Source organism: Anser anser (genome assembly GCF_964211835.1).
Source record: "Anser anser genome assembly, chromosome: 1".
Taxonomy (NCBI): Eukaryota; Metazoa; Chordata; class Aves; order Anseriformes; family Anatidae; genus Anser; species Anser anser.
In genome coordinates this window covers 163511232-163583320 of record NC_139720.1, presented here as the reverse complement: position 1 = coordinate 163583320, position 72089 = coordinate 163511232, and the positions used below count along the sequence as shown (strand labels likewise).

Here is a 72089-nt window from a genome sequence, read left to right as displayed (position 1 = left end):
GAAAGACCATTTTGTACTGGGCAGATGTGGTGTCCTGTGTTCCATCTCATGAACCTCCCTCCTTTGTATTTGTAGTTGAATTTAATTCAAAATAAAGGAATCAATAAATTACTTGTGCATTCCATTTATGATCAATGCTCAAATACAAATCTTGTCCTTACTCTGCAGAGACACTTTGAAACAATTAAATGAACTTTGTTCTCGGTTTCATCCACACAAACTGGTTGAGTGAATATTGTCTCAACAAATTGGAATATGAGCTCGAGTATACTAAGCCATGGGAAAAAAAATATAGAGTTTTGCTCTCCAAGGAGAATGACTTGTTAAAATAAAATATCCCCACCACACCCTGAGGAGTACTGTCATTGTGGCTGTTCCCTTTACAGTTTATGGAAAGGAACAGCTACCTCTAGAGAGTCATTAATCTCATCATAAGACAGAACAGATGAATATCCCTGGTGGAGGTATTCTTCTTCATTAACCATAAAGGGATCTTAAAATTCCTAGATCAGATTTTAGATGTCTAACTTTCAGAAGTTAAATTACAAACGATTAAGTCAATACCATGCTGTCCAATAGAAAAATGTATTACATCCCTACACAACCAGTTAACTCAGTCAGAAACCACAAAGAAATTGCTGGAAAGAGAAAAACATTCTTGAATCTTCTCTGAACCTCCAAAAATGTTTGCTGTAATTTATCATCCAAAACATGCAAGTAGGGAATAGAATAGTTCAGTAGTTCTTATTATTACTTATTCTCAGGAACTTCTGCTTTCAACTTTTATTATTTTGTTTTAAAAAATCTTTCCTTTATTTCCAGTTTTGGGAAGCTGGAGGAGGGAAAAAGTCAGAAAGGCTATTATATGTTACTGGATCTAGTAGCTATCATCTTGACAGTATTATGTGCTTGAAAAATATTTTTCACCTGTTTTGAACGTCACTGAAAACACCAGGTATAATTTTTTGTTGTATACCAACATCAGTGCTATCACTGGAAACGCTATACTTCTGGAAGCTGGTAATCTGAGTTATGGTGGTGATAGGCACAGGTAGAAGTTTGTTACTGTGTTGCTGCTGTGCAGTTATGTTCATAAAATTTATTTTTCTGTTCCACAAACAACTATAAGTTCTGTTCTTCCTTATTTTGAGGACTACCTTTTACATGACTAACCATGCTGGTAGAGTCTTGCTGAGATGTCAGCTCTGAATCTCAAACTCTGTAGAATTTAGATAGAAAATAATTACATGACAGAGTATGGAAATGCACATTTTCAATAACGGTATTTTCATTGTAATTGCTGAAAATTAAAATACAAATATACAGCTTGTCTCCTGAAATCTAATCTTATGGATTAGAATCTTGTGAAGTCCTAAATTTTCTGGAAGTCTCATTCTCCAATGTTATCATTAAATTACTCTCTTTCTTTCCTGTTCTTATGTTTGTATGTACACACACACAGAAGCACACATATATGGCCCTACCTACCTACTTGACTTCCTACCTACCTACATGTCTATATATGTAATGTGTACACATGTAATTGTCTCTTTGGTTCAAAAAGTGCAATTACAGGTCATTTCATGTGGAAATGACAGAGAGAAACTTCTGTGACTTTTTGTCACAATTATTTGGTAAGATACAAAGTCCATTCAAGGTTAAAAAAATAAAAGACAATGCACACAAGCATTTCACAGTAATTTCTGAGATCCAAGAAAATTGCACAATATTGTAGCACCTGCCTACAGGTGCTAAGGTAAAACTGCTTCCAGTTAATATTACTAAAGTGTCTGGAACATATACAGAAAGATGCAAAGCTCCATGGACCTTAGCAGCACTATAGAAGTAACTTCTGAAAAATGTCATTAATGTATAATGTATAAAATAGAACTGTACTTCACTTCAGTGTCAGCCATGCATGACTTTTTGTTCCTCTGTTATCTTCACTCAGCATAGGAAAGGAAATTTAATTTCCATTTGTCAGGGGTTTCTCTAGGAAATGACAACCTCTTAAACAATATCCTATGGAACTTCTGGGGGAAAAAAATGAAATTGGACTAAAGAGTTTTCAAGTTTATGAATAAAAATTTCCTGGGACAACACAATTTGGAAAAATTGTGTGCCCCTTAAGAAAAGGGTACATTGAGAAAGTGTTTAGCTATCTTGCATGATTTTTTGACTGGCAATCTTCATAATAAATACAATGGGTAACATCTGATAGGGAGAAAAATAATATAGGATTCTCAATTTAGCTGGAATAGCTTGAGAAGGTGTCGTTACACCCCCCTGGAATTCACTCTCTTGACCGCAGTGACCCCAAAATAAGTCATTTGATTACTCCAAATGCACTTTGGTGCAAAGTCACAAGGTTAGCTTAAATCACTGCTTAATATAATTTCAGATGACTAGCTTTTTTTTTTCTTTTTTTTTTAAATATTAAGAATCCCAGAAGATAAAATGCAGAATTACCTTCATAACAGGTAGATAATAATGAATTCCACAGTCCTTTATTGATTTTATTTAGTGGAGGTGTTTCAGTAAAGACTTCATCTATTTTGCAGATGTCTTCTGTAAATTTGATGTTTCCATTAGAGGTTCTAAACCCACCCTGAAATTATCATGATTCATGCTGTCTTGATTTCAGCTGGGATGGAGTTAATTTTCTTTCTAGTTGCTGGCATGATGTTGTGTTTTGGATTTAGGATGAGAATAATGCAAATAACACATTGACGTTGTAGTTGTTATTGAGCAGTGCTTACAATAAGTCAAAGAGTGTTCAGCCTTTCACACTGTCTGCCAGCGAGGAGGCTGGTGGTGCAGAACCAGGACAGCTGACCTGAGCCGACCATATGACACCATGGTGAACAATAAAAATGGGGGGATTTGGTAGGGGAGGGAAGGCCACTGTTCGGGTTCTGGCTGGTCATCCATCAGTGGTTTGTGAGCAATTGCATTGTGCATCGCTTTGTATATTCTTTATTACTATTATTGTTGTTGTTGTTGTTGTTGTTTTGTTGTGCTGCTGCTATTGTTGTTGTTGTTGTTATCCTTTCCTTTTCTGTTATCTTTTTTTTTTTTTCTCCAATTCTTTCTCCCATCCCACTTAGGGTTGGGGTGGGGAGTGAACAAATATCTGTGTGATGCTTAGTTGCCTAACAGGTTAAACCATAACACGTGGCTGTAGAAGTGTTTATCATTTCATTATCATTATCATATTAAAAAGTAAAATTTTTAATGTTTCTGAATTTTGATGATACTTTATTTGTTTAATTAATGAAAAAATAATAAAATATTGTTTTAAATACTATAGAGCTTTTCTTCAATCATCTACAATGTCTGTGTTGTAAAACATATCACCATGCGTGAAACTGCACTGTTCTTGCCATGAATTCCTGATGTTGTACTAAAATTTCTGTTCTAATAAAAACTTCTCATTAGGGATACGATGTATAAATGAAAGTGTGAAGTTCTTTGGTGATGTAAAATAAGTCATGTTAGATATTCAAAACGTTGTTTTGGCTTTAAAGATCTATAAATCACACCTCTCACAATGCCTGGCCATTTTGTAAATCAATAAGACTGATTAACAGACCAATGTTCTGTCATGTATGTTACTGTTGTTATATTTTTATATAATTAATCAAAATTACACATGTATTAGCTATAGGTTCATTCAGATTGACATTACCTATAGTGTAGAGCTCTGCAGAAGCAGAAGATGCTGACCTGTGGGCCTGTCTGCCACATGTGATGAGTATTAAACCAATATTTTTTTTTTTAAATTCTGCCACGGATACAGAAAAAAAAATTGTGTTATGTAATTCTTTTCTCAGTCTTGGAGCAGATAATATTATCAAACCTATCTAAGGTACGTATTCCTGTGGATGTATGTGTAGGAGTACGCAGTCTGTCTGTCTGACAAGGTAACTGTGTTTTTTTTTTTAGAATGTTTTCAAGAACTAAGTCAATATTACTAGGGAAAATATATACATAAAACAACAACAACATGATAGAACTCTTCTATATCCTTTAAGCACTGTCTAGACAAATGTGCTGTGAGCATGTAAAGTGGCATAGGTCCCTGCATTTAAACAATGCTTCAGTGGGGGCATTTGAAACAACTGTGACACTACTTTCATTTCATGAAAAGAGAAACAGTGGTATACATTTTTGGGGACATCAAGAGGTGCCTAAATATCCATCAACGTTTCTGTTGACTTCTCTACTCATTTCTTAAAATTAGTTTTGAGTAACTTTGTTCTGTTGTGAAACAGAACTGGTACATATAGAAGCTGTTTAGCTGTCCTGCTTTTGAGTCTGCTGAATTGACACCAAAAAAGGCAGGTGGTCAGGCAAGAGATGTACAAATTACAGAATTAAAAACTTAATAATTTACAAATGGTGAAAGAAGGAAAGAGGAGGTTGAAAGAGAAGAAAGAAGATGGATAACCTTAACTTTCAAACAGACATTTTGCCTTTCTCTCCTTCCAAACTAAACAGGAAAAACAATTATTTTTGAAATGCTGTGTTTGATCTAAAAAATAAAAAAAAGAAAAGAAAATAAATTTAAAGTACAAATAATTCTGTCACAAGAATGAAAAAAAAAGAAGCATAGAAAAAAACCTTACATTACTGTGAGAGATGTGTTTCCATCCATTTCCATTAATATCACCATCGCAGGAAATCAGGCCATTTCCTTTAGTACCTAAATATGGTTTGAAATTCCCTACTCTTAGGCAACCAGGTTTCAAAAAATATTCTGTGAGAGATGGGATGCACTCTGGCAGGCTATAGAGTAATAAATAAATAAATAAATCATTCTGATGAGAAACAATGTTAAAAATTGCAGTAGTAATTTACAAAGAGAAAATTGAATACATCTGAATTAATATGTGATACATATTTAACTTGTACAGACATTGCAATCACATTTTCCTGTGTGGGAAGTCCAGATAGTACTGCAGGTGAATGCATAGCATGCTTTACTCATTTGTGTGGGATGCTTGGGTGTCAGGAAATCTGGATGATGTCTGAGAGTCTCACAGTTGCTGCTCCGAGGTACAAACAACTGAAGAAAACTAAAGGTCTCTCATAAGTCTTTCGCTGTCAGTGGCAACATACTCTAAGTTACGTAAACACTCAGGAAAAATTGAGTAGAACTGAGAAACTTTGATACAAATTTTTACTATAACCTAGTAAATTAATTTCAAGCAATTATTGAGGAATAGAGTCACTGTCTCAGAAGCCTTCAATAAACGTGTGGATTTAGAACTTAGTAGCATGGTATAGTGGTGGATTTTTGTACGATGTTAGGAGTTGGACTAGATGATTTTAGAGGTCTTTTCCAACCTGAGTGATTATATGATTTTATAATCAGGGCTCTTTCAGGAACTATCAGGTATGATTGTCTGATTCTATTATTCTGTGTTGTTCTGGGATTTTATATATACAAATGCATAAATGTATAGGAACATTTATATACATATATATACTTTTATTTGATTAAATGTGCACAGTAGACAAAAAAAAGTGTAATTTAGAAATAGCGAAGTTCTAAAGTTGTAAATATTATTTTGGTGAAGTCATTTTTGTGGATGAACACAGTTCTGGGCTTTTTAAATTGTTCTGAAATCTAGGAGGAGGCATTAGAAGTTTTACTTTTGGTTTTATCTTTCAGAGAAAATCACAGAATGGCTATGAATCTTAATCTATACATAATATATATATATATATACATAATGTCTCACAGCTACAATCAGAGATACAAGGCACAAAGATAAACTGAACTTGCCTGAATAAAGAACTAATGTTTTAAATCCTTATATTGGAAATGAAGATGGTGCTTAGATCCAAATAAGAGGTCCTTAAAGTTCTCATTTCAGTAGCTTTCTAGTCTGAAAAACACTTACTTTTCATAATGTATCCTATTTATTTAGACCAGAAAATCAATATGTTTCAATATTCCGCATAAGACATTGAATTCCAGATTGGCCCATGAGAGGTGTCTTATTAAATGTAGAATAAAAATTGGAAAAAAAAAAATGTCATTTTCATCAAAATACAGAGATGACGATGTCTAGCAAGTAGCAGACTTCATTGCTAGTTCCTCTTTTCTGTGTTGTTTTTAATCCTGTGACTAATATAGCATGGGTAGACAGGACTGCAAACTCAGGGAGTAGTGACTAGAAACTTTTTTTTTTTTTCTTCTTTTTCTACCTACAGTCTTGCATGCTCCAGTGTCATGATCCCTCCTGATTAATCTCCATGTATGTGACTCTATTAGTTTTTCATTTTCTTATGCAGTGATCCGTGTACAGAGAAATGAAAAACTTTACTGTCCAAGCTATAAGATATGAGCTTGAATTACTGTAAACTGAAATCAACAAGGCCAAGTTTCCAATTTCTGAAGTGAAATCTCTAAACAAACAAACAAAAACAAATGTGGGCATGGTATGTACCTTCATATGCATTTCATACCATATTTTGAAGAATTAATCCTACTCAGTTAAATGTCTAACCATCGGAAAGTCTCCCCTGAATGGACAAGTATTAAATACGTTAGTCTGAGTCAAAAATCAGATTTCAAAGCTAGGACTTCAGGTTTTTGACAGTGTTCAGATGCTTAATTCAATCCCTTCCACCTAAAGCCTAGATAACTTCTACCTAGACAGATGCTTTGGTAGGTATGCTGCATTACTGCAGTATCAGAAAAACTCCAAAGCATAATGAAGTTCAGATGTGTTCTCAGTATTACAGAGAATATTGACAACTAATGTCTTCTGTTTCTGTACACAGCTATTCTTTGCATGAATCAGCTATTCAAATAAGTATTTTATATATTTGCATTTAACAAACAAACAAAAGAAAACAAAATTTAAAGAAATAATAAAATGGATTTATACCCTCAAATCAATAAACATTACATTTTAACTATGTGGAAACTCAGCAGCCCATACTAGCAGGTAAACTTACGAGCTGGTTACTTACTAGCTAGTACATTTTAAAATATCTTTCTCTGCTGAATGCTGAAGTAAGGTCTCAGTTAGGCAACCACTCCAAGTTAGATAACCATATAGTTTTGTAACAACAGTGTTCACAAATATCTTTGATTAGAAACCTAGTGACAAAGATTAAAAGTCAGAGATTCCACTAAAGTGAATTCAAATATGATAGAAAATCCTGTTAAAAATGACGAGCTATGTTTTTTGAAAGTTTTATAGTATTTTACATTTTGAAAATATTGATAACATAAACCACATTAAATTCCATCTAAAATTTGTTTCATCTTTAAAAAAAAAAAGATTTCGTGTGATAAAAACAAAACAAAACAAAAAGATTATTTAAAAATATTTTTGCTTCTAAACAGCTGCAAATTAATAGCTGTAGTCTTTGTAGAAGATCCATATACATATCAACCAGCCACCATATAATCTATCTTATTCAAATAACATATGCTATGTCACTGGTATTACTCTTCCTGACAGATAATATCTTCAACTGCTTTAATTTAGGATCCATAGAAAATTTTAACATTTTTATTTTACACCTCATCTGTCAATATTTGCAAAGTTCTAGATCATGGTGAAGTAAAATCATATTCTAAATTGTCGGCCATATTTTATTTTTACACATGATTATTATGCATTTCTATATGAATTACTCCATCCTTATAAACTTCAGATTTGACAATGTTTTCATATTCATTTTTCCCTCATTTAAGAGTGTTATGTAATATTCATTTAATGGCAACTTCTAAATAACTCATCTTATTATCCAATGAAAGTTTATTATAATTATTATATAGACACATTAAGGAAACAAACGTTATAGTACAAAACTAATAGAATACAGATACTGTAGATTCTAATATATTTGTCCTTCTAAAATTTCAAAAGTGGTTGAAAAAGTTCTCTAAGTATGTAATCACTTCTGTGCAAGTGTTTCTGCTTCATTGTTTCCTAAATTTTATTTATTTCCTGGTAAATATCACCAAAAATGTTTATTTGTACACTGATTTATCCATATTTATTAATGGGTTAAGGTTTTATTAATAAGTATGTAGCTGTATATGGCAATCATTTTAGCTTTCTAATGCGTGTGCTGATGAAATTCAAATGATTAAAAAGAGTGCTTGCTTAGGACAGTTATGACAATATTAAAAACAAAACAAACATACGAACAAAAAGCTATCAACAGCATGACTTGGTCACTAGTAAACACTACAGAATTAAATGTGCCTATTTTCACGAATTAGGTATAAATAACAAACATCTTTAAAATTCACAGTTATATTAAGCAAAATATGCATCCATTTAACATCACTGGCTGGCATAAATATAGATAAAATACATAGCAAACAGACAAAAAAACAAACAAACAAACAATATACTTTATTCTGCCCAACTGATTCAAATTGTAATTTATTGGCCAACAAGATTAATTAAACTGAACATCTATTTCTATAGTATGTAGGATAATTTCCACATACAAAATACATTTACAGTCTTGCTGGTCGCTATTTTTTCTCTGATGTTATAACCTTCTATCTTTCTCATTTAAAGATCTTACTCACTTTTCGTTGAAGTGAAGTCCTCAGAATCAGTGCAATGTATTCTGTAACGGTTCAAAAACTACAAAGACAAATCTTGTTTGGAAATCAAGTTCTGTACACAATATACATATCATCTGTACATATGTATAATAGACCTGATCATATACCTACTGTAAACATTGGAGAGACTTCTGTTAACTTCAATGGCTTTTGATCAAGCATTGCTAAGTATATAGTATCAGAAAGCATACTAAATTCAGATGTTCCAAATTTTGATGTCGCGTACTTAAAAATACCTTTGCATATAATCCCACACACTGCATAGTGGAACGGACTGATATCACACTTTTGCCTCTACTGCATACATGCAATAACTATGATGCGTGGGTTTGAGCAGGTTAAGAGTGAAATGGTGTTTTTGTTTTTTTTTTTTACTTTGGCAGTACAGAGAAGTACACCCTTCATTGTCAACATCAAAAGCCCACTCTCATCACAAGACGCATCTGTCTAATCATGTAGGTTAAATGATGTGAATGTAATCTGTCAGTAAAAATCAGGAGACATTTGTATGTGAAGTCATAAAAACAGACTTTTTCCTGCTTATATAATGTTTCCTATGCAGTATGCTGAAGAGAAAGGATTATACACAGCAAAAACAGATGAAGAACAAAATCTGAGCTCATCTATCAGCCTTCTTTTAAGTGTCAAGTGGAAGTTTTGACCCTCACATTTCAAAGTGGTGCACAAATTCTTGTTTCCTGATGTTAAAGTAAACATTTTAGCAAAGCCTTCACTGATTTCTTTGAAAAATCAGCAATCAGCATGTTCATGATAATGATATGTAGGGTGTTTCTTAATCAAACATCCATTCTGATTTTAATGAAAATTAATCTGTGTTGTCATGTTTTGAATAAGAAAAAAAAAAAAAAAAAACAAAAAACTTTGAAGTCACTATGGAAACACTTCATTCTCTGCAAAATTAGGAAGAAATAATTAAAAATATGATATTTCTGTTGAAAAGCATTAGACTTTCACTAGATTTTGGCTGCAGTCATTCAGGGCTTACAAAGATAGTCTCCAGTCCTGGCTTTGCAGTAGCTTGACCAATGTATCAGGGAAGGCTATTTTCTGTGGAAGCCATTTAAAAGTAATATAATTTCTGCAGTGGCAAATTGCAATGAGATGACTTGAACATGTGCTTTTTTTCTCCTAAAGGCTGTTGAGACAAATTCATTTGAGATTTTTTAAGATCTAATCTCTCTTCCACTCATTTTAAATACAAGAATTATGGTTCTGCACAGACACAAAAAGACAGGTGTCCTCAGCAGACTGTTTTGTTCTTAAAAAAAAAATAAAATAAAAAATAAAAAAAAGCATATAATAATGTAAGAGCATCAGGCATTTTATGACCTTTATTCTTTGTTCTCATTTTAACTACAGAAAAAAAAATAATGTGTGTAGAGCTATATAAATATGTCTCACTGAGCTTATGATATACTTACGATATAAATTAATACTAATACATTTATACATAACTTTTGAAAATGACTTTTTCTTTTCCCAAATACTGTATAAGCAATTTTAGATGAATCCTACTTTTTCCTTCTTTTCTCCTAAACTATGAAATAACTATGAAATTTCAGTACATAGTTCTAAAATCTTCAGAATGACTGGGTTGCTTAATGAGCAATATTTTTCCTGTGAATAATAGTTAATGTTGTGTTTTGTTTTTTTTTTCAAGTTGTGTTTTTTCGAGTTGTTTTTTTTTTTATTCCATCTACATTTTTCATATATATTCACTGCTATTTTTCTCATCAAACACCATTTTTGTGACATTATGTCTGAGTAGAGTTTTTAAGATGTTATTTTTGCTAGTTAATTCCCTATCTCTGATACTAACCAAGAAGTACAATACTTGTCTTCTTTAATTATGACTCCAACTCTGATAACTTTACTATATAATTCCGTTTTTCTTGGGAAGAAGAGATTTATGAGAAATATATGTTCTGGAGGACCCCCTCATCTTTCTGCATACTGCTGAAAACACATTGATATATATGAAAACATATTGATATAAGATTCTAAGTAAAGAAGATAAAAGTCTATTTGCAATGTCTATTAAATGATGCCTATCAGGCTAGAATTCAGCTTTCAAATTACTCAAATTTAGGTGTTTTCATATAGATGTCTACAGATGAAATAGGTACCTAATTTATAATTAGGTACCTGATTAATAGGTACCTAATAAGTAACACATATCTAGGTGTGCTTCAGCTACCCACAAGCAGGTATCCTACACCACTGTAAGTGCTCTAGCATACTGGAGGAACCTGAGAAGCTGACAGTTATGTCACAGGGCCAACCGGGGGGGAGGGGTGGAGGCAACAGATTGTTCTAGAGTGTTTCAAACCTACCTACCTATGGAAAACTGAAACTGAATTCTTCTTTCCTTCTCAGCTGCTTCTCACACTGAGATGACGTTTGCATTTTTTTTCCTCTGTTAGAAATTCAGGTTATAGAAAAGTGTTGTAAATACATTACAATTTGGAAATAGCAGGGTATCATCACTGTCCAGGAAGGATGAAATGAAGGTGCATCAGCTACTAAAAACTATAAGTTCCATTTTGATGGCTTATCTAAAATATGAATTAAAATATTCATGAAAGAATATGAAACCAAACATCCTCCCCTCCCCCCCCAAAAAAATTAACTAGGTGTAAAAAGGACTCATCAAATAATAAAATTACTCTGAAAGTGAATATGGTCAGGTGAGAAGGGAAAATTACTGTTTCCAATGGAGAATTTATTTATTTATTTATTTGAGAGGAGGCAAGAGGAGGGGGGAGTCTTTAGTCAATTCCTATTCTATTCCTGCAACTTGGTATAATGCTGAATGGAAAAAAGATATACAAGCTACAGTTAGCCGAGAGGTTGTGTTATCAGCAGCTACCAATATTTATTCAATATATTTCAACTTTTTCCTGTGAACAAAGTAAGTTAATTACATTTGTAAATATTACGGACAAAACAAAAGCAAATGATGGTATCTGAAAGGATTTTAAGCATCAAATCCCAGATGTGCCCAGGTTTTCCAGGTTGGACTAGGTCCTGGGCAACCTGATCAAGGGGGTGGCATCTCTGTCCCTGGCAAGAGGGTTGGAACTATACGATCTTTAAGGTCCTTTCCAACCCAAGCTGTTCTATGATTCTATGATTTACTGCAAGTATATAAACTTTTCAAGTGAGTTATGTCAAATTAAATATGTTATGCTGAAGTAATAGCAGATAGTAGCTACAGAGTATTATAAGAATTTCAGCTTAGAAAATGCATGAAAAATAAGCTTTGAGTAATCTGGTAACTTGATAGCTTATATTCATTTTTCATGATGTAAGTGTCTAGGCAGCAGCAGAGTTAGGGCAATGTTCTAAGCTAAGTATTCTTGAGTACACTGAATAAAAAGTAGAATTAAATTACACATAAACATCTTGTGTTATCTACTAAGAAACAGTTAGTATGGAGGTACTTACACCTAAAATCACAGTATTCTGAAAACAGCAAACATATCTGTAAACATTTTCACTCCAGTGTGCTTTGATGATTTGAAGCTCTATGGCCAATAATGAGAGCAGAGCATGATAACTTTTTGTTACTTACAGAGAAAACCGCAAAAACATACATAGTTTTAAAAATATCTAGTTTTCTCACAAGTTAGCTCATTAAATGATCTGGAAATACAGCTGCTTATTTAAGTATGCGCACCTAAAATATTTTCTTATTACGTAAACCAGAAGGAAAGGAAAGGAAAGGAAAGGAAAGGAAAGGAAAGGAAAGGAAAGGAAAGGAAAGGAAAGGAAAGGAAAGGAAAGGAAAGGAAAGGAAAGGAAAGGAAAGGAAAGGAAAGGAAAGGAAAGGAAAGGAAAGGAAAGGAAAGGAAAGGAAAGGAAAGGAAAGGAAAGGAAAGGAAAGGAAAGGAAAGGAAAGGAAAGGAAAGGAAAGGAAAGGAAAGGAAAGGAAAGGAAAGGAAAGGAAAGGAAAGGAAAGGAAAGGAAAGGAAAGGAAAGGAAAGGAAAGGAAAGGAAAGGAAAGGAAAGGAAAGGAAAGGAAAGGAAAGGAAAGGAAAGGAAAGGAAAGGAAAGAAAAGAAAAGAAAAGAAAAGAAAAGAAAAGAAAAGAAAAGAAAAGAAAAGAAAAGAAAAGAAAAGAAAAGAAAAGAAAAGAAAAGAAAAGAAAGAAGAAAAGAAAAGAAAAGAAAAGAAAAGAAAAGAAAAGAAAAGAAAAGAAAAGAAAAGAAAAGAAAAGAAAAGAAAAGAAAAGAAAAGAAAAGAAAAGAAAAGAAAAGAAAAGAAAAGAAAAGAAAAGAAAAGAAAAGAAAAGAAAAGAAAAGAAAAGAAAAGAAAAGAAAAGAAAAGAAAAGAAAAGAAAAGAAAAGAAAAGAAAAGAAAAGAAAAGAAAAGAAAAGAAAAGAAGATTTTATTTATTCATTTATTTTTTCATCTAGAAATTATTATAGTCCTTCATATAAGAATAACTTGTAGGACATCCTTCCTGTATTGTAGGAAAATAGTATGTGAATATCTATTTGTGTGTCCTACTAGAAGAGGTTGTTTTTAATCAAAAACCAAAGGTATTCAATTACTTAATAAAGAATCCAAATGTAAATATAAACCAAAATATTAAAAACATTTCAATGTGTTCCAATTTTCAGAAAGAGATTTAATTAAACTGAGAAAAGCTTCCAGGGTTTTCCCGGAAGTCAACATATTACTGAAATATTATACTCATCTGTAAGGTTTCCACAGCTTTACCATAATGCTTACTCAAGAGCTGCTTCTAGTAGCTAACAAAGCCATACATTTATTTTTTTTAAGCAATTATTTTATCAACATTTTAGCTTCTGTTATTATTTAGTTGATTTCAATTCAGATATCTGTGATAAAATATATTTTTAAAGCATAAAATAACATAAGTAACTTATATTTATATATATATATATAAACCAACTCAAATATTAGCCAAATAATTATTTGTTTTGCTGATTTTTCAGTTGTGCTGTTGCCAGGAATACGAAGGAAGTACTAGAAGGACAGGAGCATTTTTTGCCTACTTTAATAGCTTAAATCATTAAGATACTCAGAAAGTATCTTGTTTTTCTTGACAGGCTTTTCCATGTAACCAAAAAAAAAAAAAAAAAGGAAAAACGAAAGGATGACTTTTAAAAGTTCATTACAGTGATATATATATATATTTTTCTTGCTTATTTTCTCTTTGGTAAAGCAGTCAAATAAAGTACTTGTCTTTAAAATAAGCCCCCACTGATATAAATTTTCAGTTTTATAGAGGGATTAAAAGCTGTATTCAGCCTGCATGACATTTATTGCAAGATCAAGGTATTAACTTGTAGATAAGTGCAGGAGAATGCACATGAGCATGCTGAGTCCCTGTGCTAAAAACTCCTGAAAAGCTTTTTCACTGAGGATGTGAAACACATTTTACTTTTTATTAAGATAATAAAAAGGATTAGGCCACATTACAGATTAATTGGCAGCACGATTTATAATCCGTATTATAAAATGATATTTTCTAGTTAGCTGAATTCAGAAATCCGTCTGAAACTGTAATTTTCTCTTGTTTGTACATTTTTTAAAACTAAAAACAAGCAAGCAAACCAACCAACCAACCATCACCACCATGCCCCCCCCCCCCCCCCAAAAAAAAAGAAAGAAAAAAAAAAGGAAAAAAAAAAACCTACTGTTGCTTAGCATTGAGACATATGCTGAGTTTTAGCCTGGAGAAAAGTTTTCTGAGACAAATAGTTTGAATTTAAATCTGGTCATTTACTTGCAACAAAAGTAATGACTACAATTTTGTTGAAACTTTGAAAAGTATGTTAAATGTTTGATATCTATTTGAATTAACTTATCCAAGCTCTAATTTTACTGACTTTTTTTTTTTTTAAATATGCTCACTATGAGATTAAGTAAATGTGTCCAATAAAAATGGAATGCTACATTTGCTATAATTATTTTTTTTCATTTATTCATTGCTAGTGTTACCTTGAGAGAACTACTTTAAATATTTAGAAGATTAATGTGGATGTTTTTCTTGATATACTACCATTCCATGCTTTTTGTATCCATGCAGAAGTGCCAACATCTCTTTGAAGAGCTAACATGGAATGCTAGGATATTGCATTGAGTGACTGACATTACATTGAGTAATGTCTTATGAAGCATAGTAAGGGAATATACTTGCCCATTGCACCTAGTAATATAAGCTAAAACATCCTTTTTAATTATCCTTTTGTTTGTTTGGTTGGTTGTTTTTTAATCTGCAGAAATGCACAGATGATTTGAACAGGCAACTGTAGTTGCTTGCCTTCTGATCCTCAATACCTGTGATTTAATAAGATGTGCTACGGGCTATGAAGATGGTGAAGCAGGGCTACGAAGCATGGCTATGAAGATGGTAAAGGGTCTGGAACACAAGTCTTATGAGGAGCAGCTGAGGCAACTGGGATTGGTTAGCCTGGAGAAGAGGAGGTTCAGGGGAGACCTTATTGCTGAAAGGAAGGTGTGGGGAGATGGGGCTCAGCCTCTTCTCACAGACAACGAGCAACAGAACTAGAGGAAATGGCCTCAGGTTGTGCCAGGGCAGGTTTACTTTGGAAATGAGGAGACATTTCTTCTCAGAAAGAGTAGTCAGGCATTGGAATGGGTAGCCCAGGGAAGTGGTGGCGTCATTGTCCTTGGGGGTGTTTAAGTCCCCTGGGGGTTGGACTTGGTGCTTAGGGACATGGTTTAGTGCATCCACATTTAGTGCACATTTGGTAGTAGGGTAATGGTTGGACCAAATGATCTTGAAGGTCTTTTCCAACAGTAATGATTCTATGACTCTATGATTTTACGATTCTGTGACTCTGTGATTGTATGAACAAGAGCGTGCATGGTAGTCTGCTATTCATTCCTCAGCTAAAATTCAGCCTAGATCTTCCTCCTAGTCGAAGTTAAAAGAGACGGTCTCTTTCCCTTTGCAAAGAACTGTACAATTTCTATAAAATATCCTGCATTCGTAAGTATGAAACAATACAGTCCATTATATTTCTTTGTATTTTTAAACTTGTTTAAAAAAATGTTCTTATACTAAATAAAAAGGATTTGGGGGATCAGAGGGATGTCTTAAAAAAATAAAAATAAAATCAAGGTACTGTTTCTCCTGTTGCAGACAGGATACCTACATTATTTCTAATTGGAATATTCATGATAAAACATAATAATTATGACCCATCAAGTAAGATAACTATTTCTTTACTTGAACAACTTTAGGAGCTGATCCTCAATACATGTAATTAAGACATCTTTTCCTACTTTCAAAATTAGAAACAGAAGCAGGTGTCAGCCTCAGCAACAATATTCACAGGTGAGAGTTTACTTTGTCCAAATATCTTGACAGAATCACAGAATCATCTAGGTTGGAAGAGACCTCCAAGATCACCTAGTCCAACCTCTGACCTAACACTAACAAGAATTCCACTAAACCATATCACTAAGCTCAACATCTAAACATCTTTTAAAGACCTCTAGGGATGGTGACTCAACCACTTCCCTGGGCAGCCTATTCCAATGCCTAACAACCCTTTCAGTAAAGAAGTTCTTCCTAACATCCAGCCTAAATCTCCCCTGGCGCAATTTTAGCCCATTCCCCCTCGTCCTGTCACCAGGCACGTGGGAGAATAGACCAACCCCCACCTTGCTACAGCCTCCTTTAAGGTACCTATAGAGTGCAACAATGTCGTCCCCGAGCCTCCTCTTCTCCAGGCTGAACAATCCCAGCTCCCTCAGCCGCTCCTCATAAGACCTGTTCTCCAGACCCCCTCACCAGCTTCGTTGCCCTTCTCTGGACTCTCTCGAGCACCTCGATGTCCTTCTTGTAGTGAGGGGCCCAAAACTGAACACAGTACTCGAGGTAAGGCCTCAACAGAGCCAAGTACAGGGGGGACAATCACTTCTCTAACCCTGCTGGCCACACTGTTTCTTATACAAGCCAGGATGCTGTTGGCCTTCTTGGCCACCTGGGCACACTGCTGGCTCATATTCAGCCGAATATGAACCAATACTCCAAGGTCCTTCTCCGCCAGGCAACTTTCTAACCACTCATCTCCCAGCCTGTAGCTCTGCTTGGGGTTGTTGTGCCCCAGGTGCAGGACCTTGGAAGAAGATGCCTGATTAGTTAAAGCCTATCTTTTCCCTCCTCTCTCCTAACTCTCACATGAAATAGCTAATGTCTTTTGAAATATTTAATGAGCTCTCAGACAATACTGAGGGCTCATTACTCATATTTCCTTTCACTCTGGTGGATCTGTTATATTTCATGAAGATCATGAATGAGTGAATGAATGAGATTTACAACAGCTCATATTTCAATAGTTTCTTATAAGGAGAATTTTCATTTTTTGCTTTAAGAAGACTTAAATTTACACTGTACCATCTCAAATGCCACACAGTATACAACTGAAATGCTTCTGAAAGGATTCAGAATAAAGATAGAGCATGGCATTCAAGACTTAGTCATTAATTGTTTCAGGAACTTTATCGACATTGAGAGATACTTTTTTTTTTTTTCCTGTCTGAAATAATTTTTGCATATCTTGAAAAGAAACATTATAAGATTTTTATTCTCTGTTGATAATACATTTCTTATACATACCTCTTAATCTATACCAAAACATATAAATTAGACTATGCCAATGTTAAGAACTCATATATATTACAAGTACACAGAAGATACGTAAGACATAAGAAGTATTGCACAGAAATATGGCAAATCCAGCTAATGAATGAATAAATAGGGTCTGGAAATGAAAAAGTAGAATTACTTCAACTGAATACACAATATACATCATCATGAAAAAATGTTTAGTGTAACCAATAATTTACTAAGAATATTATGTAATAGTTTAATAAGGCAAAACTTCCTGGAGTCAAAAAAAAAAAAAAATATTATAAATCCTGCACAGGTATCAGTGAAAGTGGAAAGCCATCTCTTTCAAACAGAGTGTTTCATGTTATACTTTTAGATATGTTTTTGTGAGTGGACCCTAATATTTAAAAGAATTGAACCCTCACATATATATGTAGTTTCAGTGACAGTAAAAGAAGCTGATATTTCCAAAAAAAGGGCATTTTAAATCATATAATTAAGCAAAAAAGTCTGAACTTTCTTTTAAATTCCAGGTCATTGATTCATCCAACTTAATGTTAGGCACTTCATCTTACTTAAGATACACCTGTATTAAGAACAGTCTTTAGCAGTACCTCTCTCACTCTTGACTGACTGTAGAAATATCTATAAATGGTTTGATTTTTAGTTTAGGTACCTTTGATAGCTGCCATAATTTATTTGATATGAACCCAGCCCAAGGGTATAAAAAGATTAAGTAAAGTCTTTCACTTATACTAAGGCCTGATGATGAATTTTAAAATGACAGACACTGCTACTTCTAAGACATTTATTTTTCTTTACTTGGTTTGTATATTTCATCAATGAAAAAAGAAAATTCATTCCTTTTTTTTTTTTTTATAGAACTATAAACATTTTTCTTTCATATTTGCTTTAACTAATGCTATTCAGTTTTACTTTTTTTTTTTTTTGGTAAAAAGACTTGCCTTTCTGAGTTAATAGAGAACCACTGATACTGTTACCTGTTTAGAAGCTTTCAACATAAAGCCTGTGTTCTACCAGCAGTTATAACACTTGAAACAAGAAGATGCTTGAAATTCATATATAATTTACATTACATGAGGTGGAAAGAAAATTCCTGTGTGCAGTTTAACTGTAAATAAAAGCATAATTCATGACAAAGAAAAGAAAAATATGAAGCAGTATGACTTTTTAACAGATTAAGAAGAGTCCTGGGTAGGAATCTTGAGCCAACTGATATTAGTGTTATTTATTACTTTTCTCCTCCTTATTCAATTGCCTTAACAGAGGTGTCAGCAACATTTCAGGTTTCCTAGACTACAGTATATGGTCTCCAGCTGTCTCTCCAGAAGGTTCTTATACATACTGTGTCACATCTACCATCACCATACAGATTTCTCAGATACTTTAAGGTGGCTTAAATGATATATACATTAAGATTCTAATTTACTTGCTTTATTCACTCTTTTAACATCAATATGAAAAAGTTTTCTTCAGTAGCTGTTTATTCAGTGCCCAAATTATAAAGAAAGAATTGGTTTCTGATTAACACTCCATTTATGAATATGCTCACCAGCATATTCATACCTGTATTTGCTCCAATTCAAACATATGTTTTAGATATTATATTAAAAAATAGATATTCTAGATATTATGTTGTTACAAGTCAATACAGGGACCTAAGAACAGAATATAGTGGTCAAAGATTTGCCAACCATTACTACATTATTTTCACTGAATACATTGATTTTTTGATTTGTAAGATATAGTGAAATACAGCATTCACAAAACCAAGCAAATATAATATCAACTTTGATTAGGCCTTGTTTATGTTGATTTTTTACTTCAGTGTAAAAGACTATGAATAGGAATATAATGATTCTACTATTAGATAGTCTCACACTCCTTGATTTGAATGTCAGCTCATGGAAGTATATTTCAAATTAAAATAAGGTTATCATATTTTATATACGGGTGGGTGGGTAAGCGATATGTTAAAGATGTTAACAGGGTTCTTATGTAGAGATCACTAGGAAGAAAGAGGTTGTGAAAGGAAAGAGAAAAATCTTCCATGTATCTTACAATTTATGAAGTTTTTTTGTCTGCTTATTTATTTGTTTATAAAATTGACTACAATACTATTTATTCACCTCTTTCCTTTCTTTTGGTACATTATTACTGTTTTTAAACTTAATTTCTATATTTATTTGAGATGCTTTTCTATTATATATTATCAAAATAAAGGGATGAAGAAGTGAGACAGCTTTTATTTTAGTCTTGTCTATGCATGTGGTCTGAAAGTTTTGAAATACCTCAAACTTGGAATGCAAAACAATTGTTCCAATTTTGTAAGGCAGCTCTAGATTTTCCACCATGACTAATGCATTATTATCATAACTGCTGTTGAATTGAAAAGGCAAAAGTCTTCCTTCATAATTCTGAAGACTTATCTATATATCGCAATTGATTTTCCATGTGACTATTTAAAAATACTGTGAAACTGCTAAAAAATATATAACTCGATTTTAAAAAATGTCTCCAAGATCTACCCGGTCATTTACAAATGGTTTGTTACACAAATTATATAATAGAATTCAAGCTTGAAACTTTACTTTGATAGATGGTAAAATGAGAGAAAAGTTAATGAACTGAAACTATTCTACCATTCTGTAGGGCAATTCAGTGAAAATTTTAATAACATGCTGAACCTGATGAGCAAGACAGTGTGGTGATGAACATAATAGTCATGTACAATATGTAGTTTGAAGTACTATATTAACATGAAAAATAATTAAAACTTGCTCACAGAATTGTGTTCATGTGCATAATTTGTGAGGTTCATAGTTAATTAGGAAGGAAAACTTGATCTGTTTTTGTTTGTCACACACAGGCTGCCTAATGTAGTGAAAAATACAGCATGAAATTCCTCATTCTGCTTCACCCTCCTTGGATTTCTCTTCAAGTGATAATTCTATTTCAATACAGGCTTTTGGGAAGTATTTTTTTTCCCAAAACTATCTTTTATGAATTATGTATGGTTGTTATGTAGTACAGTCTTTTTCATGAGAGACAGAAGCCAGATGACAACATTTATTTGATTTAAAACCATTGCTGATGGTTCTGAAACTAAGTAATTCAGGCCAATTCATTTTTGCTTTAATGCTGTTTTCTGTAATCTTTTAAATCTGACTGAAGATAACAGGCCATATAGTTAATTACTATAAATTCAAAAATAATTCTAGTAACTTTAACTTGGAAATGAATTTTACACCTTGTTTCTGAAGCATGTAAGAGAACTTTTAAAATAGTTAAATTCTTAACATTTTGTGTTTTATCCTGTCAAGGTCTCCACTAATCCTACTCATAACTTCAAAATTATTTTCAGGAGGAAAGTATAAACTTATCTTTAACATGGATTTTTATGTAATAGCATGTAATTTTCTACAATAAATACAACATGAATGTATGAATGGAGGAAAATACTGCTTTCATTAACAGCCATCAGCATGACTTATTTTGAATTGACATAACATTTCTGCATATATGTGATATTTCTGAGATAGGAAACAATTTCCACGTATTTTCATATTTTCAAATTTCACTTGTGCTTTTAATGCCCCTGAGAGATTAAGAGCTAAAACTTCCATATTTCACCACTACTACCACTCAAAACAAGACATAATCCAAGAATCAAATATGTCTATGCTGAGTAGGACCCTTTCCTCATGGAATCAGAGTCTCAGATGTGGTGGAAAGTGACTGTGGAAACTGGGATATCAGATGAAGTGTAGAGCCAGTATTTTCCAGTTATCCTGTCATGCTAGTGCAAGGGGGAAGAGGGGGAGGCTAGATACCTGAATCCTCATGTCTCTATGCAGGATGATTAATGAAAATATGCCATTTTACAGCAAAGGAGTATGAAAGACACAAAGTGTGGAATTAATTTGAGGAAATGCAGCTATCTATAGTTATAGATATATATTGAGACTAGGTGCCTCATATTCCTGTTAAAGTCAATGGAAAGAAATAAAACTTTTTAAACATACTTTATTTCTTTCTGTATATGGATAGGGTTTATCTAGAGATTAAGACTTCCAAACATAGCTGTCCCAAGGTGAACAAAGTATCTAAGTTCCAGATACAATGAGAAACATAGTCTTTGCTGAAATGTAAATGACTGGTACCACTTGAGATGCCTTAGGATACCTTGGACATGCAGCACACCCATGGGGCTCATAGATACGACACACGGCCAATAAAAGAATTGCAGTCTAGTGACAGCTAGAGGCCAGATGGGATACCCCCAGAAACCCAAATGATATTAAATGTTTAAAAAATGAGTTCCTTGTTAAGTGTCTATATAAACTGAGTTGTAACTATTTCTATTTTCCATTGACTGTACTGACTAAACCTTCACTGTCTGTAACAAGAGTTTAAGCACTCAATTCATATCCATATGAGAGTATTTAGGAACCTTTATTTGGTGTCTTAGTCTGCAGTTGAACAGCTCTTGACATCCCCAAATATCATGTTGAGCCTTAAAGCTCCCACTTCTGTCCATTGACTGTTCAGAAAGCCAAAGGTGACTTGCTCAGTAGGAGGCAAATATGAGAAATTCATCAGAGTATACAAAAACTCAGCTTCAGAGCTTATGACAAACAAAAAGTCTTAATAGTCACATCTATCAATCTGATGTATATAATCTACAGTCCAAGAAAACATAATCAAAACTGATTTAAGGAAGCTTAGACCTTTTGTCAGAATCATGGTTTCATAAACAGAAGAAGAAAAAAAAATCTAGTATCTTGACCTCTGACCTGATACCTTCAATCTGGCTTGTCAGTTAGTGCCAATTGTGGTTATATAGTTGTGGTTATACACATAATAAATATGTGCATTATGGATTTTACCTAGAATTATACTCATTCTACAGATTCAGAGATGATGGAGAAGTCCGTGATTGGTAACTGTCAGTCACTAATGACATAAGTACTTAGCTTAGTTTTCTAAGAAGCAAGGAGTTGGACTTAAGCTATTTTCATCTTTCCCTTTTATTGACTTATATATATATACATACCTATATATAGGTGGCGGTTTTGTTTGTTGTTGTTGTTGTTGTTGTTGTTGTAGCTTTTATTGTTTAATTGGACCAAATTTAGTAAAATAAACTAGTTTTTTCTATGTTTATTTGGGGCAATATTACATAAAATATTTTGTAGTTATCAAAAAATTAAGCATAAATTTTGCTATAAAGGCTAGTTGGGTGATATTCTTTGTCCATTATAAAGCCTTATTCTGATCTCATTAGTATTGAATTAATATAGGGATGTTCTCCTGAAGCCAACAGGGGGACTCCTTTGAAAAAATGAAAGTAAAATAAAAGACTTCACAAAAAGCCTCATTTTTATTGTTGCTGTTGTTATTTTTATTTTACAAGCAAATATATACCTGTCTGTGTCATAACATTGAAAAAAAAAAAAAAAAAAGTTCACCAAAGATCATCAATTGTAAGTATCTGCAATGTTTTGTTTTGTTTATAGTAAGCTGTGATTTGACAGGAAAAAAAGATATGAATATATGAAGAATAGTCTTTGGCTCCCTTTTTATATGTATACATTCTTATTGTTAATCAAAAGTTTCATCCTGAAGATGTTATTCATAAGCGTGACATTTATCACACTTAACTTTAGCAATATACAAGTTAAGTAGTGATGATAAAAGTGATGATTTAGCTCACCCAACCTTAGGAGCTGCTTGGTTACTGACCGAGATCTTTAAATTCATATGCTCACAGTATGGCTCTTGCATTCCAGCCAGGGAACACTTGAGATGCCTTAACGTAATCATCCACTTAATGTATGCTAAAGCATCTTGCTACGAATACAGTTACCAGTCAGGAAAAATAAAATGTTTTAAACCTGTACAAGTATCTCAGGTACCCTAGGATTCCGTAAAACTGTCAAGTATCTAACCACGGACAACTCAAAGGCTTTAAGATCCTTCTAAAATCCAGTCCTATATGTCTAACCTGAGTTCAAAAAGAATTATGTATTATGCTGTTGGACATAACTACCGCAATTTAAGTTAATCCTGCCAATTTATTCTAGTAGTTTTAATATAAAATATTATCCCACATGACAAACTAAACTCGCTCCTATTTCTTTATGCTTTAATTAAACAAAAATTCTTGCTGATGTATTCTCATATGCTTGTCCAGTCAAGCAATGTCAGGCAAAGCCAAAAGCAGAGACATCAGAGGCAGTTACAGATATACTATGGGATTTATGAGAAGGAAATTTGTAATTAAACCCTGGGAAACTGGAAGTGAAAACAAAAACAACAAAACCACAATCAACCAACCAACCAAAGCCCAACAAAAATTAAAATGAACTTTTAAGACCATTAATGAATTTCTGAGTCAAACGTTGAACCCACACCATGCATATTCACACTTCCAAATGAACAAGTAGAATTAAATCTTACATTCAAATTGTAAGTACAAATTTGATTGTGTCCACTTGTGAAAGGCTAGCCTGCTCTGTAGCAATTTTGTCTTGGGCAGAGCTAGTACAGAATTCAAAAAAAAAAAAAATAATAAAATAAAGTAAAATAAAGTAAAATAAAATAAAATAAAATAAAATAATAAAGTAAAGTAAAGTAAAGTAAAGTAAAGTAAAGTAAAGTAAAGTAAAATAAGATAAAATAAAATAAAATAAAATAAAATAAAATAAAATAAAATAAAATAAAATAAATAAAATAAAATAAAATAAAATAAAATAAAATAATAAAATAAAATAAAATAAAATAAAATAAAATAAAATAAAATAAAATAAAATAAAATAAAATAAAATAAAATAAAATAAAATAAAATAAAATAAAATAAAATAAAATAAAATAAAAAGAACATTTATTCAGGATGGATTAACCATTATGGATTATCTATTATGGATATGGCTCCAGTGCTTAGGTTCACTTAAGGTCTAGTTTTATTAGTTTAGTAAGATATAGGATCCTGTTCCAGCCAAAGAGGTATGGAGCACTCAGTCCAAAAGGACTAAAGGATATATGTCACACAGTTGTTTTCTAAGTTTTCTGTTTGAAATGACTGCTTGACAATTTGGTTTTATATGAGAATTTAAGACTGATATTCCTGATCAAGATAGAGCAGGTATTTGCAACTGACTTTTTGATCTCTACACCAAAAATTGTTTTTAAATGAACTTGTAAACTCCAACATTTAGGGAAAAAAAAAAATGAATGAAAACTTCACATGTTTATCTGTGGATGGGATTTAGTTTAAAAAAAAAAAAGTTTGGATTAAGTATATAGGTTGAAAAAGTCTGTAATTTTTTTATTATCATATTGGTTATGATTGAGTACTCTCAATTCTTCCACAGCAATTATCTTAAATTTAAGTCTTTGTTAAATGTCTTTATCATTATTTGTTGCCTCATAATCAGAAATTTATAGCTTTCAAATAACCAACTATATCCATATATATAAATTATATTACAGAATTACCTGACCAATACTCTGCTAATGATGTAACACTGGTAGCTATAATGTATCCTCTAAAATGTGAAACCTATTTTTAAATCTTATTAGCATTTTTTTTGCTTCACATTTATTGAATTCTCAATATCCATAACATAACAGACATGCTCAGATGCAATGCAAAAATCAACTAAGAATCCTTACATTTATTATTCAGATTGCAACCTATGAATACTATGAATTTGTTTAAAATACAGTTGAGTCTTATTTAGTACATACACATGTAACTAAGCTAATAAATTTGGACAAATTAGTAATTTAAGAATCTCTAGTAAGAACCACTTTTTTTTTTTTCACTGTTTAATTTCAATAATGTCTTATTCTAAGGTCAAAATAAACTATCAAATAATTATCTTAAATATAATTTATTCTGTTCTTGAAGACTATTGTCTTAAACTAAAATTTTAGTTAGTTAATATTATTGTTTATTAATAACAACATGGTCATTGAAAAATCTTTCAAAAACTTGTTGCCTCCTGCTCCTCAAAGAACCTTTAAGTCAATACCAGTAGCTTTTTTCAGTGTGCTGTTCAGGCCTACAGTTCTTCTTCCTGAATAATTTCATCCTGTGCATTCCTCTTCTTTCTTGCTCTTGCCATCTTTTTTTTGTGCATCATCTTCTTACTTATACGTACATAAGTTAAAGCATTAAAATGACAAAAGCCACTACCAAAAAAAAAAAAAAAAAGAGAGAGACAGAGAAAATATATTTGGGTTGTTTTCTGCCTATTGGACATATGCATCTTAATTTACTGTATAAAGAAAGAAAAGAGAGAACCCTTTAACCTAAAAGATATTATTTTTACCATTATTAATATAATTCTCCACCATGTTTAGTGTCATAGGGTAGAATAAAATTTGTGATAGTTATTTAAGATTAATACCACAGTTAAAATGCACCCGCATAAACATTTAGGAAAAAAAAAAAAAAAAAAAAGACTATTTCAGTAGGTTATCCTTTTACTTCCACTTCAAGTCAAGGTCAAGGTCAACTGCCATGACACATAAGAGAGAATCGACATCATGTGTGTATTTTGAGTAGATCGTGTTTATCAAAATTCCTAACAAGTTAACTAAAACAGATAAAATTCTGTAATAAAGGCACACAATAAAACAGTCTTTATAACCCCAGTAACTGCTTTTGAATTAGTCACTTCCCAAGCTGTAACTGTGGAAAAAAATAATCTTATACTGTTTTTGTTTTCATTCTCCCCATTTGTACCCAATCTAAGTGTTAACACTTCCCTTTAAAAGTTCACATTGTTTTCAGAGTGCCCACAATACCACCAACTTCGTCATGCCATATACGACTTGGGCAAATTGATACATCCACTTACAATATGACTAATAGACTCTGGGGTCTAGCCACATCTTCTACATCCTGCACTTAAATCTTTCCTACCATCTGTCTTCTCTTTAAGATATCTCATGTGAATAGGTTGTTACAGTGTGTCCATAATTAAATTATATTTTTCCCTTTTCAATCCTCCTGTGAAAAACCATTTACGGTTTGGCACTTTCTTTTCATAAAAGATATTTTTTTCTAAAACACTTATTCCTATATTTTCTCATCCTTTGCTAGCATTTATCTCTCATTGTGATCCTCTTAATGACTTCAACTGGAGAATTGTATTCCTCATTTATATTTCAAGCTTGACCCAAGAATCATTTATTTGCTACTAAGGGAGAAGCAATAATTGTCTGGGTTTGTTGTTGTTGTTACTTTTTTTTTTTTTTCTTCCTGAGTGTTCTAATATGTTATGATGTTTCTATTATAGTTATTATGTACTATGTCAATTTCTAAAAGCAGTGGCTGAAATAGGAGTCCATCCCATCCAAAAGCAATCATTAGGGTACAATCTCCAAGTCAAAGAACTAGCAATTTTTAAAGACAAAAATAAAATCCAAGTTAAGAAAACAGATGGAAAAAAAAATGTGTGGGGTACATTTGACCCAACTGATACTCTCTAAATTTAAGTCATCTTTTAAAAATGAAATGCCATGTCTCAGTTAACCATCTTTGACATGGTTCATTTTGTATAATTTCAAGGATTTGATTTAGTTCTAAACTGCATTTAATCATTTACGGTTCAGGTGTATATAACTTAATTACATTTAGAGTTTAAATCCTTTGCCCACTCATAGACACACAGTGCTATTTCTGGTATCTTAAAGTATCTTGCGTGATCACTAGCTGACCATATCTTTTTCTAGCCTTGAGTCTTTTCTTTTAACACCATGCAGACAGCTCAAATACAAAAGTAATTCAAATCAATTATGTGGGCCACGTGAACCAAGTCACCAGCCTCTTGGTGTATATCCATGATTCAATTCAATTCTTCCCACATGAGTGGGAATTTGAAATGTTCTAATGTATCCCACCTAGGCTCTAGTCACACTCCAAAAACATATGAGTGTACCCTAGTCCTTATACCGTATCTACCAGCCTTATGCTTATGTGTCAGATAATCCTTTTCTGAGGACACTGCTGGTTTGTGCACAAGCATCTCAATCAAACCCATCAACCTAGGTGAGACAGATACCACCTACGCTCTAGGTTATATAGTGATCCAGAAAGTGAAACACATAACATATTTTTTTCCACCACTTCTTAATTTTTTCATAGCTCATCTGCACTACCTTTTTCACCCTTCTCCAGAACTCTCATTTAAAAGGAAAATAAAAATAAATTAAAAAAAGCTATCTTCCTATTCTTTCTTTTTTTTTTTTTTACTTTTTTTTTTCCCAAAAGCCACATTTTGATGAACTTTGCTAAACTGTCCATTTGCAAGACAGTTGCAATTGATTCAGGAATGATAAAGTAACACAAACCAAACACGACAAGCCATGCTTATACAAAGCTGCTTTGAGATCAAAGCTTGAGGGCTCTGTCTGAACAGCCATGATATCAACAAAAGTCATTAAAAGCTAAGATTATTTTTTCTATTGGCTTAGTTGGAAACTTTCTGGAAATTATCAATATTTCAACCTAATAGAAAGGGAGAAAGATGGAGAAGGAGTTCTGATACAACCAACAGTATTGTAAAGCACTTTGTCCCATCAATAACGTTAAAACAATGGTACTCAAAGCAGTCATTCCCTTAGAGTCAACTGTGTCTTCTACAATGGGTTATTTCTGTCCTTCCTTCACTATACATTTTCAGTCTTAGCTTTCAAGTGACTGATGTAGGAGACTGCTATTTTCTTCAGGGATATTTCTTCTGAGTTTGTTCCTCTCTCACATAACTGAAGAATGCATTTAAGAAGTATAAACAGAAATTGATTCAAAAACTTTATCGGGTAAATGAAACCATTCAGCATGATGATATGTTGATTGACCTGACCTGGCAATTAATCGTGAAGAAGTAATACTGAAGAGTCTCATTTATATTTCTCCAACTACAAGATAATAAGACAACAGTTTCTGAAACTATAGACAATTATGTTGAATATAATCTGTTACAAGTTTACCCATTAAGCTACCACTGATATACATAATCAGAATGAATATATAACACAATATTTGAAACACTTTTCAGTCCGCATTTTCTCCAATGATAATATTTCCATGTCTGGGAAAAACTGAGGATAATAATAAAAAGATTCCTGTAATTTTCATTGGCCATTTCCATACAGTTAATACAGTTCAGAGCATTTTAAACATTAAACAAATATCTGGGTGATTTAGCGCAATGGTATTTTACCAATATATACTGTGAATTCTTCACTTTCTGACTTGTTCCCAAATAGTGAAAAAATAAGTACTTGTGCAGTAGCCAGTTCAGAAGTCCTGCCCATTGCACTGAAATTCCTGTACCATAAATCACAAAAGTCACACAAATCTGAGCTGAACATACACATGGAATAAGTTTCAGCCAAAGAAATTGTCCTACTTTGTGTATATACCTACAGAAACTTTTCTAAATACAAAAACATATATTTGAGGAAGTCCATAATCATCTAGAAATGCTCACTCTGGACCGCACATGCATAAAAATATAGCAAAACTTGCTCTGGCTGATCAAAATGGTATAAACAACTATACTAAGCTCTTGAACAAAATCTTGCTTTGCTTTGCAACTGAACAAGCCACTGACCAAAACAAAACAAAATAAAACAAACAAACAAAACAACGACAACAACAAAACAGTAACAACAACAACAAAAAGAGAAAGGGTTTGCCTCTTTACTAAGAGCTACCTCTCTTTGAGAAGAAACTTTTATATGTGGGAGACCTAGAAAACAGCTCATGGTTAATGGAGGCTAGAGACCGTGGTTTCTTGCTGCCCTAATGTTACCCTAATGAGTCTTGCCACCAGCTTAAGAAACAGTGAAATGTTATCTTTCTACCTTTATGTCTTTTTCTACCTTTTTTCTAGACTTTATGTCTTTTCTACCTGAATAAAGTACACAAATCCTTTTCTTTTCCATTAGACAAAATCTGATCCCACTCTTGCTACAGTTTGTATCATCTCAGTTTCCTAGTAGATCTGAAAGATTGTATATTCAATGGAATTGTTCTAAAGTTATAAAATAACCTGGCACAACCAAAAAAGTTAGTAAAGCAATGTAATAACACACACCTCTGCAGTTTCATCTGTACACTTATGCTCAAAAAGATATGTAACACCTAATTTAAAACTTTATCAATTTGCTACTAAAGTTCCATTCAGTCTTCTTCAATGGCATGCAAGAGGCTACCATGCATACAGAAATATTTCTATGGCAACAGTTTAAAATCTAGGCTATTCTTAGATGAAGTGTTTTCAGAGGTAAAAAACAAAACAACAACAACAACAAAAACATATTTTGCTGTGTTCTGTTTTGTTTCAGCTAACTAACTATCTGTTTCAACTAACTAACTAATTATCTGTTTCTTTCATCTATGCCCTTTCTGAAACAAAAGAAATCTGTTGTGATGAACGAAACAAGTGAGAAGTAACTTGATGTGATATATGTTATGCCGGAACTTATGAGATTCTTCTTAAATTAGCCTAAAAGAAAAATCATGTATTGAGAAGCATATTATTCAGGCTTCTAATGTTAAAAGTATTAATAAAACAGGCTTGATATAAATTAAAACATATACAGTTGTTGTTGTTGTTTTTAAAGACAGACAGCTAACTATACATATTTCACATATTTGCACTTCCTTATCCTTTAATGCTTCCTCTTTCATTTCTTTCTTTTTCTTTCTTTTTCTTTTTCTTTCTTTCTTTCTTTCTTTCTTTCTTTCTTTCTTTCTTTCTTTCTTTCTTTCTTTCTTTCTTTCTTTCTTTCTTTCTTTCTTTCTTTCTTTCTTTCTTTTTTCTCTCTTTCTCTCTTTCTCTCTTTCTCTCTTTCTCTCTTTCTCTCTCTTTCTTTCTCTCTTTCTCTCTTTCTCTCTTTCCTTCGGGGGAGAGTTTTTTTTGTTGTTGTTTGCTTTTGTTTTTGTTTTATAAAATGACCTTGGAAGTGCCAATTTTACAAATAAGATAAACATTGTAATTCAAAACCTGATAATGATATGGTCTCAGAGAGTAAGATGATCTATGTGTCTTAAGGGAGAATATCTGAGAGATTGAATAAACACATGGGAGTGTTAAAATCAGAAAGTGTCACAGAAATAAAAAGGGTTGTTTTGTTATTTTCCCCCACCCGCAACACAGAAGCGTTCATAAATGCATGGCTTCAACATCCCAGTTGAACCAACATTTCTGTGAAAGTGTGCCAATGAACTAGCACTTTAAGGAAAGTGGAGGACCAAAGTTACAAGCTTATGCTATATCTCAATGATGAATCATAATCATATATATTTAGTATTATACGATCTGGATTGCATGTATGTCTGGCCTCAGCCAGTGACTTGGCATATTTAATGTACTATATCTTTTATTTTAACTTCCATAACAGTGGCTGTAACATAATAATGATTTTTAGCATGGGGTATATTCATACTGCTCTCACTTCTTCAATTTTATTACTGCAATATCATGGAAAAGGCAGCATGACTTAAGTGGTAGTCCAGTGTATTTTCTTATTCTTAAATATCTTGGGGGGGCTATGCTTAAATTAAAGCTGATGGCCTCTTCAGGGCAGAAATACTGCCTTATAGGTAAATGCATTTTCTTTTTCTTCTCAAGCACAATAGCAAACTAGTGGTTCTACTGCCGTCACTTTGTCTTACACAGTATGCCCTTGTGGAACAATCAGTCTAACAAAGAAGCAGGAGGAAATAAAGAATGGTCCTTGAAATAGGAATGATTTATATAATTAAACAGGGCATTCTGTTTCCAGAGCTGCACAAACTTCAAGGTATTTTCTAGGAGACTGCAGACTTTTCCATAATGATAAAGGATTCTGTAAGAATGATCTTTTCCTCACGTTTAATACTTCAGTAACACCTGGGATCAGGCTTCTGCCTCGTTTTCAAGAGTGTATCAATTGCAGTGTCTGTGTATGTATGTCTGTTTTCTCATTGTATATCCCAAAGGTGGGCATTTTCTATAAAGCAAACTGAATCAGTATTTGAAGTTTAGCAAGTCCCTTATGGTGTTTTACTCTTTAGAAGGATTCTCTGCCTGGAGAAAGCCAGAAGCAACGTGACTGAAATTCTCTGTATCTCCACTGGGACTCAAGCTCTGAGTTACAAGTGATTTGCAGGGGCTTTTGCCTTTACAGGTATTACAGGGTTTAGGGGCACTTTCCCATACAGGAACAGGATCAAATGCAAGTTGCCTGAAGTCTAACCACAACCCTGCACTGTGTTTGTTTCAGCATCTAGTATTAAAGGTGCAGGAATCCAGAGCAGGGATGGGAAAGTCCTTTCACTAATTAGTTTTCCCACTTTCAGTAGCTGCTGGAGCTCAGCCGCATGCAGCAACCTCACCTCGCCAGCATTCCGGCAAGCTGCATACAGGCCTGAAGTGCTGACCAGTGAAAGCCATCTCTGGCTTAATGAGACCGAGGTAGGCAGAGTTAATTAAATCAAATTCCCGCTAACATCCCTAATATATCTGCAGTGTGTGCAGAAGGGGTGGCAGCAGCAGCAGCAGCAAGAGATTCACATTATTAATAAAGGGATTCACTGCCGCATTACAAAAGAGAGAGAGAGAGGGAGAGGCCAGGAAGAGAAGGCAGGAAACTTCTGTGTGTTATTTACATTGGGGAAGAGTGTTTATGCCTCTGCGTGTGAATGAATGAGAGGAAGGGAGAGAGAGAGAGGGAAGCAGGGAGGGGGAGGGAGGGAGAGGCACACACAGAGAGCACTGAAAGGAGGCTCTGTCTAAACCCAAATAACCCACTTGCAAGAGCTGGTACTGGAAAAATAGTAAGGACCCGGAGTTGAAAACATTTTCACTTTAATACTGAAAAAATATGCCATTATAAAATCCTCGAATAGAATTAGTAAGTTTCACTTGCTTCCTCAGTTCTGATTTCCTCAAGTTATAGTAAGATTTACAACAGCACAGAATTTTCTACCATTAAACTTTGCAGCCTAAGCACTAGAGTGACATTAATTGGTCATGCTTAACTGCCTTGTTTTTTTTTGTTTTGCTTTGTTTTGAATGTTTACACTGTTACCGTAATATAAATCAAGGGTACTAATTTTTACATTCAGATGGAAAGGCAATACTGCATATGTATATTGAAAAAGAAGAGAGAGAAAACAAAATCAAAGCCTCCCCCCATCCCCCCCCCAAAAAAGAAATGAAACCCACCATCAAGAAAACAGATATTTCCCAATAAAGTCATCCCCTCCTCAACGAAAAAAAAAAAAATCAGATGAGAATATTCATGCAACTATGTCTTAAATAAAACCTTTACATTTTTCCACAGTAAAAGTACGATTTCTACTGCCTATTGATCACACAAAAATGGGGAAATGGCACTTTTATTATTATACTGTATTTCTTATATAGAAGGTTTGATACGAAGGGACTTATCAGGTAAGAGGGATGATGGTGTGAACTAGACGCTGCTTCCAGTCGGGGGCTGGAGCGTTCCTGGGGTGCGTTGTATCCATGCGAGCCATGCAGCACTTGGTTTTTTTTGTTTGTTTGATTGTTTGACTGTTTTTGTTTTTAGTTATTATTATTATTTTACTTTTTGTTCATTTGTCTGTTTCGGAGTCGGAGTCATTTATTTACATTACATTCATGCCTTCGTGCAACTTTCCACTTCTGCTTTGCTGTCAGGAGGAGGCTGACACCAGCCTTTCCTCCTCCCCTCTCCTCTTCCTCGCCTTTCGGAGAAGGGTGCGTCCAAAAGGGAAGAGGGCAGAAAAGCAAAACGACCCCCAGCACAACAGAACAAAAGCCCGATAAAACCAACAGCCGTGGTTTTCCCTGCCGGGTCCACAGGAAGGGTGTCCTCGCTCGTCCATTGCCGCTCCGGGGGAGCACGGGCGGGGGATGCTCCAGTCGCGGGGGGGCTGCGCCGAGCTGGGGGGGTTGCGCCCCGGCGCCGGGCTCCCCCCAGCGAGCACCGGGCACAGCGCTTGCAGTGGGGGACGAGGGCGAGTGCGCGCGAGTGTGTTTTATTTCTCACAGAAGGAAGCCGAGGTGCAGAGCCGTTCCTGGCTGGCGTGTGCCTCCCCAGCAGCGCAGGGCCGGTCCCCGGGTGGCGGCTGCCCCCGACCCCGCCTCAGTCCGACAGGGAGTGGGAGCCGCAGTCGTAAACCCTGTGGGCCCCGTCGGTGCTGTAGGGCCCGTTGTGCCAGTAGGATGAGTCGCAGACTGTCTGCAAGGAGTTGATTTCAGATGCAGACGAGTTGGCGTCCCTCCTCTTGGACCGCTTTCTGTTCCTCAGGATGAACACCAGCATGCCAACCACCGTGAAAGCAGAGGTCACAAAAACCAGCAGGAGCCCTGGCACCAGCACCGAAATGGAGACCCGGCTGGTCTCCAAGTAGGAGTTGGAGTGAGTACCTGTCTCTGCAAATCCGGTGCTGTTTTTGTTGGTAGAACTTAGTGTGGGTGATATTTTCAGCTGAGGGCAAATCACGTCATTGGAGAGAGACTCAAAATCCTCCTTGAAGAAATCTTCTGGGGACTCACACCTCAGATCGCTCATAATCACCTTGGGGCGCAACATCTCCGCCCACTGTTTGAAAGGCACGATAGGGCAAGTACAGTCCCACGGGTTGCCATGCAGATCGATCTGGGTGATGGAGGTGAGCTGGTCCAGCACCCCCGCCACGGGAAGGTACATGAAATAATTGTTGTGTATGCTCAGTTTGGAAAGTGAGACCCCGGCGAAGACGTCAACTGGGAGAGACCTCAGTAGATTGTTGTTGAGGATGAGGACTCTCAGTTTGGGCATTGCATTGAAGGTGCCAGGCATGATCAGCTGGATCCCATTAAACTCCACATTCAGGTACTCCAGGTTTTGCAGCCCAGTAAATTTCTCCCGGGACAGGGTGTCTAGGTAGTTGCTATCCATATACAGCCATCGGAGATCGAAGAGGTTCTTGAAGGTGTTGTTCTCAATGGTGGCTATGTTGTTGTTGCCCAGATCAAGTAAATTAAGTTTCCGGTAATCCAGAAAGTGGGATTTCCTGATGGTGTGTATTTTGTTGTCTCTCAGAAACAGCTCCTGCACATTGGATGGCTTAGGCTTCAAATCCACCAAGCTGCTCACATTCCTGTCATTGCAATTAACCTTTAAACCTGAGCCAGGGATCTGATCACAGCTGCAGATCTGAGGGCAGGACAAGGTAGTCAGCAACTTGCTCTTTGCGCTAACTGTCGACACAGCAGCAGTGGGTCTAGTCTTGATTTGCCAGTTGACAGGAATTTTTGTACCTCCGTTTGGAACAGATCCTGGTGTGGCAGGGTCTTCCTTGCCATGTATTTTAAAGGGGGTTGGAATGGGACCAGGATCACAGGTTTCTTCTTCGGCAGGGGGAGCAGCTAGACTAGAATCCACTCTGTTCTTTTTGCACAGCTCTTGCTCTGTAGTCTCATTTAAATCTTTGCCCTGCAACCTAGTGGGAGCTTCACAAATCACTCTGCCGATCAAAGCGTTTTTGGGTATATTTTCCAGCCATTCCTTCAACGACAACAGATCGCAAGTACAGTCCCAGGGGTTATCCTCTAGCAGGATTTCAGCAATGCCTGGGATCTGCTCCAGGACTTCCTCATAAGGCAAGGTTTTGAGACGGTTTCCCCGGAGGTCGAGGTGGGTGATCGGCACATACTGAAACACGTTGGGGGGCAAGGTGCTGATGAGATTGTCATTTAAAATCAGCACCTCTAGTTTGTTTAAGTCCCTAAATGCTCCCGGGTCAATATCCCGCAATAGATTAAAATCTGCCTGGAGGTATTCCAGATCGTCCAGCCCCAGGAAAGTCTGCTTCCTGAACGATTTGATCTTGTTGTTGTTTATGTGCAAGCGTTTCACCAGCTGCAGCCCAAGAAAAGCCCCAGGAACAATCTCATGCAAACCATTGTTTTCCATGTGCAAACTGACTGCATTGTAAAAGTTAGCAAACTCATTAGGGAAAAGTCGAGTCAGGGAATTTCCATGCAGAAATAAATGGTAAAACTGGGAAGTTGGGGCGGTGAAATGTTGCAGGCTGGTAAATCCCTTTTTCTCACAGTCTACGTGCAAATCCCCTTCTATCTCGTTGCAGGCACAGATCTTCTCTTTGCAAACGTCCCCTGTAACGTTTCCAGCAGCAAAACAAAGAGACGTCTCCAGCAACAGAATCCAAAGCAGCATTTTTAAACCGAGCAATTCATTCCCGATTTCATCACAAAGTAACAGCAACCATCCTCCTCACACGGAAAGCAATTCCAGTCCATTCAATACATGAAATGTCCAAAACACCACCAACGGCGGGAGGGTGGGGGGGGGGGGTGGTGGGAAATGCGGGGAGAGGGAGCAAGAAGGGTCGGCGGAGGAGCGGGGGGGGCTCTTTCTTTTCTCCTCTCTCTCCGCCCCCCCCCCCCTCAACACACACATAGAATTGCAACAGCCTGGATTCCAATCAATAATTATATCCACAAACTATCCAGGCACGTACTGCAAGGCACGCAAAAAAAAAAAAAATGTAGAAGGAGGAAAAAAAAAATAATCCCCCTCCTCGATTCCCCACCGCACCCCCCCTCACTCCCTGACGCTTCCCGGGCAAGAAGCTAAGCGGAGATCTGCCGGCCGGGTTGTCTCACCGTCAGGGGAACGGTGCCGGCCGCCGGCAGCCGCCGCATGCCGGAGAGGAGCGGGCGGAGCGCGCCGCGGTGCGCGCGGAGGCTGCGCGTGTGCGCGGCTCCGGCTCCGGCTCGGGCTCGGGCTCGGGCTCGGCGCCGGGCTGACCTTGTGGCGCGGAGCCGCGGGGCCGCCCGCCGGGCGCTGTCCGGGCTGCCGGTGCTGAAGGCGCTGCCTAGGCGCTGGCCGCCGAGCCCCCGGCGCTGCGCGGCGCCCCCTGCCCCCGCTGCGCTGCGCCGCTGCCCATGATGCCGGCGGCGGGAGCCTGCGTCGGGGTCGGGGCTCCCCGACAGAACGACGGACCGACAGACCGACCGAGCGACCGAGCGACCGCGCCGCGCCTCGCCTCGCCCTGCCGGCCGTGCTGCCTCCCCTCGTCGCCCGCGCCCTCGCTCGCTCTTCTTTCCGTTTTCTTCCGCTGCTGCCGAGCCGCACGCTAAGCTCGCACACACTCACAGGCATGCAGGGGGAGAGTTGCTAAGAGGCTCTGCTCGTTTCAACCTGGTGCACTCTGAAAGATCTGACACCCTCTGCTGAGCTGCAGTGGCAAAAATCCGACTGCTGAGGGAATGCTGGAGAAAAAAATAATCGATTCACATACAGGGAAAGTGTTAAAAACGCTGGCATTATAAACTGTCGATCTATTTAGATGCTTTCTCTTAAATAGATTAATTAATTTATTCCTTTTTTTTTTTAAGATGGAAAGTTTAGTGTTCCCCTCCTCCCGACCAGATCCCTATTGCCCCTCTTCACACACACTCATACCTGCACAAGCAGGCAAGGAAGGTGTATTTGCCTTACTGTGTGCCCCAATGGCTTGAACAGAATTAGTGTCAGGGTGTCAAGCGAATAGCAATTTGAGGTAATTATCCTGCACGCCATTTTTATCGTTGCTTTAACTGCATTTCTTCCTCCCTGCAGTCTGTAGTGTTTCATGCTGGATTTAGTCTCTTTCTGGCGTTCTCTATACAATGTAGAACCGTGGATTATTGCATTATATATATATATTTATAATTTAGATGAGCACGGAGAAGAAAGGGGAGAGGGAGGAGGAGGGGATTACTGCACTGTTAGCAATTCACGGTACCTACAGAGTACAGTGTCTCCCTTAAGGAGGGGAGGAGAAGGCTGATACTGACAGCTGTGCATTTTGACATTCTTATCTACATACATATAATCCCAGATAGGCATGTATGTGCACGCATATATATTTCTCTAGGGATACACTAATACCCGCTGTGTGGAAATACAAAAGCTGCTCCCCACCCCCAACTCCCACCTCCACCCCCCGCCGCCCTTTCCAGCTCCCACCCTTCTGACAAAAGAGATTACACAGCGGAAAAAATCGGTGCCTGGCCTTAAAGAAAGGAGCCAGGCACTCAAAAGTTTCTGCATCATTTGGACGTGTTTCAGATGCCTACGAGCAAAGAACCAGTTGCACCTCCCTCCGGTGGTGCAAGTAGAAAGCTGCCTTTCCCCTGCCTTGTCAGAGGAGGCAGGGGTGGCGGCGGGGGTGGCGGCGGGGGCGGCAGCCGCCGGGTGCCTCCTGCAGCCCGGGGCTGCGCCTCTCCTGTCCGGCGCCGCCGGTGAACTTTGCGGCATACTGGTAGGGGAGGATGCAACCGCGGGGGTGGGCCGGAGGAGGGTTATTTATAGGGAAAGCCAGAGAGCCATATGGAGACTGCACCCCTGGTCCCGGCGGCATGCTAATTTGGTCAAAGCTTTTTTTTTTTTTTTTTTTTTTTTTTTTTCCCTGGCTGCTGCTTCCAAGTAAATTAGACATCCTGCCGACGATGATCTTATCAAATTAATGCAATTAGACCGCGGACAAGTTACAACAGTTGCCGTGGCCGTTTCGGGTCCCCGGAATGAAGATTTGGCCTTTGTGGTGGGCAGGGACTGCGGAGGGAGGGGTAAGCTGGGGGAGGAAACGGGACAGGAGAGAGAAACGAAACAGACAAAAAGAGAGAAAGAGACAAATTCTGGCTCTGAAAACGCCTGCCCAATAAATTACTAACAGGACAGAAGAGATAAAATGCCACTGAGAGAGAAAGCACCACAAGAAATATATTAGTGGTTTCATTAGGAGAAAAAAAGAGGGAAAGGAGACTTGGCGCCACGTTGAGGCGCATTAATTCATTTCTCCTGTCGGTTTCTTTGACTTTGTCTCTCGGTGCATGCCGGGGGGTGGGAGGGATCTAGGCTGGCTGGAAACGTTCCGTGGATCAAGAATTGCAGCGTCAAAGTGCAGGGGAAGCCGGAGGCAGGAAAGCTACCATGAAATTCCGTGGACGGAGGTGGGAGAGTCAGGGGAAAGGAGCAGGAGTAGGCTTAAGGGCATGGACAAGGGGCGGGAGGGGGTCGGGGCAGGTGTTAGCAGCAGCAACCCGATCTCCGTGAGTAAAGGCACGGGGGAGGAAATGCTGAAATTCTGGAGTGTTGAATGCTCAGAGGGATGTGGGGCAGGAGGACCAAAGAGCTTGTTCTCCTCCTGCCCGAGAATAAAGCTTCTTAGCATCTTTACCTTCGTGTTATTAAAATTGCCCAGAAACCATAAAAACAATCAAAATGCAACCAGAGAAGCTGAACATTAACAAGATCTGAAATAAATAAATACGAATCAAATAAAAGGAAGGAGACAATGACCTGTTTTTGAAGCATGAAGGACAAATAGCCTTCTTCTTCCAAGGGATGTGCTGAGAGGTGGGAAGTAGTGGAAGCCATCTGGGGCCCTGGAATTTCAAAGTGGAAAAAGAAGGTAAAAATTTGCCAGAAGATGTAACAGTATTTATGGGTAATATGTAACTTCCAAGAGAGAATATTTAGATAAGGAGCCTGTTGTACTTGCAGCTGTATACTTTGGAACTATAGAGACTTATATATGTCATATGTGTTCTGAGAGATCATCTGCCATGTAAAGGTTAGCATCTAGAAGACAAGTCAGGGAAGAAGAAAAAAATATCCATTTTAGATTTGATATCTGAAGTTTTGGTTCTTTAAGTCAAGTTACACAGGAAAGGTGTGTCAGTACCAGGAAATAATTCTGTTTCTAAACCTATCCAGTGCCATAATCCTAAATTTCCAGATTTTCTGATCTTCTTGAATAACGTATGGAAATACGTATCTTTGGAGAAGGGGCTTGTCTCTAATTGTTTTAATGAAATACCTGCTCCTGGATGAGGTTGATCAGAATCCCTCTGGATAAGATTTTTTACTCTTTTATGTAGTGTGGTAAAGTTAGAGATCACGCAGCACTGAAGTGCCAGTGAATCTGGTTCTTTAAAATTCAGTATAAGCATCCTATTTTAAAACCCATACACAGGCTGAACAACCAGAGCTTACATTATCCACTCCAAATTATCCAGTGGATCAGACAGGGGAAAGAGCACCAATGAAGAGTTCTGTTCTATCTTCCTTGACTCCTTTCTTTATCTGATTCCTTTTGCCTCCTGCTTCTGTCTGCAGATTCTAGAAATCTAAAGAAACAAGCTTCCCACTTATACCTTTATTTTGTGATTAAAGTCCTGTACTTAGCCAAACACAAGCAATTTGGCTAGACTTCACACTTGCCTTCTAAATGGGTATGTTTTTATTCCTAACATGGAAAATACCTCCAAATAGGCAAAAGTACTGGGCTACTTTTAAATTTTCCCAACTGGTAATCTCCCACCTCCCTGTTATGACTACGCAAGTAGCACTGGTTAAGGGTGTATTTATATCATATCAAGCCATGTTTAAAAAACAAGCAAACAAACAAAAAAACAGTTACCACATCTAACATTTCAGATTTTGCAAAACAGAACTCAGAGTATCTGTGAAGTCTCTACACAACAAAAATTATTACAGTAGATACTCTGCTCGCTATGTACTTGTGCTATGTACAGTAAAATCAACTTCTCTGTTTCTATGGGAGATAATAACCACTTTTTCTGTGGGAGATATATATGTGTGTGTGTAAGCATACATAAACATATACATACATATGTATATACGTGTATATGTGCACATACTACAAGCAATGATGTATGCAGCTAATAGAAAAGTCATAGGATCATTATTTCATTTGATATTACGTCTTTATTCAGGCTTTGGCTATTCTGGGAAGGAAAGTTAACACAGGTTATATGTTGATGCAGCCCCTCTAGAAACTATGTTCCCTTGAAGTATACAATGACTTTAAACGAGTTCAAATCATCCAGTTTTAACTTAGGGTAGCGATATGTTCACCAGATGGAGCTCTGCAAAATGATACAGTAGTGGATGATGATAAAAAAAACAAAACTAAACTAAAAAAAAAAGTATAAAGAAAGGAAAGTTGGAGAAGTAATTTGCCTGCTTCCATCTAGTGGGTAGGAGACTGGCTCTGGATTAGAAAATCAAAATTTTTTATCTTCTGCAGTGTAACAGCATTACGACCCACATGTTCTTCTTTCTTGGCTCCAAACCTCAACCAGCAGACTACAAGCCCTCTTGCTGCAACTGTTCTACTTTATAAAAAAAAAAAAAAAAAAAAAAAAAAGATATTCCTTGAACGAGAGAAAGTTTGATGGGAGAGTTGAGTTGACAACCTACTGCTTACAGCATGCACAAGAGTGTGAAGAGCCCTGGGAGAACTTGCTTGCATTGTGGTTTCATATGAGACTGAGCTTGACCTGGTAGACTTCACACGTCAGATATTTAGATTGTGGAGCCTGTACTAAAACCCATAGACTTCCTTTCTCCAGTACACTTACTCATCAGACATTGCAATAATTTTAGGCTGGAAACATTGGCCTGAAGAAGTCACAAGTTTTTTCTTAAAAGCTTCATACAGTAGGTGTCAGATACGTGAACAGGTGCCACAAAAGTAGACAGGTTTTATATCCAGTATAGTCTTCCATAAAAGCCATGTAGTCATATCACTTAAAAATTCTGATGCTGTGGAAGTAAGAGGTGTATTTACTGAGTAGGCCAGGCCAGGGTCCTGACCAGAATCCTTATTTAAACTGTATATATTGATCTGAGTTTCTGGCCTAGTTTCCACGTTGATTGCTTGCATTAAAATACCTGAGCAGTTCTTAGGACAGGACAGAGCCCCAGAACTACTGCTCTTGCTGCCAAGAGTCTCCGGAATAGCTGTTTAGTAAAGTATCAAATCCTCACATACATATTTATATTTTAACTTTCTTTCCCTGTTACTTTCTTTTCTCTCCCTGCTAATTACTTTATTTATTATTATTATTATTATTTAATTAATTATTTTCTCTGCAGCCTGTGACATAGTCTGCTGGAATGACATGCTTTCAAAGGAAAAGGGTACTGTAGGGAAGTCAAGGGACAGACCTGAGCTTCTTCCAACTTAGTGAATTGACCCTGAGCTTTCTTTGGGAAAGTATGTATTGCTCACTACGCTGTTGGTTAGAAGGAGAGAGGTAAGGAGCTGAGCCACCCATCTCCTTCTCTTCCCAAAACACACACTCATATGAACATACATACACACATAAAAAGTTTGATACAACAGAAATGGGTTATGTGTTTTAAGGAGAGAATTTCAAATTGTAGATCCCAGATGGATGGAAATGGTTTTGCTGTAGCTCTGACCCCAGAACGTGAACTGAGATTCTACTTTTACCTTTTTACTTTTTACTTTTAAGTAAAAAGGTTTTTACTTTTAAGTTTTCTTAAATTTCCTCTGAACTGCATCTTTGATGTTCATGATCTTGGTGTGGGCGCCTGATTCTCTGCCTTTCCCAGTTTATTGTGTGAGATGGTTGGTTGCCTGATTCAGGGATTGGAATTCCACTCCAGGCTTCTCCTTCCTCAATTTGGCATTGCAGTGTTCAGCACTGCAGTACTGAAGTACACAGATTTTTATTTTTATTTTTTTTCCTTTGTGATAAAACACACATTTAGACTGGGGATAAATATTACAGTGCAATTAACTGGAGCTGTGACAAACATTTATTATTTTGGTCAGACACAGCAGGGAAAGGATGAGTGTAATGCTATAGCCCTTAATAAAGGAGTGATAACATTTGCTCCGTATTCTAACCTCAGCATTTTTATTTATTTTTTAATGGATTCCAGTGTTATCATTTTAAGCACTTGTAACAACAATTCTCAACAACCTGCAAGACTTGGCTCCCATGTAGAGTGATTAATACATGATATAGTACTGTACTTTTTCTAATGTTACCATTTTGTAGTTTGTTTGCTTATTCCATTCTTTCCTGAAGTATTAGAGATTGCAAAAAACAAAAGGTTGAAATAGTTGGTCATTCTGCAACGCGTTTAACTAACTGAAGTAGTTACGTGCATTTATACATTTTAAAGGTAGTTAAAAATGACTTTCAACCTCTTATGAAAACTCATGTTCTGCGATAGAAAGAGCAGAAGTTAACTTATGCAACAGAAATCAGTGTAATTTAGATATACGCTAAACACTGAAAATTAATTATCTCAAACAAAACAACAACAAAAAAACCAATCTATTGAAATTCTAAGAAATCAGTCTAAGAAATATCTAAGAAATCAGTCATTCAATTTATTGCTTACACAACTAATACCACTGAATCACATCAACTTAAATAATAGATCTATAATGTGTTCTCAATAATTAATTATTTTCTTATCCATTTTCATGGTGCAGTCTCAGAGCAACATAAGGATTATTTAAATATACAAAAGTAGGTAAGAGTTTGTCTCTTTTCTCTGTAACTACAATGTATTTCTGTTGTTTAATAATGGAGAGGCAAATGCTTCTAAAAGTGCAGAACATGACCCTAAGACAAAGACTACCCTATTTCTATCTTCACAAATATCTTGCTGACATAACTCCAAGAAACTCATTTCTTTTCCCCATGACTCAGTTTCTCATTCCGCAGAAGTAGAAGGAATTATACAGCCCAAAGGTACTTTGGAATCTGTGATGAGCAAAACTGGTGACTGAGGTAATTATGATCGTTATTCAAGGGTGCAATGTGAAAAGTCAAATCTTACATAAGAATAATACCCACTTCTTATCAACTGATCCTAAAGCTTTTACAATGGAATATAATATAATTTTATTTGCTCAACAGATTGGAAAACGGAAGCAGTGACCTTGGGAAAGTCACACGTCAAGCTGTTGGTAGTGCTAGAAACAGACCAAATTCTCAGAAGGCTTAGCACTGCCTTCTATCCCAGTATTTTGAAGATAAAGAACTATGGACTTATATAAATAAGTCTGTTCCAAAGTAAAAGCTAAAGGCCTCCTGTCTCGTCTACCACCTCTCTCAGACTTGATTTTATGCATCAAAGGTTGCATATGCCAGTCATTTTCTTTCTGGAGGCCTAATGTAGTTATGCGTTGTGACAGTAACACCAAGCCTTGGTTTTCTTATTAATTCACATCTTAATTCACCATAATTTAATTATATTAACTGGGGAAAAAAAAAGGTATATTTTATTTCCTCAATCTTTTTCTGACTCAGACTCCAAAAAGAATAGATTTCAGAGAAAAACAATAAACTGTTTGAAACACAAAGTGCCTCTCACTTAATTAAAAAAAAAAAAAGAAAAAAAACACATAAGAATTCCCTGTTTAAATACAAGGACTGTGAAGAAGTGGTTTTATATTCTGGAAATCCATCATTTCCTTTTTTCTGCTACCAAATAGAAGGAAAACAAAAGCAGGCAACCAGGTAAAGATGCAAAATAAATTAATAATTTTCAGTGCAGTTCAAAACAGAAACCTGAAGTGTTTGAGTTGATTGAACTGGTTTGTTCTGTTTTTTGTTATTTTTGTTTTCTGGTGTAAGACAAAACACATTTTGAAACAGAAAATCACAGTGGAATACAAGGAAATCAGAATTTGATACCGTCCTTTTTTATTGTTTCTTTTTCTTTTTTCAAAATTTATTTTGTCCAGATTATTTTTTTTTATTTTGCTTTGATTAATTGTAATTGTAATTTACTGACAGAAAATTTCTACACAGTCTTCTGAAAACATCCACTTTGAGAGCACCCTGTGTTCTCTGAACATTAAAAAGACAATTGCTAGACATCAGCAAACTGTGAGAATATTGAATAAATGAAACGCTGTTAACAATAAAATAATATCTTCTGCCTAATTATGCAGTGCCTATAAACAGTATCCTGGAACCAATCCCACATGACATTTTAGTTTAAATTAAATAACATTTCATATACATAAAGGAAAAGAGGTTGGTGACCCAATTAATAGTTGTATTACTTGATTTTGCATCACATAATCCCAAATTATTTCAAATGTATTACTCTGATGTAAAGCTAGAGTATTGCAGTGGTCACTCAGGATGTAGTTTGTTATTTTTTTCTCCATTGGCAAAGATGATCTAAGAAATCCCTTACTGCCTCCGCTAGCCTCTAGTCACTAACTCTAGCTTCTTGAGGCTTTTTATTTAACCAAGACTATTTTATTGATCTGGTTCATATTATGGTCTACAACTTTTTCCTACTGAGCTGATGACAGGATGAAATCAGTATTGCTGCTGAGGTAGCTAAGGCAGCATCCTTATACCCAGAGAGGATAGATACATACTAAAGTCTAGGATTCAGCACCCACAATTTAGCTGGAGTGAATCTGGGTCTAATTATCTTTAAATTATTATGTAAAATATACAGAGTATTAAATGCAACTTAATATAAGACTCTTACAAATGAATATACATGTATGTATACAGATACAGATGTATATAGACATACGGGAGTTAGACATCACTGTGATGGGAGTATTTAACAGACTGAAATAAGACCACTGACAAAGCAGTGCTTTACTACACTGACATTCATTAACAACATGCATTTCCAATGGTAAGTTCTTACACAATTATTATTACTGCATATTCAAATAGTCCTTAATTGCCATTTCATACATTAATTATTCAATATCACATAGCTAATGTCATGTAGTTAGCTGGGATGGCTGTGGTCAGCCTGGTCATCCTGTTTGAGGATCAGGTTTCAGATACCTTTGATGAGGCAAGCTAGGACTGAAGTCAAGAGTCATCTTTCTTTCTCTTTTTCTCATGCATCCATGGTATTTTTACATTCCTCACAACCTCCCTAAGAAGAAAGGTTCATCTCATTTGCTCCCAACACGGATTTCAGGATCAGGACTTGTTTGTTTCCCCAGTCATGCTTCCTGTCTGTTCTACATCCACTGGTCTTACAGTGCAGAGTTTATGTCTTATGATTTTCATGGTACCCTATTTATGCAATTACATCACAAGTCTCCTCTTGTTCCTTGCTGTTATATATCACCTTTATATTTACATTTAACTATGTCAGATCACTCAGGCATTGTTTCTGGTTATGCCATTACTAACATTACAGTCTCAGAAATAATTATACAGTGTTGTTGTTTAGGTGTTTCAGTGTATTTATGTTTAGGCTCTAGGCAAGCAAATACCTTTTTCCCTTCTCAGTCTCATTCTATTTATGGGTGCTGAAGGCCTCTGTATTTTTCCACAATACTTCTATTTAAGCAACATAAATATTTACTCCATAAGTTACTACATAAACTGCATGGATATTTAGATTTAATAAATGTGACATAAATTTTGCTGAAGATACTTGATAGTAATTTACTTCAGATTTGTTTTTAGAATCATAGAATACTTGGTATATACTTTTATAATACTTTATGCTTTTATATTACTTTGTACTTTTAAATACTTGTCATAAGAATTGCACCCTCATTAATTAAGTAAGCTTGTGCTCTTTCTCCTTTGACTGGAAGCTGCTTGCTTAGTGTCAGGTAGAAGGCTTCTTAGGCATGTTCTCAGTTGAATAGATCAGGGAAAGTTAGGATAGTGATTGAGTAAATCATGTGACTCAAATAACTGACACTTTTACTTCTTTACCTTCTTTGACATGAATACTTATTTACATTCTAGAGTTTTATGTTCATAACTAGAAAAGAATATTCATAAATTATAGACCAGGTCCACATTATATGGTCCTGTAGGATGCATGTGATCTGTGGTTAATGTGCTTGCTTCTTGAACAGATAATTTGTTTGGTGCACAGGGTGCAGCTTTTACACTACAGAACCTCACAAGGGAGCCTCAGATGAACCTGCTATGTTGCACAAATTCAGGGCAGTCTGATACGAGAGATCTGTTGAATCTATGCAACAGTATATTCCTTCCTTTCTTGCAATAAGCATGGCCTAACCCTTATATGAAGACTGACCAACCACAGTCCCTTCCTGCAGTAGAAATGCAACACATTTTTTTCTTTGGTCTCTGGTCATGAGTAGAATCACTGAAATGTGCTGCCCTCTCTCTGGGTACATACCAGATTGCTAAAGAACTCCAGGGCCACAAGTGGTAAATACCTGCAGGAGGACACACAGGGTCAATGCTGAATAACCCACTTCACTTCTCACTGACATTCTTTGTCATTTTCCTTCCCCATAACAGTCATCATGAAAGTTCAAGTTATTGAGGACTGACTCAATGACTTGTGTACCTTCATGTAACAGTGAAAGGTCAACTAAAGGTAAAGCAAAACTAAAACCAAGTAAAAAAGAAATTATCTAACGACTAAAAAGAGATTTGTCTGAGGGTTCACAGTAACAGCTCACTTTTGGGTTGATTTCTCAAAATATAAAATGGTTGCAGGGCACTTATATTTTTCTAACCAATTGATTCAATAGGTTATTATTATCATTATTATTATTAGGTCACTGTTGGAATAATTAAAAAACAAACAAACATTGGTTTTAGGGTTAAAGTATTTTATCCTTTACCCTTAATTAATTATTACTATTTTATTTCTATTTTAAGAAAGGAAAGTGGGAACTCAAAATTATTTGGTTTTAATTAAATATTTAAATAAAATATTTTGCTGTTTTTAAACCTAGTTTTTAAAAGTGAAACTGAAGCATATCTGTTTCTATTAAGTAGATAGTATGCTATCTACTAAGCATATCTGTAAATTCAGCAGCATGGGGTAGCTTTAGCTTTTAACATCTAGTCTGAGACATGAATTCAGGCATCCTTGCAGACACTGGAGAGAAATTTAGCCATTCAGTTTATACTGAAATACATACAAAACAAGAAGAATGAATTGTGTTGGCCTTTTGTATTAAAGGCCTCTAAGGCTTTTTTTATTAAAGGCCTTAAATTTTACATTATCTTACAGTACATCTAAATTACTTTTAGATCACTAATTCTGGATGTGGTTAATAGCATCCAAAAGGATTGTGTGGGAGGTGTTTTCAAGAATTAATACTTTACTGAAAAATATTGACACAATTTTTTTTTGTAGTCTTTTTTTTTTTTTCTTTTTTAAAGGAATGAAGTGTGTGAAATATATGTTTTGGTTTATTTATGCATTTCAAAAAAAATCTAAATAGAAAATTGTCTTTTAGATGGAGTCAGATATTCAATACAAAAAGAGGGAATTATTTTTCAAAGCAGACTGAACAGAAAAAAAAAGACATCATGTTGTGTCTTATAAAATTCTTTTGAAAGGATTAATATGGAAAAGACATATCCTGATGTTATTTCTTACCTTTCAATATTACAGAGGGATGTTATTTTATTTTCTCTTACATCTCTACTAACATATCAGAAAGAAATGAGAGGTGAAAATAAAGAGTGCTATGGTGATAAGTGTCATAAAAGCTGGATTTTATATTATGTGTATTGGTAGCTTATAGTTCTCATTTTTGACACATAAAACTGCTTGGAAGCAGTTTTCCTAATTATTACAAACACTCCTTGATTTTATGACTTTCTGTTGGTACTTATGAATATTTTCTTCCCTACACTAGCACCATCACTAACATTTTGATTATCTGTCTTTTAATTTATCATTACCTTGTTGAAACCAAGAAAATCCACATCTTTTGCTTGATATCAAGGAAATTAACCTCTTTCCTTGAAATCAAGGTTCTCAAAGTTATACAAAAGTAGCACTTAAATTCACAAAAACTTTGAAGAGTTAAGTATATTTGAAATAGTAATGATAATAATAATAATAAAAAAAGCTATATCTGATTGGCATTTTTGTTGCTAGGAAATTTCAGCTACTGTTTATAACATGAATGTGTTTTCTCTCTTTCTTTTTAAATTTTTAAAAATGGTTGATGAATACATAAACATACAAAAAAAGGAAAAAAAAAACACAGCCCCTCAATATTGTAATAAATTTGTGTAAAAGCTTCCAACTTATCATATGATTAAAAATAATAAATAAATAGTAATCTTCAAAGCAAACTATTCTCACAGAAGGCAAGAAACAAAAGGAAGAGCACACTTCCATTTAGTCCTTTAGCTGCCAAGCTACACTTTCCTGGTGCAAAAACCAACCACTTATTGGTCAACTAGTGAGGAATGGGATATATGGTTAGATGGACAAGAAATGGGATGTATAGTTAGATGGACAATTTGCCCAATATAGTACAATGATTATTATGGTCTGTTGTTCAGCTTGTGTATAATTCAAAACTATAATTAATTTGTTTATCACCACCTAGCTCAGTAAACATAATGGAATTTTGTTGTAGCTTAGAAACTCTCATAGTTTCACAAAGAAGATAAAAAGCACAACATTTCTCAAGACCTCCTTGGCAATTTTCAAGTTTTCCTGCAACAGACTAGAAATTCTCAATGTTCTTTTAACATGTTCTTAAACATAATTTAACAACACGGTGAGATAAATAACTGAACTATTTTAACTTAAACATTTCTTTTCCAAATATCCAGAACAACTTAGTGATAAAAAAATATAAGCTTCATAGGTTCAGTTTGTCAAAGGTTTAAACAGCTACCAAAACCATGTTATATTGTTAGAGCTAACATGAATCTTAAAAAGAGCCAAGAAAAAATAATGATTCTTACAAAATAAAGAAATGTTATTACCACGTACATTTGCTCCAAGCTTTGCCACTTACTATCTATGCAGTTGGTAGGGAGAAAAACAAGGAACTAGAGAAAGAGCGGTGAACTTTTACCATTTACTCATACATGTTCACAGCCCCAGGTGTTAAATCAGGAGAAATTATGTGATTTTTTTACTGACATTTAAAAAGTGTTTTGTGATCTTTTGTTGAAAATTATAGTAGATTAAGGCAATAGTATAATATATTTTATTTGTAAAACACTTTAGTAGCATTAAGTATCTTTGAACAAGTTATCTTGATATCACAAATGGTACAGAAGCATTGCTGCTGAAATATTAAATCTAGTAATACTATCAAAACATTGTACTTGTAAATATATATATATAACCACAAAATTTATATGTCATGTACTCCAGGCTCTATAAGTGGGGGAAAAAAAACCACACACACACAGAAAAACCCGCAGTGTTTCTTATAACTGTTTACAAGCCTTAGAACAGATTTATGTTTTTTGTTTGCTTGCTTGCTTGTTTTTTCTCTCATATTATTGCATTAGTGATACAGAAGCTGATCCCAAAAGACATACAGTGTCTACAGCTCCCAGTGACTTTTTGATAAAATGTGGATGTTTAGTACTTTGCAGAATCAGACCAACATAAAACTGTTTTTTCCCCTAGAATTTTTGCACAATATGCAGAAAGGTCTGTAGGACTTTTTTTTGGTTTGATGATATCATCTTCAGTTCAGACACTGAGTTTGAAAATTAAAGCCAGAATAATTGCTAAAACAGCACTTTTCTGACAGAAATGCATAATGTTTGGCCTTTATGAGTTTGTTTCATAAATTGTTAATTTGATACTTGTTTTCTGAACATCTGGTACGGCATTTAAGAACCCGCTGTTGGCCCACACTCTATTTTCTTTTTGGATTTCAGATGTAGAGATAATACACTCTAATACTGAGACATGTTCCTTGTCCCATAATCCAAAGATAAACAAAATTGGAGATGTAAAATACTGCAAAATTATTCCTTCTTCACTTTCTACTTATACATTTAACATAATTAATTTCTTAAACAATACTGATTGTATGAAAGATAAACTCAAATTAAGTCACAAGAGAAAGACTTTGGCTCGGAGGTGGCGTTATTTTATTTTGTGCTCTTCCCTTTGCTGTAATCTTCTGTCTACTGAGAAAAGAAACAAGAGAAGAGAGAGGAACCAACAGAAAGAGGAAGAGGGGAAAGGAGGGAGAGGGGGCTAGGAGGGGGAAGGAAGGAAGGAAGGAAGGAAGGAAGGAAGGAAGGAAGGAAGGAAGGAAGGAAGGAAGGAAGGAAGGAAGGAAGGAAGGAAGGAAGCCTTTCAATAAACTAATAAATAAATTCAATTAAATATATTAAATAAATTAATTTCAATAAATTAATTATGGCTTTGCTCAAACATGTAAGGCAACTGAGGTATAGCTTAGGCAGTAGTGTCTTGAGGTCAATAATTAGATTGACTAGTTGAACAATACTAGAAATAAATAGCTTTTTGTCTGTACTAATGCTATTTTTTTTTGTACAGATAGAAATTGACTATATTCACTGCCTCAAAAATTAATGTAATTCTTTGGAAGACTAAACTGTGTAAAAGGAATGTATTTTCAAATTAATTCTTAGTATCAATGTCATCTGGGAATAATACACAAGAGTAGTAACGGTACAGTATAAGAAACCTGCCTGTTTATCTGCCTGGAAAAAAGCTTGTCATCCTCTTATTTTGGTAAATGATAGGGAATAACTTTGATGCCTGTGGTTTAAATAAATATATAAATATCAAGGCTAAACAACATTATGTCATCAGATGTAATAGAACAGGTTGGCAATTATCAATAAACAAGTTAATAAAGGTTTATCACTTGCAAGAAACAAGCAATATATCACATTTTGATGCAATCAAACTAGAATTTGAAATCACTTTGAATTTTATTTAATGTTTTGCCACACAGTGACATGCTGAACACTTGACTTTTATTCTGGGAAAAAATTTTGTGTCAGGGTATTCCATCCATTTAGTGGTAGTGGATACCCTTATGCAGATTAGGGGCATTAATAGAAAGGGACCCTCTTTGCTTTAAATTGTAATTAAACCCACCCTAAGAATGGAAGGTGCTTTGCCATCTTTTATGTATATTTTGTCCAAGAAAAATGTGAGTTTGCTGTGTTTTCAGGCTTTGAAAGATTAGAGATCCTATTACAAAGTATTCACTAATTTAATACATCAAATACAGGATCTGTATTGAATATATTTAGGAGCCACACAAAATAAGACAAATCAAAATAATTACACACATCCATGAAGGCAGAATTTCCTTTCTTTTTATTAGTCTAAACGTCTAATCTGCATGATTCTTGGTACATTATTCTGTGCATCTTGCTGGATTCTACACATAAAATAAAGATTCATTAGTCAACAAGGGAAGGAGTAGGATCTTGGTATAGCAGAACAAATGAAATTCTGCTGTTAGGGGAAGAAGGCAAACATTGGATATTTGTTAGCAGGCCAGACAGCAGCTCATCAGATTATCTTTTGCATAAATGCATAAATATAGACACATACATCTGTACTTATTTATATGTACATATGTATATGCACATACATTCAAACAGCTTCTACATGCAAATTCATAAGAATGAAAAATGTGAAACAAATCTCTAAGTCAATAAAATAAAATAACATAAATAATAGTCACTGAATTTTACCTTAAACTAAATCCTAGCTGCCAAAATAGTATATTTTCTTTAGGGAGATATTAATGAAAATCAACCACATAACCATAACATTTTACTGGAGAGAGGTCTCTGTTGCTTTACTAGGATTAAATATAAGAGGTTAATTTCTGACCTATGTGTACAGTTTTAGGGCTCTCCTACCTTTTTATTTAGCAGTTTGATTCAGCTACAGAAATATAAAAGACAGTATACAGAATCATATGTACCATTATCTAACAGCTAAACAAATCCAAGGCAAACTTATTTTTCAAGGATTTATTAATGCTCACCACCCTCACTGCTGGTAAACCCCCAAATCAGCAGAAATATTTAATCTGTACTAACGAACAGATGGGACATACAGAAGTCAGGATTGATGTTCTATCTTGATGGCAATACATAATTCCTGGAAGCTCATGCAGTGGGTGACTTTAGGTCTTCATCTATGAAATATTCTCTGTTTGCTTACAAGCCATCTTAACTAAAATATCACATCTCTGCCAAGCAAATTGCACTGAAAAACAAAACAAAACAAAACAAAACAAAACATCCAAAACAACCAAAGAAAGAACAAAAACAAAACAGTCAGGTTTAGTTAAGGTTAATGATCACAGATTTACATAATTATTTAGGTTGAAAAGAATCTCTGGAGGTCATCTGGCCCAACCCAGTCCTCAGCCAGGGACACTTAGAGCTGCTGGCCCAGGACCATGTCCAGATGACTTTCGAATATCTCCAAGGAGGGAGACACCTCTCTGGGCAACCTGTGCCAGTGATCTATCACCCTTACAGTAAGGAATTGTTTCCTAATATTTGGAGGGAACATCCTGTCTTTCGTTTTTGCCCATTGTTTCTTGTCTTGTCACTGGACACCACTGCAAGAAGTCTGGCTCCATCCTCTCTGCATCTCACTCCAAGTATTTATACATATTGTTAGGATCCCCACTGAACCTCCTATTCTTTAGGCTGAACAATTCCAGCTCTTTCAAACTTTCCTTATAAGAGAAATGATTTAATACCTTATCTCTGTGGCCCTCCTTTGAACTCTCTCCAGTAGTCCATATCCCTCTTGTACTGGGTAGCACAGAACTGGACACAGTACCCCAGATGTGGCCTACCCCGTGCTAAGTAAAGGGGAAGGATCACCTCCCTCAACCTGCTGGTGATACTTTGCCTAATGCAGCCCTGGATATTGTTAACTTTCTTAGTGGCATGGGCACATTGCTGTCTTGTGCTCAGCTGGGTGTCTACCAGGACCCCAAAGTCCTTTTCTGATAAACTGCTTTTCAGTTGTGTCACCCCCAGCAAGTACAGGTGCCTGGAGTTGTTCATCCCCAGGTGCAGGACTTTGCACTTCTCCTTTCTGAATTTCATGAGGTTCCTGTCAACCTGTTTCTCCAGCCTGTTCAGGTCTCTCTGGATAGCAGCACAACCCCCTGGTGAGTCAGCCACTCCCCTCCCTCAGTTTTGTGTTGTCTGCAAACTTGCTAAGGGTACATTCTGCGCCATCATCCTTCATCCTTCATCATCAATGAAGATGTTAAACAGGACTGGACCCAGTTTTGGCCTGGGGTACACCACTAATTACTGATGTTAAGTTAAATTAGTCAATATGGGTATTATGCATTAAAACATCTTGTGTGTTTTCCAGTGTAGAAAGTAAACTACCTGTAGGAAAAAAAATAAACAAAACAACAAACAAACAAACAAAATATTTACCTGCAGATCCTATTATTTTCAGCACAACCCCCACCAGATTGCTTTGTGCGGGCTTCTGAATCACTAGAGAGGGAAGAATGCCTCCATTTATCTCTGTGTTTTGTTAACATTCCAGTGCAAATAAAGCTATTTCAAGTCAATGGGCTTGATTCAACAATGGAGCGCTCTAGTTTTAGGTGTCTCAAAATAATGTAGCTGGATTGATTTCAGTGTACTTCAGTGGTTAGCTGGGATCAATATTGGTAACAGAAGTTGTAAGAAGGTAATATTCACAAAAGATTTTCTTCACTGGCCAGGGGTGAATACAGGCTCATCTCCCAACTTCTCCCAGTGATCTGTAGAAAAAATACTATCTTCTGTTTGTTTTGTTTTGTTCCAACCCGCCCCCCCACCCCCGGCCCCATTGCTCAGTTAAATTGTACCTTTAATTAAAAAAAAAAAAAAAAAAAGTTTAATCTTATCTGAAACTTATAAATGAAAATTCATCTATAAATTAGAAGAACTGACTGTGTTATTTTAACAGAGGGTAGCATTTGACTCAATTTCTCTAAAATAACCAGAGCCTATTTTGTCTGTTAATTTCATGATTCCTGAGAATTAAATAAAATTTCCAACAAAATATTTAATTAAGTCCACTCTACATGACAGTCTCTTTGCAAAGCAATTGCAAAAGAAAAAGACCTTCCAACAGAGCCTATTCTTTTAATGTACTAAGAATTTACAAAAGTGTTTAGCTGAAAATTTGAAAATATATCAGAACAGCTGATGAAAATTTAGGCCTCCTACAGTGATACGGATATACATTGTTGTTGCCTTTTATTGCCATGTTCTCTAATAGCCTCTATGGATATGCTAAATGTATTTGTTTGGGGGTTCTTTTCTCTTCTACGTCCTGGATTACAGGAATTTTGATTGCTTTTGTTAATCTGCTTCTTACAGTTACCATGGGCTGCTGATTAGTAATATTCTACAGAAGGCATTTTTGCAACTGTAATCCAGAATGCTTAAGAAAAAGGAAAGAGAATTAATAAAATACTGATATTAATACAATAATAATAATAATAAATGAAAGATTACTATTGCTTCAAATGTACCAGAGAAAAACATTGTAATACTAGAAAATTGTGTCATATTTTACATACCGTGTAGCTGTTTCTTTTTGAAATTAATAGAGGGAAACAGCAGGGTTTGATCCTCTGGGCTGCTAAACTCCACTAAAGGAAAGAACCAAAGCATTGGGTTTAGCTTTATTTTTTTTCACTGATAAATGGCCCTGATTGCAGGCATTGGTGGAGCTGCAGAGATGTAGCAAAGCAAGAGCTTGTTACCACTCTCTCTCAAGTCTTTGGCCTAGACAGGTTGGAGAATTGAGTGGGGAGACATTTCATGAAATATAATGAGGGCAAGTATAGAGTCTTGCATCTGGGCAAGAAAAACTCCAGACACCAGTATAAGTTGCAGATTGCCCTGCTGGAGAGCAGCAAAGGGGAAAGGGACCTGGGAGTCCTGGCGGACAGCAGGATGACCATGAGCCACCACTGTGCCCCTGTGGCCAAGAAGGTCAATGACATCCTGGGGTGTATCAGAAAGGGTGTGGTTAGTAGGTCCAGAGAGGTTCTCCTCCCCCTCTACTCTGCTGTAGTAAGACCACATCTGGAATATTGCATCCAGTTCTGGGCCCCTCAGTTCAAGAAGGACAGGGAACTGCTTGAGAGAGTCCAGCGCAGAGCCACGAGGATGATTAAGGGAGTAGAGCATCTCTCTTACAAGGAAAGGCTGAGGGAGCTGGGTCCCTTTAGCCTGGAGAAGGCTAAAGAAGACTGAGGGGTGACCTTATAAATTTTTATAAATATATAAAGGGTGAGTATCAGGAGGACGGACCCAGGCTCTTCTTGGTGACGTCTAATGATAGGACAAGGGGCAATGGATGCAAGCTAGAACATAGAAGGTTCTGCTTAAATATGAGAAGAAACTTTTTCATGGTGAGGGTAACAGAGCAGTGGAACAGGCTGCCCAGGGGTGTTGTGGAGTCTCCTTCTCTGGAGACCTTCAAAACCTGCCTGGATGTGTTCCTGTGTGACGTGATCTAGGTGTTCCTGCTTTGGCAGGGGGATTGGACTAGATGATCTTTCAAGGTTCCTTCCAGTCCCTAATATTCTGTGTTTCTGTGATTCTGTGAAGTCTTCCTGAACTGAACTCGTGTGCTTGTTAGAAGGTGAGCTATGCAAGTCAGCTGCTTCAATGCCTGGTTCTCCAAAATACACAGGACTTTCATGTCACTGCACAGCTGTTCATGAGATTTGCTGTGTGATCTCATTCTCCTCAATTTGATGTGAATGAAAGGCATTCAGTACCTGGCAGGATTAGCTCCCTTGTTTTCTGCACTGATGAGGGAAGTAAGATATTATAACAAAAAAGGAAGAAAGGGAGTAGGGAAGGCATTACTGTTAAAGGGTAAGTCAATGAAGGTCTTTGTTGAATGTAATAGATATTTTTAGTAGTTTCATTCATTTTTACTTACTGTTGAGTGGTTAGCATTTGCACTCACAAGACAGCAGTAGTGGTAGATATTAAATAACACTGCTTCCAGAAGTCCCCTGGAAATGTTATGCTGCAGCCAGATGCTCAGTGTCTCATGGCTAGATCTGGTTGGGAAATAAAAAGTCTAAGAGGCTTCCATGAGAAAATACTAACTTAACAACAAAATTAATCAACTAAAATTTTGATTTAGTCAATATTTAATTTAGAGGAAATAAAATCCGAACCTTAAAATTCTAGTTTGACATTTCCCAAGGAAGAGATTAAATTTTCATTCCAAAACATTTTTGCTTGAATTACAGATAGAAACACATAAAAGAATTAAAGGAATACAACAGATTACAAATGAGGAAGAATTTGTTTTAAGAAGTAATTATTTTAAAAGTTGGCATTTTAACCTGAACTGGGTTTATTTACAGAAATATATACTTTGTTTTCATGAGCTAGGTAACCAGTTTGGGGTATTACTTGGGTTGGTTCAATGCTTTTGCTGGTCCCAAGCATATCCCCATTTGTCTTCACGTTCAACATCATCTACCAATGTCTCAGAGCTGCTCTGATTTCCTTTTTAAGTTTCTATAAACTTTTTGACACAGAGTTGTGTTGTCCTTTCTCAGATTTCAGCAGTGAATTATTCTTCAAGTCCTCATATTCAGCGAGCCCAGTGTTTTCTGGAAAATGTGGACCTAATCATATATCTTGAGCTTCAAATTAGTTTTGCTGCACTTTTTGTATACAAGGTCACACAATACACCACTGATTACTGTATTTCTTTTCAGAGGATTAAAAGACCATTTAGTAGTCCAGTACAGCCATTAGTTTTTAACTCTTGTACTGATTAAACCTGGCTGCATCAGGGCCCAAAAGAGGGACATAAATCTGCATGCTATGCTACATGATATCTGAAGGACGGGTAGGTAGCTCTTTGGACTATTCTGTTCAATCATAGATATAAGACAAAAAGTTCTAAGCATAAGATTCACGTGGATGACAGATCATGTCCTAAATACACATATACACTGATAAGCACACAAAGTCATTGTGATTATATGATATATAGAAATTTCCCACAGACACAGGCACAGGCACATGTATAAATCAAGAATTTCTTGCAACTGCACACCAAGCCTACCCTAACCAACTAACAGAAAATATTTTATCTGAAAAACTTCTGGATCATAACCATTTTGTACACTCTTTCTTACTGGTTAACGATTGATCTTCAGCTAGGAATAAAAGTGTACAGTGTAAGAAGTACAGTTACAAAATAGATATCTTTATATGCAAAAATGTAGGCACATTTGCCATCTTTACCTAATTGTAACTGTGATGACTCTACTGCATGTTTCCTAACCTTTCTATGTAAAAAGCTCTGATTGTTAAATGTTTAGGCACATGAACAGCTCTTAGAAATGTATTCCCTATGAACACTTAGTATATATAAGACAATAAATGGCATTGTCTCATTGTGTTACATCAGTAAAAACTGAAGTAACTTTCTTGCTTACATTTGGGGTTGTAAACTGTAAAACGAGTTTTGTTTTGGCTTTTATTTTCTTCTTCTTGTGATCTGTAAAGCACTTAACACATTTATGCCTCCTGTGATAGCCTAGCTAATAATAAGGACGAGTGACTGGCTTGTGTAGAGGAATAAGCCTTTTATAATATTTATCCAGAACTACATATGCAAATACACATTTTCATTTTTTTTCTGGACCTGATGAACTTGAGATTAATAATTCAGTACAATTAATGTGTGCCATTTTTTCCCCCACCTACTATAACAAGATTGAAGAAATAGAGTAAGTAAAAGATAGGGCCCTATGTTGCTAGGAAACATAGCATCTATGCATATATGTGTTTCTTGTAGGATTATGAACTAACCCTTCTGATTTTGTAGAAATGTTCATCCTACACAATTTGGATTACTTGCAGGTGATTTAAAGATGGGGTATTTATATCGCTAAATCTAAACACATTCTCTATAGAACTCAATTTTAAGTGTTTATTTACCCTTTCTTTATACTCTTACATATTAGGATTTGGATGCATTGCATTTTCTCATATACATAGCGACACATACTTATATATTAAAAAACTAAGAAAATGCAAAGAAGTGATTATTCATAAATTTAGATTTAAAGTTAAAATTTCTTATCTTTCTGTGCAAGAAGACCTATAAAACACTCATTCATCAACTCAAGCATAGGAGGGTTAGGGGAGAGAAAGTCATTCATTATTATTAACCAGTTACTGGAGTGTAAAGTATGCAATCCTATCAAAATTAAGATGGGGATTTTTTATTAAAAAATAGAGTGAGAAGATAGGTAGAAAACAAGCAGAGATTAATCAAATGAGTTGGAAGAATATTTACTTCCCCAAGGGTGCTAATGAAAACCTAAATATAGATATCATACTAGTTGGTGAAGCTGAAGTAAAGGAATGTGGAGATTATTTTAATGAAAGGATTTATCTATATAGTGCAGCCCTGTGTTTTCATTTTCCTGTGGTGACAGCTTCACTGTCTGGTAGATTTCAAGAAAAGCATGTGCCATTGTGGTTAGCCAGGTTAGTTACTATAATACTGTTCACAGAACAATAATTGCTATGCTCTAGTCTTTATCTCCTATTCTGTCTAGTTGAACATACTCAGCTTAACCTTGGCAAGAAGGAAATAGAGAAAAAGTAAAATCTCAACACAAATTACAGAGTTAGGGCTTCTGAATACTACCAACATTGTACATATCATCCACAAATCGTAGCCTGAGGCAGTTTCAGAAGTTTGGGGGAAAAAAAAAATGTGTTCGCATTTTGGAACAAGAAATAGGATAGCAATACATGTAATTCTCACAGTAATAAATATATTTCTTATATTTATCAATAAAGGATATATGTATCAACACAATATCAGATTGGCCTGACTAAAATCCCTCTGAAATTGTCGATCAGAGACAGATCATATAGCCAAGGAGGGAATTTATTTTCCTTTCAAGATTTTAGAGACTTTTTTTTTTTGTTGTTGTCTATTTGTATTTTTCACTTTCTCCATTAGGCTGCATAGGAATAATGAATATCTTTTCTCTCTTAGGTTCCACAGTGACTGATTTTCTTTTACTTTTCTCTCTTTTATCTAATCTCCTTCAAAAATACAGAAAGCTAGCTTGCTATCTTGACCATGACCTTAATGGGAAAAAAAAGGAAAAAAAAAAGAAAGAAAAAAAAAGGCACTGGAAGTTGCCTTTTATTACTTCTCACAAATAAAAACATTTCTTTTATTAGAAGAATTCCTCATTCTTTCTATTTCTCTTTTTCTTTCCATATTTCCTTACACTATTATCCTTGGCCTGACAACTATGACTGTAAAAATCAGAGCAGATCAGACAGGACTCTTTCGCCTCTTAACACAACTTTATCCCTTTCATACCTGCACCTCTCTGAAACTCTCCCCTGAAGACCTCATGGCAACACTACCTTGAAAAATCCTCTGTCGTGTTCATCTTTCTTTCCACAGAGATTCGAATTCACTAGTTATCCTAAATTGCATCTATTCATTTGCTCTTTACTTTATCAGCATTAAGGGACATCCAACAGTTATCAAAGTCTGCACAGGAGGATGAATGAGACTTTAAAAGTATATGGCAAAATTACAAATAAAATTTAAGTAAATAAAAAATAAAATTGGATAAAATTCACAATTTGATAATTTTTCATTTTTTTTCCCTGAAATATACCCTGAAATTTCTGATAAATTATTAAGTGATTAGAAAAGCAGCCAGAAATGCAGATAGAAAAATAGCATTTTTTTAAATTTGAAGAACACTTAATATGCAGCAGTTTACTTCACACTTATTCAAAAAAAAAAAAAAAGAAAGAAAGAAAAAAAGTATATTGGCATAAAAAAATAACAATCAGCACTCAATCTTGTGTATATCAGGCTATCTACTTATTAATTTATATATGTATAATGTTAATCTCTTAATTCTCCAAATAATATAGATGTCCTCCTTTAAGAAGAATGTAGTGCAGCATTTCAAAAGTAAATTTGAAAGAACCCAGGGTGTATCAAGATTTATTTCAGAACTGTATATAGTTAAAAATATGTTTTCTTTATTCGTCTCCACAGCTTCATAAAACCGCCTCAGCAGAGTCATGTAAAAACACTTAATTTTTAGTGTTAGATAAACCAACTCCCCAAATAAAACTTGCAATAGATAAATAATCCCTTACCCAGTGAAATTTTAAGAAAAAATATGTATCATTTTAAATAACTTCCTAGTTTGTGCAATTTGTGAAAGCAGAGCTTCACAATAGTCTTTAAAAGAAACCCTTTTAAAAGCTGAACTGCTTTTCTTTCACTCTAAATAAAACACACCATACAAAATGAAAACATTTACATCATACTGTGCAACAGATGGATCTGAAATATAAAGTGCAATTCATATTCAAGGTTAGTTTGAAACTGAATGTCGAAAATAGTTTCAAGCATAAACCTAACAAATATGCTTAACAATAATTGCAGTCCATGTTTCCTCTAAAAATGTTTTCTGCTTATTGCTCAGCATGAAACATAACATTATTTTTTTTTTCCATTTGACAAAAACATATCAAGTAAACCATTTTCCCATCACATGTATTTCAGATTTTGATATCAATCAGGCAAAATAGAAGCCAAAGTCAGTCACATATGGACAAAATGAATCGATATTTACAGAGTCTATATATATATATACAGATATATATATCTTAAATATACTTTTTCATTTCAAGGAAAAAAAAGAAAAATAAAAAGAACAACCATTCATTTTAGTCTTGCAGAACACTAAGTATTTGTCAATTTGGTGGTAGTCTTCCATTTTGGGTAATTGTTTCTAACACAAATAAGGAGTTGTGAGTTAGAGTTATTCAAAGAATCACTAAAAAGGAAAATTTTGATCCTGAAGGAAAGCTAAGTAAATTTATCGTTATTTTGTTTTGTTTTGTTTTGTTCTGTTTTTCCCTGCTACTTAGCTGTTGAAATTTACTTTTTATATTCTTTCTCATTTTATATTTTCCAGGAATTTCAGATAATCAGAATTGCTTTTTCAAATAATTATTTTAGCAGTAAGTTTTAAACCATCAAAATAGAGCCAAACCTAATTCCAGTATTAATTTTTGTAGTATATATCAAGTCATATTAAGAAAAACAAGAATCCAGGTTGCTTTTCGCTGTCCTCTGAGATTATTACAGTAATGGTTTTCAGTTTAAACCTCTGTTTTCATCTGAAGGTCAATTCTAATCTGGGATGTAAGCTTGAAGAATAATTTCTAAGCATATAGGTAATTGTCAGTTATTAGAAATCTCTATCAGACAGTGACTGATAAAAAGAAAAAAAAAAAAAAAGGAGAGAAGTTCTTTAGGATCTATTTCTGAACCAAAGCATACTTTCTTATCAATTGGTTTGCATATAACAGCAACTGGCTTATTAAAAACATGTATGTTGAATGTTTTGCTGCCCTCACCAGGACACCACATAATTTTGCATTTTAGTTGGCAAACTCCTAGTTAAATAGCTTGAAATACTCCCTGCAATAAATCAACTATAATGAACAGTTCAGTGATGAATGTCACATGATATATGTACAACTGCTATCAGCTCAAATGTTTGTAAAAGCTATGAGAGGTCTAGATGACCACAAACCTATAAAAAGGCAATTAAAAAACAAGAAAAAAACAAAAACTTCATGAAAACATCTAAGGCAGATATTTTAAAATCTATTGATGGAGAATATGAAAAAGTTATCATTCATTCACTAAGAAAATAAACATACTGACAAGCTTCTCTTGTGCACATACTTCTCTGCAGAAGAGCTGTAATGCAAAGCTCAGTCTTATCCCCAGTGTTTACATCTCTGATTATTCTCTAAAAAGGAGAAAAAAAAATCAGCTTGTTAACAAAACAGTGTTCAGTTGGTGGCAGAAGCATATTTCTAATCAAAGCAGAGGAAAAAGTTAATTGCCATTAAGACAATATTTTAAAGAATTTATAACTACTGTACTACAACACTTCCCTGTGGCAATGAATTATATAGATATTGGCACACAAAATACTGTCTGTGGTTGATTGTTACCTGTGGACTTTTATTTTTTTTTTTAATTTCACATATTTTGCAAGCTTCAGTAATTGGGAAACCCACTGCTTCTAATTTAATATAGCTGGTATGACCTTGTATTTAACACAAAATAAAGTTTATAATTAAGACCAACAGAAATAATTCTTACATATTTAAAACATAAACATACAAATATCGACAAAGCAACAACAACAACAAAACAATTAAAAACCCACCTACACTGAAATTCTCTCTAAAAAAATTTGAAAAAATATCATCAGCTGGTCTTCCTAAATAATTTGTCTGTTACTTGTGATGACTGTGACATAGTAGTCTTAAAAAGACTGTTTTAGGAATCATTTATTTTTTTAAGCTTTTAAGTTTAAAATCCAAAGAGATAACAAGAAAACACATTTCTTTAGGCAGATCATTGAAAAATAAGCATTCTATCACCTTGACTTTGTGTTCTTTGAAAAAAACAAATCCTTGCATGAAAACTGTCAGATTATCCAACAACTTCCACAATCTGATAAACTGGGAGTGAGCCTTCAAGTTACACCAGAGATCATATTTGCTCCACAGTAGACAGAGCCTGAAATAAATGTTCTAACATTAGATGGATCAGCACCCATAAATAAATAAATAAATAAATAAATAAATAAATAAATAAATAAAAAATCATATTTAGTCCCTATGATATTATATTAAAATAAGAAGAAAAAATAAAAGACTCTGTGATTTTCCTGTAACTGCAATGAATGCAAAACCAAAGTGAAGATTAAATGCTGAGATATCTCTGAACAGCTAGTTGTTTAGAGATTGCAATAGAAAAACATATCCATCCACATCTATATCAAAGAAGCTTATATAGTTGACATGCTAACTTTGGTATGGCTACTTCCAGATTTCATTCTGCACCAGCTTTTTACAATCTGAGAAATCTGTTTCCAATCTAGGACAACAAAAGAATCATTATGCTTCAAAAGTGGTGCAAAGACATTCCAGAATGGAGGGTCCCAGGATGTGTCAGTCTGTGGATCTAGTTCTGACTTTTAAAAAGTCACAAACATTATATACAGGAACCTTGGGAATGCTTCCCGAAAAACATAAAGAAAGTAAAAGTCATCACACAAGAGCTCTAAATCAGCATAAATATTTCCTTCACTTTCATCTTTAAACCTTGTGTAGAGGGGCGTTTAGAAGAAAGAGGAATAGATGATGTATGAGGAATGATGCTTAATACCTGAAAGGTGAGGTTAACATTCCTTTTTCCTTCATCCTTCTATTTTGCATTAGGACTGTGCAAAAAACAAACAAAAAAAAAAAAAAAAAAAAGAGGGATGACATTTTTAGTTTGCCTTCAGTGATTCTATGAGGAAGGAAAGTAAACTTTTACTCGTCCTTCCCCAGGCTGAATTGTGGTTTCCAGTCTAACAAGTAAAAAATACTAGAACAACCAGAACGATTTATTTACTTATTTATCAACAACACTCCCCCCACCCCCATCCCCCAGTGTTACTTGCCAGGATTTTAATCACAGAATAGATGTTTCTGGAAAACCGGAAAACCAACAGAGTTGGTGAAAGACATTTGGAGATGTCCAGGTTTATCCTTCATTGTCTCATTTCCAAACAGCAAGATAGAATAAAATATTTTGCTTAATGATTGCAAAGAAATCTTCATCATTCTCAAGGAATGCATTCAAAGTAGAAACATTTTTTGTTGTCGTCGTTTTATCAGAATTGACTTAAAGGGCCACAAGTGGAAGCTGGGCCACAGGCTAAAAATTTCATTGCCATATATGTTTAAAAATAAGCACAAACACATCCCCTGTTTTTTGTTTGTGTGTGTTTTCTTTGTTTTTTGTTTGTTTTCACCTTGTCTATTTCTTTTCACCAAGCCATCACAGGATTTGCATTTCCGCCTCTGGAGCTTATTCTTCTAGCAATAGCATCTGTCCTCATGGTGAGCTCCACAGATTTTTGTCAGTTGCCTCTGGCTCTGTTGTCTATTGTCTAAACTGCTTTTTGTTTTCTGTCTTCAGTTTTTTTCTCCCAGGTTTTAAGCTGAATACAGACAAGTCTACTTCCTAGCCAAATGCATCATATAACTTAAAGTATCGGCAATGTGGTTTTTTTTTGTTTGTTTGTTTTGTTTTGTTTTGTGGTTTTGGTATTTTGCTGCTTTCGTTTGATATTTTTTGTTTGTTTGTTTCCTCATTCCTATTCCTTAATATCTGCAACATTACAACACTATATCACTTCCAAAAGATACCAGACTGCTGTATATGGAAATCTACCAGCCTGCTTGGATTGACATAACATTTTACAGGATGGACTTCCTTCCACTGTGTCTTTTCTTCAGACCATATAAGCAACTTTGAAAGGTGACTAGGCATACAGTACACTCATTCATACTGTCCCTGACCATCTTGGCAGCAGTGAAACATGAGTGACAGACAGTTCTTATATCCAGTAAACTTGAAAACTGTACAGCAAAAATTGAAACCTGAAATTTCTCTTTAGGCAGAAAGATATCAGATGATCCCAAAGTCATCACAGGTAAAATATGGTTACTACCATTGACCTTAACTTTTCTGTAATTGATCATGTAGACATGCACAATATATATATATATATATATATATATATTTCTTAGCTACCTTTGATAAACATACCTGAAGAATGCTTCTTTTGCTCCATATGGGTCACGAGTAAACTACTGAGCTCTCATGATCCTATTATGCAACATAATGAAGGAGTTTCTGAATGCATAACAGCATAAAAATCATATTTGACTATAAGAGCCTAAAAGATAAATTACACATCCCAGGACAATTTTCCCTCATATAATTATTATAACATTATGTAGGAGTAGCAGTGTGGTACTTTACACACAACATGTTTGTGTTTCTCTTTGCCTTGTTAATTTTCTTTTCTTTCTTTTTTTTTTTTTTTAATTTTAATTAATTTATTTTTTACCTTAAAAAAGAAAAAAAAAAAAAAAGCACTAAATGGAATAAACCTGACCATAATTTGTTAGCTAAGCTTAAAAAAAAAAAAAAAAAAAAAGCTCTCACCTTCCCTATTAATGTTACATCAACTGCATCAACTGTATACTATGTCAATTTTCACTGTATTAGTATTGCACTTGGATATATGAAACCATGTCTGGAAATTCTACTAGCATTCCAAAGACAAGATGTGCTTCTGAATGGAGCCCATTTTTTATCTGTTTGGTAGAAAGTGCCATATACCAAATAAGATTTAGGTAAAAACTGAGCTGCTGCAACATCTCATGGTTAGATACCTGGCTAACAAAGTTGAAGACAGAACCGTAAGTAACACTGATTTATAAGATACAGAAATAGAGTTACTCAGAGTGGTGTTTTTCAGAACGGGATTTAAGATGGTGTCAAATTGTGGGTATTTTAAATATAATGAATACTGTGAAAAAAATCCTGAAATAAAGACACCTGTAGAAACAGTATATAGAAGAACTCACTAGGAGATGTTAGATCTTCTTCACACAGACTTCAAAGATTAGTTTATCTCTTTAAGACAGATCAATTCTTTCTTTCTTTCTTTCTTTCTTTCTTTCTTTCTTTCTTTCTTTCTTTCTTTCTTTCTTTCTTTTTTCTTTTTCTTTCTTTCTTTTTCTTTCTTTCTTTCTTTCTTTCTTTCTTTCTTTCTTTCTTTCTTTCTTTCTTTCTCTCTCTCTCTCTCTCTCTCTCTCTCTCTCTCTTTTTTATTGGATGAGATCTTTTATAGGGAGTTGAAAAAGAAGGCTCAGTCTTTTTAGATAGCTGTTAGGACACTGATGCAGGCAGTTGGTGAGCCGGTGGTCCTTTCCACCCTCTACAGAAATGAACGTAAACCAGCATGCATCTGTCACCTTGGAAAGTTCACTGGCATAGAGTCAGCACATATTATGTACTGCACAATATAAAATCTGAGGTCTTTTCTCTGCTCCCACAAAGGTTGGAGTGTATGTGTTTGAAATGGAGATGGGATTAAAAACACGAAAGCTGCTTTGACGCAGTGACTGAATGTCACGGCTTCTAATTCCAGACTACTGAAACATGCTGAAATATCTGACTTCTACTCATCCTAAAAAATATACAGAAGTTAGGCAAACACAAAATTACACAGCACATGAGTAAGGGTTTCTCACATTGCAGCTTTGAAATTATCATTACAATGTTTCTGAAACTTGTGTTTTGGTTTAAGGCATCTTCTGTGCATTTATTTAAGGTTAATTTTTTCTTTATTTCTTTCTAATAATAAAGAACTGTCTCCAGAAGAAATCTTGTCATACAATTCAACATTTTATTACTTTTATAGTAACCTGTTTCTTTCTATTTTCTCTGAAGGTAAATTACTGTTTGGAAGTGAATATGAGAAGGAGAGGAAAGAGGGAAAGAAAAAAATAAAATGAAATAATAGAAAATATAACAGAAAGCAATATAGTGTGGCGCAATAAAATTTAAATGAAAGCTTTTTTGCTTGCGTAGGTGCCTGCACAAAAGATCAAAGGACCATCACATCATCTCATCAGCCTGCTTCCAGTCCTCTAGACACCAGCATGTTTATGATTCTCCCACTCAAGCACATTAGTCAGTTTCCCTATTACCTGCTGCTAATCTTTTGTGTTTAAATGTTTGTGCATGAACAAGTGTCAGGTTTTAATTGCTTGATCAGGTTCCATTTTAGATGCCCTACATTTGAGTTGGGGTAGCAGCTGTGACACAATCTCCATGGAGGCCTGAAAACATCGGGAAATGGGAAGCAAGAAATCCTGTAAGAGCTTGTGTCATTCGTATATGGGCCACATTTGGCACTGGCTCCCACATACAGAACATAAATCATCAGAAATATCACATACAGGAAAAGGCTATCTTGGGATCTTTAGCTATTTTCATCTACCTTTACCTCCTGTTTAATATAGAGATATTTTTGTGCCTAGGTACATAAGGCACCCTTCTACCAAGACTTTATTTTTTTTTCTTTAATACTTGATAGTCCTATAAGAAATTAAACAGCAATGTTGCTATGATGAAAGCCTAGATGATGATATGAAGAGTAAATGGCTAATAGATAGGAGGTACACATGGTGAACGGCCCATATCCTAAACTGTGACTCAGACAAAAGGGATCAGGTTGCATTCTATGTCCCCAGACATGAATTTTGATAATGAATGGGATTGAGTTATTTGGTTCATCTGACTACCAACAATATGGACAGTGCTTTTTAAAACAGTGGTACATGAATGTGTAAGGGTTTATGAAATATATAAAATGGGCCTGTGAAAGACGAGAGAAAAAAAATCTTATAATCTAATTGTTGTTAGGTTTAACATTTTCATAAGGGGTCCAGTCAAAATTCTATAGAGTTCTGTAGACTGAAGGAGGCTGAAAGACTCTGTTACAGAGGAACATAGATGTTATAATTGGTATCATTGTTTAGGAGAAACACACAAAAGAAAAAGAAGAAAGAGAAATATTTTTAATCAATATGGAAAAAAAATATATATATATATATTTAGACTGAGACACAATTCCTCTCAACTAGGATCCTTTATTATAACTTCTGTTTATTGGAGCAATTCTGTGCCTTATTTTGACTTTTCATGCGCCTAAACTGATACTCTTTTTTGCCTCAAAATGACTAGCAGTTATTAATTGCTTAATCAAACAGCTTAATCAAACTGTAACCTACACTAACAGATATTCACATTTTACAGTTCATTTACCCCTTCAAAACTTCTTAAAGCATCTTATTGACTACCATTAAAAATTTTATTACTAGAGCTAATGATGTCCATTGGGTTGAAATTGTAACAGCTTGCACTTAGAATACTGAAATCACAAGTACTATTGGTACATATTTCCTCCACCAAAAGAAAAGCTAGTTCCTTCAAAAGCAAGACATCAGCAGTGACTTTTACCAAGTGCTTTAGCAAGACACAGACAAACAGTGAGACAAAGATTGAGAAACCTTCATCCTGTTAGAAGTAATGAGAATTAGATGCCTAAAATTAATGTGGATCTGGACTATAAATCTTGAAGCTTCACCGAAATGCTTTATTTTAATGAGGTTAAAAAAATCCACACAAAAAGCACTTAATAGAAGTTAATCTAGAACACCAGAATATTAAGTTAACAAAGAACACCAGAATATTGAGTTCTTGCTACAAAGATCAATTCTTAGCAAAGCTCAACCTTAATGGAAGCCTGTAGTAACAGGTTTTCTAACAAATTTTTCTAAAGATTACTAAGGATAAGTTTTCTAATCTATTTCAGAACTGAAGTTTTCTCACAGAGTACTTTCTACTGGAAGTTTACGCTCTTTTAAATTAAGGTTCTTCTGAGCCACATGTGAGAAAACATGCTGTGACTCAGAATGCATAGGAGGATATATTCTGAGTATCTGCCAACCAAAGCTTTGAGAGTATTCCAGAAAGAAAAATGCAACCACCCCAGTAGCAGTTCATGATAATACAAAGTATTTTAAATATTCTCTGGAAAAGTGACCTAAAATGTACAGCCAATGAATAAATAGAAACTAAATCAGAAACATTCCCAACACAATGGAAAAAAAAATCCAAAATACTCATTTAAACTACATTTTGAAACCAACAGATCCTGGAGCTATAATGAAAATGGCTACTACAGAGATGTGCCAGATAATAAATACAGTATGCATTCTGAGCTACAGAAGTTTATCTCAGAAATGGCTGTACAATATCATGACAGGAAAAGGCATATGCTGGTGAAGCAAAGAAACATATAGGACAGAAACAGTTACAATCTTTAGGAAGGTATGGTGTCCTTTAAATGCACATTGATGATGATGATGATGATGATTAATATTATTAATAATTAATTAAAATTAAATTAATTAATTCAATTTATTAATTAATTAAAATAATTAATTAAAATAATTAATATTATTTATAATAATAATAATAATAAATAGATTCTTCAGTCAGTAGACAGTAATTCTGTGAATTCCTTTGTATTGTGGATATAAAAATTTATATGGTCTCAAAAACAACAGACTGGGCTAAAGAAAATACTAAGGGGATGAAATATGCAAAACAAAGTCCAGCCTAAGAAAGCCTCTTAGCTGAAAATGATGGGAAAAAGGAATATTAGGGGGGGAGGCGGAGATATCGAATCTGCTTTTTCTGTTCTTACATTCCTCTAAGTGTCTGTGGCTACTGCTATATGACCTGAATATTGCTGACCTTTGGCTCGATTCTCCTCCCTGTTCTTAAGGCTTATGTGGCATTGTGATCAACTATTAATAACAAAAAATCAAACACAACCCTCTCAGAAGGATTCAACTTACATGTTATTATGTCGATAACCTCCCTTAAAGGAGTCCCCTTCCTCTGTTTTCCAAATATATCTGCTAACATAGCAGAATCATCAGACACTGATATGACATGAATTGTAAACAGAAATATTTTAGCTGCACTCCACTGTCACAAAGCAGAAGAACATCTTTTTATCCTTAATATGCATAGATTTATTTATTTATTTATATGGAAACATACTTTTTACAGCATGAGAGGACAAGGAGAAAGTATTAACTGTTGTGCTGCACGTGTCAGCTATTCTGAAGTCATTTCTCATACGTTCTGTACACTAGACCTATGTAGTTCTCTTGACTTTGTCAATGTAACATTAAATAATATGATTAGCTATCAAAATTAAAGCTAATAATTGTAATAGTCCTACTTAGAAATATCTCTTCTGCCAGAGAAAGGAGGAAATTATTGAGGGAGAAAGAAAATAAAACAATAAACAAACAAAAAAATCTGCAGCTTTTATGTGGTTAACATTGATACAATATCTTGAAGAAGGATTTTAGAATTTCATAAATAAAGTGAAAGTTAACACAGGGGAAATATATTACTATTAACGGTACTTTACTGTTAATAATACTGTTAACACACTACTAAGTGTGTTTTTCAAAATAACCTCTATCATTTTGTCAGTACAGAAAGGAATTTCAGTTTTTATATTTAATTTTTAATGTGGATAAGTAGCAAAGCATTTAGTTAAAGATCTTGTAGAACTTAAGTCTTTACTTTTAGTTAAAAATAATAATAATAATAAAAAAAAAGATTTCATTAAGCAGCAATTGTGGAAGCATCTATGGCATAAGAAGAGGTCTATACTGAACATACAATGGTGTTACCAGTACCATGAAGTTCAAATGTAAAAATCATACCACCAGCATTAAACAATCTCTTTGGAAAAAAAAAAAAAGACTCCATTGTTTCTAGATTTCCACTTATGAAAAGCTTAGCAGATGCCACGCTCTGCATTTTATTTCCTGATGTCTCTAACGTGCTCCTTGTGATGTCATCCCAGTAGTTAGAAGTTACAGATAATGCTGTCATTTTTACTGATAAATTGCCAGAGGAAAATTTTAATAAACATACTGGAAGGAGGCAGGATGGAGATCAACCTCTGGGGTATAATTGATGGGATAGAATTTCTCTTGGAGGACTTCACCTGTTTGTTGCAACTATAAGAACATAGAGGACCATTCTTAGAGCTTCGTCAGAACAGTAGTATAGTAACCACAGAGAGCTGATATCATCACAAGTGTCACGGGTAAAGTTGAGAGGTGTGCTATATCTCAGCTGTGACAAATGTGTTTGCTGAGACCTGAAAGTAGAATGCACAGCACAGAAACAAAAGTAAATTTAATCTGATATTGATAATACTGCTAAAATACATTTCAGAAGTGAGAATACACAGCTACAGATAGGTAAATACATATGCATAAACACACACACATACTTCACAGACTGGAGGAAGCAAAGATTTGTGTTCCATTCCTACTTCAGTATCAATGGTCTATTCTTGATGAGTTAATGTTTGTTGTCAAAATGTCTTATAAGAAAATAAATGAATAGCAAGCCCACGAAGCACAAGAAAGTAGTCTGTAACTTCAAAGTAAAAAATGTCGGTTGATATGTTTTATCCATATCTTTGTATTATTTGGAATGGATGCAATAATTGTTTAGAATTCTTTGATAAACACATTTGATGCATTGAATGTTTCAAAACCATATCAATATTCTACAAGGCTCCTAAAGAATTTCTGGGTCTTTTCTTTTACATAAGCTTATGTCCTTCCTGAACATGATAAAGGATTTCAGTATTTCTATAGTGATAGAAATTATGGTTGTGATTACATTCTTCAGAGTGTTTTATAGTTAGCAGTATGACTGTTTTCTACTGAAGTCCATGAAGGCTGTCATTTATTAGTTTTATATTACCCATGGGTACAATTATTGCTTTGCAGAAACAGAGACAGTATACAAGAGAATTTATTTATTTTTTTATGAATTCAAATGTATCAGGAAACAATAAAAAGAGGGGGTGGGAAGAAGTGTAAAAATAATCTTTCATATAAATTTGAGCTACATTTTATTTTATTTTATTTTATTTTATTTTATTTTATTTTATTTTATTTTATTTTATTTTATTTTATTTTATTTTATATTTTATTTTATTTTATTTTATTTTATTTTATTTTATTTTATTTTATTTTATTTTATTTTATTTTATTTTTTCTTCATCCATACTTTTTTTTTAGTAATACTCAAATTTCTGCATACATAGAGGAACATACCGGAACATATACTCACATGGACACAGTCTGAAATTCTTTTTTCCTGTCTTACTTAAATATAAATATTTCTGCTGATCCACACAATATTAGGTTATTCTGAGAGTTTTTCCATATATGTGCATGTATATACACAGATAAATACATATACATGTACATATACGTTAATAACTTAATCAAATGACTGCAATCTAATTGCCATTTCAGTTGTTCTAGAGTATTCTTCCACTTCAGAAGGTATGGCTTTCCTTTAAAGTCTGTGTCAACAAGATGTGACACAAATCAACTGATTCTAGCATAAGCTAGAACCTCTAAAATGGTAATAATTATTTATATGATTTCTCCCCTTAATCTGTTGGGAGATTAAGAATGAGAGATCAAGCAACACATGAAGATAACTGCATTGTAGATACCTAATATTAGGGCAAGCTGAATTCCACATAGGCATCTCACCCAGATGTCTAATCATAGACGTCTAATGTCGTTTTACA

The 72089-nt window shown here is 35.0% G+C and overlaps 1 protein-coding gene across 1 annotated transcript; it reads right to left on the bottom strand.

Moving 5' to 3' along the window:
- Positions 1-18141: 18141 nt before the first annotated feature.
- Positions 18142-35639, bottom strand: SLITRK1 (SLIT and NTRK like family member 1). Its single transcript, XM_083833186.1, has one exon. It carries the CDS (start codon positions 35504-35506, stop codon positions 33428-33430), a length of 2079 nt encoding a protein of 692 aa, XP_083689312.1. The 5' UTR covers positions 35507-35639; the 3' UTR covers positions 18142-33427.
- Between the last annotated feature and the right edge of the window lie 36450 nt (positions 35640-72089).

Bases quoted from the DNA above. Each gene is read 5' to 3' on its own strand.
- SLITRK1 (XM_083833186.1), bottom strand. From the start codon at position 35,506: ATGCTGCTTTGGATTCTGTTGCTGGAGACGTCTCTTTGTTTTGCTGCT.